At 42.1% G+C, this 72,089-nt stretch overlaps 1 protein-coding gene across 3 annotated transcripts; it reads left to right on the top strand.

Moving 5' to 3' along the window:
• Positions 1-12,841: 12,841 nt before the first annotated feature.
• EGLN1 (egl-9 family hypoxia inducible factor 1) lies at positions 12,842-60,495 on the top strand. Of its 3 annotated transcripts, XR_003999666.1 has the most exons (6): positions 12,842-14,202; positions 47,518-47,637; positions 51,812-51,948; positions 56,138-56,205; positions 57,897-58,189; positions 59,747-60,495. XR_003999666.1 is itself a non-coding variant. In XM_030556887.1 (5 exons), exons 1-5 carry the CDS (start codon positions 13,324-13,326, stop codon positions 57,959-57,961), a joined length of 1,269 nt encoding a protein of 422 aa, XP_030412747.1. In that variant the 5' UTR covers positions 12,842-13,323; the 3' UTR covers positions 57,962-60,495. The 3 variants fall into 3 exon arrangements, 2 of the variants coding, with proteins under 2 accessions (XP_030412747.1, XP_030412748.1); XM_030556887.1 differs by having other exon boundaries at positions 57,897-60,495; XM_030556888.1 differs by lacking the exon at positions 47,518-47,637 and having other exon boundaries at positions 57,897-60,495.
• The last annotated feature ends 11,594 nt before the right edge of the window (positions 60,496-72,089 follow it).

Raw genomic sequence — 72,089 nt, 5'->3', positions numbered from 1 at the left:
CATACAATCTATTCTTCCTTATCAAAATCCAAACATACTGAGTAAACAATTTCTTACAGCGGTCATAAATGCATTTTAATAAAGCTCCATATAAATGTGTATCAACCCCTTCCCTAGATCAAGCCACTACATTTTCTGTACAAGATCAACTTGTATTCCGAGAAGGGCAATGCATTAAAGTTACAGAGGGTGGGGCAAGTTGAATTGAAGAGCCTGAAGGAATCCTGCAATATTTAAGGCAAGGCAGATGAGTTTATAGAGAGAATATTGTAGAACCATTCTCACTTGTCAGGAGGACTGGACTAAATGAGTGAGATTATGACAGTTTTTCCTTTAAAATTCAAAGTTGGTCAATATTATGAAATTCAATGATTAGCAGGCAAATTCTTCTGTTACACGGGGTTAAATCTGAAGAAATTGAATGGACTTTAGATTAGTGTAAACTCAGAATATGCACGTCAGAACTGGGTCATGGGCAGTCAGACCTAGTGGTCTGAGCCAGAGTCAACACTCATGACACAGAAGTCAAGAATCAGCTGGGTCAGGATACTGGAACATCAGAGGCAGGAGACAAACTAAAGATTAGAACCATGAATCAGATACCAGGAATCACACCGGGTCAGGATGCCAGGAAATCAAGCTGGAGCTGGAGCCAAAAGGCACACACTCCAGAACAGGGAGGAGCCCTTTTGTCAAACAGCTTCCTGTTCCTCCTACTGGCTTAAGTATGGCCAGTGGGACAATCAGCTGTTCTGGGACACCACCACTGGGACCTCAGGGGGCAGAGCATCAAACTGGGGCTCGACTTCATGGGTCCTATATAAGCAGTTGTCAGCAGGCTGCCACATGGAGGGATGGAGTGTGGCTGCTCCTATGGACCCAGTTTTGAGACTCATGGATCATGACAGCATCCCCACTCTCTTACCAGTGCCTTCTGGGTGATGTGGATCCAGGTTTCTCACAGTGGTGCCTGTGGAAGGCCCATACCAGGGTGAGTGTGAGAATGTTTTCAGCTGGCTCCCAAGTGTGTTCTTCTGGACTACAACCTTCCCAGTCAATTAGGTACTGTAATTTGCCTTGCTTTATCTTAGAATTGAGGACTTTTGGGATAATATATTCATCCTGACCCTGTTCTTGCACTGGTAGTGTTGATGACTGGACTTTATGGGGAAATGTGTTCTCAGCATGTGGTTTTAGAAGTGAGACATGGAGTATGGGGTGGACTCTAAGGGATCAAGGGACCTGGAGTTCAAAGGTGACCAGGCTGATTTGTCGCTGAATCTGGTACAGGCCAAGGAAATGGTGGTCTAGTTTCCAAGAAGGTCTGTCCATGTGGAGGTGTTCTGTAGAAAGCTATACCTTTTGTCCCACAGTGTAGGTGGGGCCTTATTGTCTATGCTTTGCCTTCTCAGGGTGTCCCTTCACCTCCTCTTGGATGTGATAGATGTGTTGTACTAGATCTGAGGCCAATGCGTTGTGGGGAAGGAGGTTGGATAGTTGTGAGTGAAATCGGGGCGTGGGGAGAGAGGAGGTTGGTACCCATAGTTGACAAAGAACAGACTGTGGCCTGTGGATGCATGGTCTGCATTAGTATATGAGAACTCAGTGTATGGTGACAGTGAAGACCAGCCATCCTGGTGATGGTTGGTATATCACCGTAAACTTTTTCTCTAGGATCTGATTGATTCTTTCAATTTGGCCATTTGACTGAGGATGGTAGGCAGAAGACAAGTGTGCATGGAACCCTAATAGATGTAGGGTGTCATGCCAGAAGTGGGCAGTAAACTGGGGCCCCTAGTCAGAGGTGACATGATCTAGAAAGCCATGAAGATGGACCACATTCTTTATCCAGAGCTGGGCAGTTTTCCCTGTGGGGATTCTGGTAGGTCCACCATAAAGACCAGGGAAATAGCCTTCTAGGGCTGAGATGGAGTGCCTAGAGATTGGTGGAGACTGGAGGGTATTTAGCATGGGATCTTGGTGCAGGCACACACCTGGAAGGAAGTGACAAAGGTCTCTATTGTGGGGTGCATACGAGGCCACCAGAAGTACCGGGACATTAATTGTCCTGTTTTATGTTGCACCAAGTGTCCTATCAGAGTGGTGTCATGGCACAGTTGAAGAACCACCATTCTTGGAGGTCCTGGGGGGGAATATACATGCAGTCCCTTATAAGTGTGATTCCCTCCTGGGTGTCATGTGGTTCTTGGTTGATAATGGCCAACTCATCAGGTGGAATTCCAAAGAGAGAGGGAGCGCAGATGAGCATGAGCAGGTACTGGCAGTGGGTTGCATTAAGGAAATTAGGACTTGAGAATGTGGTTCCGGATTGGGCTCTCATTGCTAAAACCCATGCCTTTGGGACAAGGCATCAGCCTTGCCACTTCTAGTTCTAAGGCAGCAGGTCAAGGTAAGGTTGAACTGGAAGAAGAATAGAGATCACTAGAGCTGTTGTTGATTTAAGGCCTTGGCCCTGCACGTGTACTCCAGGTTCTTGTGATCAGTAAACATTTGGATTGGATGCCAGGCCTCTTCCAAGTAATGTCGCTATTTTTCGAAGGTGGTCTTAATTGCCAAGAGCTCTTTGCCCAAGGTCTCATAGCTCTTCTAAGCAGGGGTAAGCTTCCTTGAGTAGCAGGTGATGGGGTGCAGTATTTTCTTGGGTCCTTGCCTCTGGGAGAGGATGGCCTTGATCACTGTGCTAGAGTTGTTGACTTCCACAGTGAAAACTTGTATCATATCTGGGTGGATCAATACTGGAGCAATGACATAGGCAAGCTTTAGCTGCTCAAATAAATGCTGGGCATCTAGCAATCAATGCAACTACGCATTTTTGTGGAGTAGGGTAGTGAGGGGCTAGGCTTGTTTCGAAAAATTCAAGATGAACATCCAGTAAAAGTTTGCAAAGCCTAAAAAATGTTGTAGATCACACACATTGCTGGGAGCTGCCCAGTTACAGACAGCCTGGACCTTGCACAGATCCATCTTGATTCCTTTTTGGAGACAGAATGAAACTGAAGAACTAAGCTGAGGCCTGATCAAATGCACACTTCTCAAGTTCAGTTTAGGAACTGTGTTGTCATAGTTCCTCCAGGACTGTGCGGATGTGTGTGGTGTACTGGTCCCCGTAATCTGAGGAGATCAATGTGTCTTTTATAAGTGTATCACTACAAACTGGACCAATAGGTATCGTAGCACATCATTAATGAAATGCTGGAATGTTGCTTGGGCATTAATCAATCCAAATGGCATGACTACATATTAAAAGTGGCCACAGTGGGTCCAAAATGCAGTCTTCCATTCGTTTCCCTCTTGGATACATACAAGGTTGCAAGCTCCCTGAAGATCCAGTCTGATGAATATGCAGGGGGCCACCATGTGATCCAACAACTCATGGATTAGAGGTAGTGAGTAGTAGTTCCAGATTGAGGCCTATGGCCTTGATGTAATTATTAGCTTGATCAAGATCCGGCTTTTGGCCCTGGGGTTAGTTTTCTTTATCACATCTAATTTAGGGCTCAGTAATTGACACAGAGCCCGAGGCTGCTGTCTTTTATTATAAAAAGGACAAGGACACTGGCTGGTGAAGTTGACTTGCAGATGAACTCCCGGGCCAGGTTCTCTTAGTTATTCTCACAATGCAACCAGTTCAGGCTCTGACATTGTGTTTATCTGTCCAAACAGTATCTTCTCCCGCGCTGGAGTTCTGTGGCACAATCACAGTCCCAATGTTGAGAGAGGCTTTCTGCATTCTTCTTTTCCAAGACACCAGCAGAATCGCAGTACTTCAGAGTGGAATTCCATAGTTCCTTCAGTAAGAGTTTCAATGTCGATGACTAAACCTACTTGAACCTTCTTGGGCCTAGGTGCAACACTTACTGGTTCTTGGCCATGCTGTTGGCATAATTCTGATGGGCAAGCGACCTTCTGTTCTCCTCAATGAATGAGGGGATCACGAAGGGCTAGCCAGGAGATTCCAAGATCCAGGAAAAATGCAGGGAATGGATCACACCAAATTATTATTTCTGTGTGTCCCTGAATAATGACCACCAGGGAGATGGTCTCCTCTATAACTGGACCCAAAGGCAACGGGGAGCCATCAATAGTTTCAACCATGTGCAGCTTGGCCTTATGTTGTAGGGGAATCTGTAGGGCCTGAGTTGTAGCTGCATCCATAAAATTGTCCCCTCTCCCAAATTGATGAGGGTTTGTTTGTGGGGAATCTGTCAAGGGTTCCCCAAGATGCATTGCTGGATAGACACCTGCAAATGGGAAGTCCCTAGATGGGGCTCAGGGTGTGTCTCAGTGAGGGCTACAGTAGGGGACATTCTATTTTCTCAAGCACCAGATTGGTTCCTCCCACCATGCCTGGACCAGATTGTTTCCCAAAGGTCTTTGGTGTTCATATTATGCAGACCAAAACGGCATGGCTAGGTTCTCCACAGTAGAAGTGCAAGGGTGCTGATAGCACTGTTCTTTTTCTTCAGGAGTAAGCCACTGATAAACCAGGTTGGCTCATATAGGAGCAGGTGATACAGAAGGTGAGGTCATGGTAAAAGGACTGCAGGGAACCTATTTTCTCCTCTTTGTTCTCACAGCTGATCATCTCTGGGGATGGCAAGATCCACAAGTATGTCTAGGCCTGTAGGCATCTCTACATGGGTGAGCAGCAGAAGCGTGCCTATAGGAGGCCACTGTGCCTATAGGAGGCCACTGTGCCTATCTCCTCAGGGTGGCATTGGCCATTCAGGCTCAGTGTGGGTCATCAAAGATAGTTATTATTGACTGGAGAAAGGCATCTTGGTTCAACAGTACTGGGCTATGGCCTTCCAGCTGGGGTGAGACATAGTCTAATGCATTGCCTGTCAGCAGGCTAACTACCAAGGCCACCTTGAACTGATCAGAGGAGTAGATTTTGAGACGCATCAGAAACTGAAGGTGGCATTGGTTCATGAAGCCCCAGAACTGCCTGCAGTTCCTATCAAACTCCTCAGGCAATGATATTGCTGGCCTTTGTTTGGGGCAGGGCACTGCAGTCTGAGCTCACAGCATTGTATTCTCAGCACTGAGCTGCCTCATTTGTTCCTGCAGCTGCTGGTTTTCCCAGTCATCTGCTCAACTTGGGCCTGCAGCACTTGATTATCTGCCTGAATCCAATGGTTATAGTGGCTGTGGTGATGCTGCTGGGTCTATCCTTCTTACACTGGGCTATGTCCTCTAGGGTTATTGTAGTCCAAACAAGCAGTCATGGCCAGGTCATGGGCAGCCAGGCCTGGTGATGAGAGCTAGAATCCACACTCATAAGACAGGAATCAAGGGTCAGCACAGCCCACACCACCAAGCGAAACCCCTATCATCCTCCCGCTCCACTGGGATCTGCCATCCAAACCCCCTACTTAGCAAGTGCAGTTCAGCTGAGAGCGACCAGTGCTTAATTTGTAATGAAACAGGTATTGGGGCTCAAGAAATCTTTTTACTTTCATAACTGATGTGGTAAGCCCAGAGGTCCCAGGGCTATGAACTACCAAGCCTAGAGGTGCCGGGGCTCAGCCCTGGCAAAAATTAAGTATTGAGGGTGACCCCCTCAATCAGATAGGCTAAGTATAGTTCTGCTGCCCTTTACTCATACAATAAGGATAACATTTCATGACCCCCACATTCAATACTAAAGTGATTTATAACCCAGCACCAGCCAAAATTGATCATTTGGGCAACACAGCTCTGTCTGCTGGATACCTAGTAGAGTAGGTGAGTTCATGTAAATACAGTCTGGTCCTGAAGCCTTTTCCCCACCCCTGGCTCATCCCTAGCTGGCAGCAGAGAGCTCATTCAGACCTTGCTTAAAAATCATGATTTGAAATATATAAGGTTGGTCAACATTGCCGAAACAAATGCGTCAACATTGTCAGAAAAAACAGCCATGTGAAGAACCTAGTCTTTGTTCATGCTTTTCAAACCTATTATACTTTTTCAGGTACAAGTATTTTATCATATACTGTATATGCTTCTAAAGTGTGTATTAATGTTTCAATTGCAATTCAAATTTCCAACCAATGACTAAATTGGCAACACTGCATGTAACTAGCTGACCACTGGGGCGGTGTTGGGGAAATTCGAGGGAGGTATACTCACCAACTGGGGGGAGGGGATGTAGGGAAATCCCTGGTCAGGTACCAAGAGCTAAACTTGAGATGAGAACCTGGAGTCAGAAACCAGAGTCAAGCTGGGTCAGGATACTAGGGGGTCAGAGGCAGGAGACAAATGAGATCAGAACCACAAATCAGATGCCAAAAGTCACACTGGGTTAAGATACCAGAAAATTAAGCCATGGGAGTGGGATGCACAAGGCACACAGTCCAGAACAGGGAGAGGCCCAGTGATTCGGATAGCTTCCTGTTCCTGCTGCTGGCTTAAGTAGGGACAATGGGACTCTCCCAATAGGACTGGGGCAGAGCCTCAAACTGGAGCTGGGCATCATGGGTCCTAAGTAAACCCATGTCCGCAGGTTGCTACATTTGGGTTGGAGTGTAGGTGCACCCATGAATCTTATAGAGCCAAGTTCAAATCCCTGTATGTCATGCCCTCAAGGGCAGAATTTGGCCCAAGGCATTTTGAATTCTTAACTAGGTTTTGTCTCTGATTCTCCATTATCTTGAATCTTGTGTAGTAACTGACACCTGTAAAAAGTGGTTATGAAGTGCTAACATTCTGATTTGGTACCATTTTGCACACCTCTTGCACGCATAAGGTGCAAGACAGTGGGGAAGCAGGCCCTCTGTATTTTTGAGAACTATGAACCTGATCCTGAAAGCTGCTGAGTTCCATGAATTCCTATTCACCTCAAAGGGAATTGAAGCTTCTCAGCAACTAACAGGATAAGATTCTCTATTATTTTCTGTACAAAGTAAGGAGACATAAGAGCATTATGATTATTAAGCTGACTTTTCTTAATTTAAAAAAAAGCAACCCAAAGTGGTGGCGGTAAACTCCTGTGTAAGAACATTTCCTAGCTTTGCAGAAAAGAAGGAGTAGGTATTACTGAATGGACAAACTACACTAACCCTTTGAATAGCTGAGGACAACAACATGCAGTCAGCAAAAGAGCACTTGCATAGACTTGTGGCTGTACTTTGTACAGTATGTCCTGATTAGAAAGGATGTGAGCTTAACAGAGAATGAAACTCAGACAAACAATCATTTAGTTTTACCTGGAAGAGCTGCAAACTCACTGCAGTTCACTTATTAGGATGAAAAGCAAGCTTGAAAATTGCCACTGTTTATGTCAGTGATTCCACTCTTTTAGCAGAATGAAACCAGTCTAGCTGAGAGATGGACCCACAGTACGGTCTGGAGGAATGAGAACAAGTCTTGGAATCAGGGAATCCTGAATTCTAATTTTGGTTTCCTCAGTGACTTGTGTCCTTTTATCTATATAATCTATTTTAGGATTTTATATTGCCTCCCATCATCATAGTATCTGAGCATCGTCTCTGTAAAACCAATAGCAATAGCAAAATCCCTACTGGACTTCATGGCGTCTTTGACATTTCTACCTTTTCTGGGGGCTAGTCTACACTGAGAACTTACATCACCATAGCTATGTCTCTCTGGAGCGTGAAAAATCCACACCCCTGAGAGACATAGCTATGCTGACCTAACCCCACATGTAGACAGTGCTAGGACAATAGGAAGAGTTTTTCCATCAACCTAGCTACCACTTCTAAGGAAGGTGGATTACTTATGCTGATGCTAGAATCGCTCCTTTTGGAGTACGTAGCGTTCACACGGAAGTGCTACAGAAGCAGCTATGCTACTGTGGCATTTTCAGTGTAGACATACTCTACGTAAAAACTATGCTTGGAATAGGGTTTTGGGGTCTTTTATTAATTTTTTAAAAGGTTGATTTGTTCCATGTTTTTTCTTGAATGGTGACTTAACCTTTTGTCTCCACTTCCCCATCTATAAAATAAGGACAATACTTATTGATCTACCTCCCAGAGACTTTGAACTTTCTTTCTGGATATCTATCTAGCCTCTACATCTAGTAGTATTTTATAGTGTCTTCATAGTGTTAAATGTATAAAGCAATTATATAAAAGCTAAGTTATTATTACTAGACTTCGAAAAGAGAAATCTGGCCCAACCATCTACCCATTTTAGGTATTTCTAGTGATCCCATCACATTAGAATCTAAAGTATTACAAAAACTATTAACTTGCATTAAGTTTATGCTAAAAAACCCTGCTCATGACGTTATTTGTTTTTTTATCTTTTGTTTGTATTTCTCCCAAGATAATACATCTGCCTACTATCTTGTCATCTTTCAAATCTCTTTTCAAGACTGACTTCTGTCATGATAGCCACAAGAAATTAGCCACCTAATAATTGTTAGGTAAGAGAGTAGTGGGGGAATAATTTATGGAAGAAAAAAAAAACTAAACTAAACCCTCCACAACAATGTTGACTTTTCAATTTGTGCCAGCCATCACCTTGGACATATGCTTGTATATTGTATCCTTTCCCCCATCGTTTCCATCCATTGTTTCAGACAACAAGCTCTTTGAGGCAAAAACAGGGTCTTTATAAACTGGGAAAGCACTTAGCACATTGGGGGCACTACAGCAATATAAATAATACATTTCTTTTCCATCAGTTCTCTCACCTTCTTTCTTCAGCTTTTGAAATTACAGGAAGATTTTATTAAGCAGTTTTGTTTTATACTCCAAACACTTTACGGCTTGTGCTACCCTTGTAGTGAGTTGCATAGTCATGAAAAATATCCGACCCTTTACAAGTATGAAGCTTGACTCTATCAGCTTTAGTGTTTCTGTGTAGTACTGTTGTTTTGGGGGGAGTTGTAGATAATTAGGAACCTTAAAAATTAGAACCAGGACCTTGAACTGTCTCCCTTAACAAATGTGGTGGAACCAGTGGACTGTATGAGGCACTGGTGGCCTCTTAGAACCAAATTAGTCCCTGGCTTAATGAGTATTACTAGTTACCCCAGAGATAAATTTGAACTGTGGCGCTTTTTCTTGCTTAAACGATGAGCTGTTGAGCATTGCATCAGTTGGAGTTTCTGTGGCCTTCAGCTTCATTCCTAGATAAAGCGAGTTATATTTGTTGAAGCAGAAGGCAACAAATGCATTCATCTTTAACAGTAGAGTTATTCTCTGGCAGAATATAGCATCATTACAATCATATCTTAAAGTTCAGAAAATAATGGGCCTGATTCTCCTCTCACTTGTGCCAGTTTTACAACATTGTATAGCCACTGACTTCAAGTGAGTTATTCTTAACTTAAATCCAAAGCGGGGAGAATCAGGCCCAAAATTTCAGAAATTCACTTTTCTCTGCTTGTAGTTAAAGAACATCTCTCATTGGCAGGTGAAGTATGAAAACCCAGGTTATAACATCTTCTCACTTTATACGATGGTCTAAAAAACCCCACTTTGACCCACCTCCTTTCCCAACTACCACCACATCTCCTTTCATCTTTAAACCCATTAAAAATCCTGTACCCAAGCATTGCCTCAAGTTCCTTTCCTACAGCTGTGTTCTTGATTTCCTCCAATCTCATTCTCACCCTTCTCAAACTCCAAGGTTTTCAACAACCTCCTGGCCAAATCTCAGGGCCTTTATTCTATTTGCTGTCTTAGACACCACTGGTCACACTCCTTGAAATCTTGTCCTTTGCGCTTTCATGATCCTGTCCTCTTTTAATTCTCCTTCTGACTCTCTAATAATTTATTTAATCCTCCCTCTTCCCACTTTCTGGGAGTATCCCTCACCTGGCACACCTTCTCTCCTCCCTTTACATCCTTTATCTAGGTGACTGCATCTGCTCACATTCCTCTAACCACCATTTCTATGCCAATAACTCTCAAAGCTACCTTTCTTATCTGTATTAGTTACCTATACAGCCTGCATTACCATAGTATCTGACTGCCTCACAATCTTATCCTCACAGCACCCCTTTGTAGTAGGGAAGTACAATTATTCCCATTTTACAGATAGGGAATGGAGGCACAGAGAGGGTAAAGGTGGGATTCACAAAGGTATTTAGGCACCTAACTACCATTGAAATCAGTAGGAGTTAGGTGCCTAAATATCTTTATGAATCCCACCCAAAATGACTTGCTTAAGGTCAATGGCACAGCAGCAGGGCTGTCCCTAGTGGGATACAGGGTCAAGGACAACTGCCCCCTCAGCCCCAGGCCCTGCCCTCACTCCACCCCTTCTCCCAAGCATCTGTCCGCCCAGGGCCAGCTCTAGCAATTTCGCCGCCCCAAGCACGGCGGCACACCCTGGGGGGCACTCTGCCGCTCGCCGGTTCCGCTGCTCCGGTGGACCTCCCGCAGGCTTCCCTGCAGGGGGTCCAGTGATCCCACGGCTCCAGTGGACCTCTCGCAGGCGTGCCTGTGGATGCTCCACCGGAGCCACAGGACCCGCGGACCCTCCGCAGGCACGACTGCGGGAGCTCCACCGGAGCCGCCTGCCACCCTCCCAGCAACCGGCAGAGTGACCCGTGGCATGCCGCCCCAAGCACGCGCTTGGCGCACTGTGGCCTGGAGCCAGCCCTGGCCCCGCCTCTTCCCACCCTGCTCTGCCCCCACTCCACCCCTGCCTCCAAGCTCCCATCTCTTCCTGCCCCTGCTCTACTCTCTCCCTGCTCCCATTCCACCCTTTCCCCCAAACCTCCGTCCCACCTCTTTCTAGCTTCCGTTCCCTTCCTCAAGTGATGTCAGGATCCGGCAGAACAGGGCGGGCTGGGGCCAGGTCGCTTGCTGCTACTGGCGCCAGCCCCCCCACTAACCCTTCAGGCTGCCCTAGACCCCGTGTCCCAAAGTGCAAGGCCCCCCCAAAGCACGGGGCCTGGGGCAGTTGCCCCAGTCCGTCCAATGGACAGAATGGCTCTGCACAGGAGAGACTCAAACCCGGGTCTCTCAAGTCCTAGGCTACTTACGAGATCAGCCGCCCTGGCTGGGCTATCTCCAAGCACACCTACATCTTGGTTCATTTAGCTGACATCTTTTAACTTTCACATCAGCTTGAAATGGCAAAAACTGACCACCTAGTCTGCCCTCTCCACTTCTTCCTTTCTCCATCAGTATCAATAACACCATTAGGATTCATCCCTGTCACTAAAGCCCAGAATGCAGATGTCATCTTTGATTTGCTCTCCCTATCTCAAAACATCCATGCTGTTGATCTAAATCTTGCCTTTTCTTGCCTGTCATTTTATAATATTTTGTACTTATGTGTAGGGCCCTACCAAATTCATGGTCATGAAAAATGCATCATGGATTGTAAAATCTGGTCTTTTGTGTGCTTTTACCATTGAGACCAGCAATTCTCAAATTGGGGATCCTGACCAAAAAAGGAGTTGCAGAGGGGTCACCCTCTGCACTGCCTTCAGAGCTGGGTGGCCAGAGGGTGGTGGCTGTTGGCAGGGAGCCCAGTTCTGAAGACTGTGACCTGCCAGCAGCAGCGCAGAAGTAAGGTAGCAATACCATACCATGCCATCTTTACGTCTATGCTGCTGCCTTCAGAGCTGGGCAGCCAGAGAGTGGCAGCTGCTTACTGAGGACTCTGCAGGCAGCATCACAGAAGTAAAAGTAGCCATGCCATGCCATCTTTACTTCCGCACTGCTGCTGGCAGTGGCTCTGCCTTCAGAACTGGGCTCCTGGCCTGCAGCCGCTGCTCTCAGCTGCCCAGCTCTGAAGACAGCACTGCTACTAGCAGCATCACAGAAATAAGGGTAGCAATAATGCAACCCCTCCTACAGTAACCTTGCGACCCCCGCACAACTCCTTTTTGAGTCAGGACCTGTACAGTTACAGCATGAAATTTCAGATTTAAATAGCTGAAAAAATGAAATTTACAATTAATCTTATGACTGTGAAATTGACAGACATGAACTCTGAATTTGGTAGGACCCTATTTATGTGTATCACTTTTCAGTGAAGGAAGCCTGGTGCACTTTACTAATGTGGATATGTATTATTAGCCCTCTTTTATGGATGAGGCTACTGAGACACCAAGAAATTAAAGGTATACCATTAACCTGTAATCTAATTTTCTAAAAAGTAGTTCCTATCCCTCTGGTAGCTGTTGTCATTTAACAACCAAATTGTCTTTCTTGGGGGGCGGGGGGAAAGTGTTTTCTCTCCACTGTTGCTCTGCAAAACAACCCCCTCCATCCTAAAAAAATAAAAAAGAGCAGAACCTGTGTACATGAGAAACCATAGTGTAATTGACTATGCAGAAAGTGTTGTCAAATGTAGTTTTGCAAACCTTTCCATTATAGCAACCTTAGGTCTTTTAACTATAGTAAGTAAATAATTTTCAGACAGAAGTGTGAATTCAAGCTGTTTCCCTTTAAGTGACTTGCCCGAGGCCACTCAGTAGATCAGTGGCAGAATTTGGGACTGTAAATCATGTCCTGCTACGTACCAGACACACCACTTCTTATGTTTGTACAGCACTGAGCACATGGCTGCTATTAGATAAATAACTGTAGTTCATTTAGCAAACCACCGTGGAAATCACAGAGAAGGGAGGCCGAGCAGGTCAGAACAGATTTTTGTAAAATGTGAGTGCTTGGTTCCAAGATTTTGGTTTGGCCTCAGCTTCAACTGGGCTCCGCAGAGAGAGCAAAGGAGTGTCTACTCACGTCCTGGCAGGGCTGCTTAAAGTGACCGAGGGCAAAATCCACCCGTTCTGTTCTAATACAAACAAATCACGGCCTTTAAGGTGGCTGACGAACTAAAACCTCCCTCAAGAGCAGTGTTACAGCCCCACCCCCAAAGCTGCAGCAGTGCTGAGCTGGCCCGCACTCCCCCTCTTCTGCGGCCCCGCCCCGGCCGCGCAGGCTGGCTGGAAGTGGCGTACGTGCAAAGCGGGCAGAGATAGTGGCGCCTCCTCCTCGCCCCTGCAACCCCCCCCCGACTCAGGCAGCGGCGAGGCGAAGGGAGGAGACGCCGACCCGCACCGGGAAGAGGAGGAGACCCTAGTTCCCGGCGTAGAGGGGGGAGACGGCGGCCTCGGCATTCCCAGCTTCCTCCCTCGCCGGAGCAGCGATGAGACGGTGGCGAGCCTGAGCCCCTGGGGAGATCAGAGCGCCCTCGGCTCCCGCGGTGCCCGCTCCCCACCCAGGAGGAAGCCCGGGCTCCGTCGCCGGAGGCAGGCAGGGGAGCGGAGGCCGCCGCGGAGCTGGGACGGCCATGATGCAGTGAGAGCTGCCCGCCCTCCCAGGCTCCCTCCCAGCGCGGCCCGCCTGAGCGCTGCTGCCCCCGCGGAGCACCAGGGGCGGCGGCGCCATGGCCAATGACAGCGGCGGGGGTAGCGGGGCCGGCCAGGGCGGCGGCGGCAGCGGCAGCGAGCGGGACCGGCAGTACTGCGAGCTGTGCGGGAAGATGGAGAACCTGCTGCGGTGCGGCCGTTGCCGCAGCTCCTTCTACTGCAGCAAGGAGCACCAGCGCCAGGACTGGAAGAAGCACAAGCTCATCTGCCGCAGCGGGGGCGGCGCGGCGGCGGCAGGGGGCGCTGGCGAGCACCACGCCGGGGCCGCCGCGGGAGCAGGCGGCGGCCGGGAGGAGGGAGCCGTGGCTAAGAAGGTGCCGCCGGGCGCGGGCCCCGGCGCGGAGGAGGAGGCTGCAGCTGCGGCGCCTCTGACCAACAACCAAGTTCCCATGGGCGCTGCTGCGCTGTCCGAGGCGGCGGCCCCCGCCGAAGAGGAGGCTGCGGCGGCGGCGGCTCCGGGCGGGGAGGCGGGGCTCGTGTACCGGGACAAATCCAACCTGTACCCGGGCGGGGGCCAGGCCGGGGCCGGCGGGGGCGCGCTGCGGCCGAACGGGCAGACCAAGTCGCTGGTGCCGCAGCGGCTGGCGCTGGAGTACATCGTGCCCTGCATGAACAAGCACGGCATCTGCGTGGTGGACGAGTTCCTGGGCAAGGAGGTGGGCGGGCGCATCGCCCGGGAGGTGCGGGCCCTGCACCACACTGGCCGCTTCACCGACGGGCAGCTGGTCAGCCAGAAGAGCGACTCCTCCAAGGACATCCGGGGGGACAAGATCACCTGGGTGGAGGGCAAGGAGCCCGGCTGCCAGACCATCGGGCTCCTCATGAACAGCATGGACGATCTCATCCGCCACTGCAATGGCAAGCTGGGCAACTACAAAATCAACGGCAGGACGAAAGTGAGTGACCCTCCCTTCCCCTCACCCGTCTGCTGCTCGGCCTCCACCCCAGTCTCCCCAGTACCTGGGGCTTCTCCCCCGTTTCCATGGTTTTGTTAAACGTCTTGATTAATGAGCTGGATGATGGGATGGATTGCACCCTCAGCAAGTTCGCAGCTGGCACTAAGCTAGGGGGAGAGGTAGATATGCTGGAGGGTAGGGTTAGGGGCCGGAGTGATCTAGACAAATTGGAGGATTGGGCGAAAAGAAATCTGATGAGATTCTACAAGGATAAGTGCAGAGAGTCCTGCGCTGAAGGAAGAAGCCCATGCACTGCTACAGGCTGGGGACCAAGTGGCTAAGCGCAGTTTTGGAGAAAAGGACCTAGGGATTACAGTGGGTGAGAAGCTGTATATAAGTCAGCAGTGTGCCCTTGTTTCCAAGAAGGCCAATGGCATGTTAGCTGTGTTAGTAGGAGCATTGCCAGCCAATTGAGGGAAGTGATTATTTCTCTCTGTTTGGCACTGGTGAGGCCAGACCTGGAGTATTGTGTCCAGTTTTGGTCCTCTCACTACAGAAGGGATGTGGACAGATTGAAGAGAGTCCAGCTGAGGGCAACGAAAATTATTAGGGGGCTGGGGTACATAATTTATGAGGAGAGGCTGAGGGAACTGGGGTTAGTCTGCAGAAGAGAAGTGTGATTGGGGGATTTGATAGCAGCCTTCAGCTACCTGAAGTAGAGTTCCAAAGAGGATGGAGCTAGGCTGTTTTCAGTGGAGGCAACTGACAGAACAAGAAGCAATGGTCTCAAGTTGCGTTGGGGGAGGTCTAGGTTGGATATTAGGAAACACTGTTTCACTAGAAGGGTGGTGAAGCACTGGAATGGGTTAACTAGGAAGGTGGTGGAATCTCTGTGCTTAGAGGTTTTTAAGGCACAGCTTGACAAATCTCTGGCTTGGGTGATTTACTTGGAGTTGGACTTGCTTTGAGCAGGGGATTGGATTGATGACCTCCTGAGGTCTTTTCCAACCCTAATATTCTATGATTCTATCCACCTTTCTAACATCTCCTCTAAGGCCAAGCTGCACCATGATTAATGGGTTAGATCATCACCTCTCCCTGCCCTTCTGTCTCACGGTGAAGGGGCAGCTCAAGTGAGAATTGTTGAGTCTGTTTCCTCTTGTCAAAAACGCCACTGACAGGCAAGCTCCACTGATATCAATATTGAGCATCTTAATTAATTTTGTTACTGTGCAGCACCAAAGAAACTTTGCTGGAAATAACAACAGTAGGATTATATGGACAGCATTTTAACTGCTGTGTTGTCTAACCCTGTTTAGAACTCTCTAAAATTCTCATTGTAAGTGTAATCATAGGCTTGGCAGGGGCCAAGGATTGGATAGTCCTGGAAACTGAACAGCTTCTCATTCCTAGAGGGTTGTCCCTAAATGTCAGGGTGGGGTAATGTGTATTGCTGGTGAGTGAGGCAGTATCTTTTATTGGACCAGCTCCTGTTGGTTACAGACACAAGCTTTTGAGCCACACAGAGCTCTGGGAAAAATCAGACCTGAAGAAGAGCTCTGTGTGGCTCAAAATAAATAAATAAAAAATACCACCTCACCCACCTTGTTTCTAATATCCTGGGACCCACATGACTAAAACTACCCTGCATACAACAGTGATTGCTGCTGTCAGTGCTGTGCCTATTCTGTGTTTGACTTTCATTTCTAGGACAGTCAGTGGGCATGCTTTAATAAATGCTATATCCCGTATGCAAAACTGTAATACTGTATTAAATGTCTGAACTCGTACAGCACAATCCTTGTTTGTGAAAGTACAAGAAACACAGCTTCAAATAGAAGTGTCTTTCCTCGTGAGAAAGATGAGGCAGGTCTGTAATGTCAAGGTTGCTATAGGACTTGTTAGTTCTAATTTTCCTCTTCTCTATCCTCTTATGTGCACAGCAGTTATTTGTTCTGAATGTGGCAGAAAACTCATATTGTACGGGTGGGAAAATAGTTTGAAAATGATGCAGTTTAATTTGACCGACTTGAGTTTTCTTTTTCTTCATAAGTAAAAGACAGCTCTGAAGATATACAGTATCTGCTGTGGAAACTCTCACACTCTACACATGGGTGAAAATGATCCTCCTTTAAATTCTGTTTGAACTGGTGACCCCTGAAAATTTGGAATGTGAGGGTCACTGTCTGTAGTGTTCCCCTTTAGATATTAAATAATTTGACCACTTAGGAGAGCTCGTGCTGCAACAGTGTTTGTTTGATCAGTTTCTCATGATTGCTTCAGTTTATAAATTCTGAAATAGTAATTCTTGTCATGAATACTTCTAGAATTACTTAGTGGGTGTTTGCTTATGAAGATGCTCTTGGCAGTGAAGGCTTTAGCATGTATGTAGTCTGTTATATTACCATGAGTTGCTTTGGTGTAGTAATACAGAAAGTGTTGTAAATAGGTGTTTGCATAAAACTGCCAGATATGGGACTGTGGCTTACAGAGTGACTGTAATATGTCAGATTGCAATATTTGCCACACTTATGAATACAACAAAATGGAAATGGAGTAAGTATCCAGGTATATTTTTTTTAATAAGTTTGTAACTTGTCGACCTGTAGTGGAGTCATCAGGCAGTGTGGTTTTTATAACCTACTGTAAAATGTAAGTGGTGAGGAGAGGAAAGGTGTGATTGTTTTGTGAGATGTTTTCTTTGCCAGTCTTGCCAAAAATTAGTACATTCATATTTTCCTTAGTGTTTTGGGTGTGTGGGTTTTTTTTTTTTTTTTTTTTTTTTTTTTTTTGAGACACTAGCCCTCTTAATATGGAATTCAAAGTTTCATGTCATAGTCATCCTGACTTGCAACTGTTTTTTTTTTTTTGTTTTTTTTTTTGAGTTCTTAAAGGAAAAAAAATCACAGCCTTTACAGGAGACTGTATAGGACATCTCTCAGTTAAATAAAGGTCCTAGTAATAAAGAAAAAAATCAAACAATTTAAACATTTGCAAAAAAGATGAAACATCATTTTCAGCTAAATCTCTGACAACTTGCTACTTCTGTTGCAACATAAGAATGTTAGTGTGACCTGCTAAGAAGCAATGTGTGTCTGCACTGTGACAGACTCTTCTTGCTGCAGAGCATCAGCTAGTAGGAAGCTGTGGGGGAGAGGGAGAAACTGAAAGGCGGGTAACCCTGGCCCTCTTTGGGATACAGTAAATTATATAGATTTCCCTGCTGATGGAGAGTGTGTGGAATTTTGTTTGTGTACCTTGGTGTACTGACACTTAATTTGAAAGGTTATTATGGTGGAAACTGCTGGCTGACGTACTATGATTATGTGGGTTTCTTGTGTAACTCCATAGCATGGCATTTGTTAGCCAATTCATCCTTCAAGTAAGTATTCCACTCAAAAAATCCTCAAAGTTAAAATATTACAAAACAGCCTCCTAAAATCTGTCGCAGTTAGATTTAAAATTGGAGTAGTACTATCTGAATGGTAATCCTGCGTTTTCCATGGCCTCTGCCTTTTTGTAATTCAGACCCCAATCCTGCAGTTTACGATAGATGGATAGTATGGTGTAAACAGAAAGACTGGGGCTTAGAGGAAGGACTATTGGAGTTGCCACATAGCATCAAATTATTAGTTCATTTAGTCTGGTATCCTACCAGCTTCTGGCAGTGGCCAATACCTGATGCTTCAGAGGTGGTTACACCTCCACCTCAGAAACCACCAGGCTAATTGTGAAATGATGTACATGGGCAGGAGAGAATTCCTTCCTGCAGTTAGTTCTAAATGGAGTAAGAATAAGACCGATGGAATGTGGTTAGTCCTACTTGGATGCAATCTGTACCTTCTGAAATCTCTGGGGATGTGTTAGGGACAAGATCCCTCCAAGAGATGAAAAGGTTTAGAGAGATGTTGCTTTTCTCTCCTCTCTTTTTCCCTTGCTTTCCTAGTAGTAGAGGCGAATGCTTGTGCTGCTGGGGGTAAACCTACTTTCTCAGCAAGTTCAGCAGGGACAAAGTGGAAGTCAGTGAATTGACAAGAATCGTTCTCTTGAGTGGGTTAGAGGATAGACAAAAGGAGAGAAGAGGGAAAAGTCTTAAAAGGAAGGTTAAAATTGCCAAGGTATTTGGTCTAGTGCAGGGGTTGGCAGCCTTTCAGAAGAGCTGTGCCGAGTCTTCATTTATTCACTCTAATTTAAGGTTTCGCGTGCCAGTAATACATGTTAACATTTTTAGAAAGTCTCTTTCTATAAGTCTATAATATATAACTAAACTGTTGTTGTATGTCAAGTAAATAAGGTTTTTAAAATGTTTAAGCAGCTTCATTTAAAATTAAATTAAAATGCAGAGCCCCCCGGACTGGTGGCCAGGACCTGGGCAGTGTGAGTGCCACTGAAAATCAGCTCATGTGCCACAAGTTGCCTATCCCGGTCTAGTGTATACTTCTGAACCAAGCTTATTCACTTACTCCCACAGCTAACAGGGAGTAGGAGTGCTATGAAAAATTATATTTATTTCTTCCTACCTCAGCCTCCACCAGCTGTACAGAATTGCACTTGTGCCACTCCTTCAGAGTGCTTTCTCTGTTTGGCAAGAGTAGCATAGTGAAGCTAATCAGGATCACCTGATTGAGTAGTACAGTTCTGGGGAGGAAAATAGTAGAGATGGAACAGTAAAATCTCTTGTCTGGCCTTTTGTACTTGTGTCTAGAAAATAGATTTTTTTTGTTGTTGTTGAAGGTGTGGAGAGGATGAGTATTAGCTCAAGTCACCACAGCATTTTTGAATGTTTGACCTTTTACCAGCACTGGTCCCCAAGCCCTGTAAACAAACTTGTTCTGTTATGAGAAGGAATGAATCGTAAATGACTCCAGGCCATAGCCTGCTGTAATAAAAGGGTAGGAATTATATTGTTTCATAAACGTTTCCTTGGCTGACAACAGTAATATTTTACTCCTTTTTCAATCTTCTACTTCCTTTTTGTAGAGAGGCAAAAGCAAAAACTCTCTGCTTTAGCTGATAGCTGGATGCCTTTACAGAAGTGAGTGGATTTCTGAGAAAGGACAAAATGCCATTTTAATGGCTAATACTATTGAAAAACATCCAAAAATTTAAGTAATCGATTTCAGTACTGAAAGTTTTTCCTCAGTCAGCAGTTGAGACATGATCATTTATATGATCATCAGTTCAGATGTAATCAAGGCTTATATAGTGGTTGGAGTAGGGGTCATTACCATTAGGAGGCTATTTAGTAAGGGCTAGTCTACACTGGCAATGCTAAAGTGCTGCCCTGGCAGCACTTTAATGTGTCTTGTGTGGTTGCGGCTTTGTGGACATCACTACAAAAATATTTCTTACACTAGTTAGTAGGCTTAGTTTAATTCAATCAGTTCAAATGGATTTTAAAATCTATTTTAAACCAGTGCAAATCCCTAACAGATGCACTTGTTTGCCTTAATTTGATAGTTAGCAGTGCAAACTAAAATGACTTAAACAAAAGTTTATTTACATTAGGTGCTTGCGCTGGTTTAAGTAGATCAATTTAAATTCAACTTCCTCAAACCACAGTGACTTAAAAATCTGCTGTATTTGCGTTCCTTATCACATTTAACATCACTGTGTGAAAGTTTCAGGTGTCTCAGATGACCTTCAGGTAGTCAGAACTTCACTGTATATTCTTTTGCAAAGATAAGATACAAATGTGACCATTCTTTTCAAAACATGCCCTTTTTAAAATCAGAAAGGGTGTATCCCTAAAGCAGTGACTAAAAAGTGGGTAGCACATTTAAAACAAATTGTGCTTGATTCTCCACTGCACTTGAGTTCTGCTTAGAAGCAGAGGGAAGGGGAGACTGAGAGGGAGTCAATTGTAGCTTTCTGCTTGACTATTATTATTTAATATTTGTATTTCTGCTGCACCTAAGGGCCCTATTCCGAGAGCAGGATCACATTATGCTAGGCCCTGTACCAGGGGTCGGCAGCCTTTCAGAAGTGGTGTGCCGGGTCTTCATTTATTCGCTCTGATTTAAGGTTTTGCGTGCCGGTAATACATTTTAATGTTTTTGGAAGGTCTCGTTCTATAAGTCTATAATATATAGCTAAACTATTGTTGTATGTAAAGTAAATAAGGTATTTAAAAATGTTTAAGAAGCTTCATTTAAAATTAAATTAAAATGCAGAGCCCCCCGAATGGTGGCCAGGACCTGGGCAGTGTGAGTGCCACTGAAAATCAGCTCATGTGCCGCCTTCGGCACGCGTTCCACCGGTTGCCTACCCCTGCCCTATATAAACATGGAACAAAAAGGTGGTCTCTCAGCTATTTTGTCCTGGCTTAAGTTAAAGCTGCAAGGTGAGCAAGTTTAATTTACACTGTTGATGTAAGGTCTCTCAGGGTCCTTAGTCCAGTGGAGAATTGGGTGTATTAGAGCCCCACTCTGACATGCCCCTTACTTGCGCAAGTGTCTTCTTCTTTTTACGCTAGGGTAAAGCTCCAACACATGGTGCGGTAGAGTTGGCAGAGAAGGCTTCTGAGCTGATGGTGAAGAGTCCCCTTACACGGGGGGGGAATTCTCCAGAGACAGTCTCCTGGGTGCTTTGCACTATATAAATTCACTTTTCACCACAAAAATAGTGGAAAGTGAACTTTGTGGATTGGAGATTCTGGATTATTGGTTATCAACCCTTAAGTATAACAACGTACTGATTTCTAAAATTAACATTATCTTGTTAAATTGTCAAGTATTATGGGGAATTAAATCTAGTGATACAGCATGCACCACTGGATTTAATTCTGAGTCTGTAGCCAAATTGCATTCTGGACAAATTGCTGTTTTGGATGCCTTCTCATATCTTTTCCCTCTAAATGACACCATTTGAGAATCTGATTATGTGTCATAGTACAATCCTCACGGTTTTTCCTGGTATAGATATTCCTGGCATGTTGAGGTTTTTTCTTTTTTTTTGGCAGTATAATTTCTGGCTCTGATTCTGGTCTTTCCCAACCATTACACAGAGCAGGCTTTGCATAAAAGGTCTTTTCTGTTCCTAGTCTGCAGAATTTGCTTACATTAGTAGGATTACATAATAATGTTACTGTTGGAAAGTCAGTTTCTAAGAAGTCAAAATTATTTCTAGAAAGTTAGTAAATCTGATCTTATAAGAGCTCCAGCATCTATGTCCTAACTCTACAATACATATGCCCCCCAAATCTATCCCTACTATACTCAGCTTTTATATTGTCTACTCAATCATAATTTAATCTCCTGCTGTCAGACTGCTAGTAGTCCTTTCTGGTAAAATTGTACATAGCCAAAGCTATGGAGAAATCTTTTTCCTTGTGTGGTGGTTCATTGAAAGCACATTTCATATTCCAGTATGTGATGTGGCTGGACTAGCTGGATCTTTACTCTCATCTGCCTTTTGGTAGGGCAAGGGGTTGGACACAACCACCACAGTTATTTCATCCTTTCACAGATGGTTAAATCTTGGTTTACACGTAAAATTTCAGTTGACATAGTGCTGGTGCTCAAGGGTGAGAAAAATCCACTTCCCTGAGTGACGTAGCTATGCCAACCTAAACTCCTGCTGTAGGTGTAGCTAGGTTGATGGGAGAATGCTTTTGTCAGCCTAGCTACCATTGCTTGGGAAGGTGGTGTTCTAACAGAGAATGAAAACCCCCTTCCATTACTATAGGCTGTGTCTGCTCTACATGGTTATAATAGCATAGCTGCAGCACCATAGCTGTGCCAGTGTAGTCCCCATGGCATAGATGGGGCTTGAACTTACAGGTTCTAATAGTGTCTACTTCCACCTTCAGTGGCTGAATTAGAGTGGGTGATGAGGCTGGTTTATATGTTAAGCAAAAAAAAACCATGCTAATTCAGCATTGAAGTGAATGTTTTATTCCCTCCTTCACTCATCCTTTATTCACCCCGATCCTCACTTTTACGAAAGGTGATTATATAGGTAAAGAGCCTTTTTATTTTTAAATATAGGGTCCTCAGATGACCCTCTCTGTTGCATGTGTACTCACTGCCCAGTTCTTTAGAAAAAGAATGGCCATTTGCTTGCCCTCATTTTTGTGAACAATGGTTTAGCTATTAAACTGCATTTTACTGTGTAACCTGAATACTGACACATTACACAGATGTACAATGTGGTTATTTTGGTTTGTAGTTAAATTAATGTGTACTTTAACGTACAATAGAGGCAATGTGTGTTAGTTATAATAACATACTTTTGCATAGCCTTACTTCACTGTTTTTAACTTTTGTAACCTTAATGTAATGTTAAAGATTTTTTTCTTAATTTTCTTGTTTCATTTTAGAATGAACAGAAACACTACGTCTCAGTCCCACTGTTTCCTTTCTCAGCCTCTCCTTGCCCTCCTCTTTTTCTCAGTCCATGCTTTGTTCAGCATTCAAAGTACGACCTACTTTCTGCTGTTCTCTGGCTGTTCCTTCAAAAAGAACCCTGCTCCTTCCCACAAAAGTTGTGATGTGCAGCCCCCTTCTGGTGTCTAGTTCATGTTTGAATTATTGGTGGAGAAACAAGTTATATGCTTCTTTTAGATGCAAACTTGTTTTTCCTCTCTTAAAGATGGCATAGTGACTAGGTCTTTGCTCCTGGCTTGAGTTAGGCCAGAATTCCTCTAGGTCTGACAAGATTCTTGGCCCTTTCACTTTGAAACACAAATGAGCATGCCTCCTTTAAAACGACCTGTTTTACGTTAGTGCCCCTCAGCATAAGTACCAATGAGGTTCATGGTTCTGAAGGACTGTGAGGGTTATGACCAACCACTGCTTCTTCTACAGCTTCTCCTTTTGGTGATGGAAATATCTTGCTTCAGAATCCTACAGTGAAGGCAAGTTGCCCACCTGTTCTCCTAAAGGCCCCTCTCCAGATTTTGACTCAGAGTGATTCCAGAGTGTCGTCCTATTCTAGACATTGAAAGAGTCTATTTCCTCCATGTGCCTTAGTATCCATCCCACTGAAGCCCTCTCTCATTCCTTTAGAATGCCCTTTCGTGGCCATACTGGAGCCCTGGGGTTCTTATTGGAAACACACTTCACATATACCATCCCAGAGAGAGAGAGTGTTTATTTGGAGGCAGAAAACTGCTCAGCCTTAAGAAACCCCTCTTGAGAAGGAATATCCTGAAGAACCCTCTGAGGAGGAACAATGTCATGAGGAGGACATCAGTCTGTGCCAGAATGGGTTACTCTCCCAATAAATGAGGCCCCTTTAGAACCTTAAAAAAACTGTCTAGCAGATGCCAGCTACTATAGCCCCAACAGCCAAGAAAGCTGACAAAAGGTATTTTGTGTCTTCTGGGGGAGCTGTGTATCTGTATTCTTCTCTTGTAGTAAGACTTCCTTGCAGTAGCAGCTGCAAACAAACGGAGCAGACAACATCCCTCTAAAATAGCCCTGACTGAAAGGGATCCAAAATGTTTGGTTCCATTTGCTCATAAAAATTATTTATCTCCAAGTTTGCAGTTGAGAATGTGAAATATCGAGCACTTGTAGTATGTTTTTTTTCCTCAACTACATTGAATTTGCAGACTTTATTGAGAAATTGCCACAAGATCACAGAGAAGGTCAGTTAATAGTGAGTGTCTTTATGAGCATCTCTGGCTGCTGCAGATATTGCTTCATGCTCCATGGCAGTATCGGTGGTGATGCAGTGCTCATCCTGACTCCAGACATCAATAATCCTTAGAGAGGTCCAATCCACGGTAGAGGATCTTCTGCCTGAGGGCCCCAGTCTAGTCAGTAGAAAGACACATGATGTCCTGCACACTCTTTAGGAATTTCTGCACTACCTTTTGGTGCATACACATCTGCAGCAAAAAGGAAGCATGACAAGTCCCAGACTTACTCCAGGCTGAGAACAACCCCCCAGGTTCCTTCTGTTACCAGAAACAGTAACCTCAGAGTTTCTTAGGAAGTGGCACAGATTGAGGAGGGCAGGAAAAAAGATCAACAGCAACTACTATCCCCTCACTGTCAAAATTTTTCAGTAAACAATCCTTCTGATTTGTTGAGTGAGCGCTACAGACTGACTCTGACTCCTCTTCCTCCTTCTCTAAAATTCTTTAGAAACCTCTTCCTATTTTGGGGATTATGGAATGTTATAACTAAGATAACTTATGATTTAGTCATGGATTCTGTGACTTTACTGGACCTCTGACTTCTTCAGCTGTCAGCAGCCGAAGCTGGGGCTGAAGCTGAGGCTATGCTCCCCACATAGCCACACGGTGAAGGCTGCCGCTGGGGCCATGCACTCCTGCCCCACAGCTTGTACCGAACTCCATGAATTTTTGTTTGTTGCCTGTGACCTGTCAGTGACGTTTACTAAAAATAATCATGAAAAAAATCTTAGCCTTAATTATAATAGACATGGTCTGAGACATCATTACGTCTGATTATACCGTTCAGTTCTGTACTACACCTACCCACAACCCAGCGTCCCAGTCCTTATTCAGGCACCCCTCTCACATGAAACTAGTCACTTCTTGGTTGAGCTCCCACCTCTCTGAGCTAAAGAGGTTCCTCCACAACACAGAAGAAAAGATTTCTGTTCTGAATACTACTTCATATCAAAGAAGAATGGCGGTTGGGCACCTATTCTGGATGCTTAGCATGAATGTTTGGTGGGAGGGTCCTAGACTGAAAGTCTGCACCACAGTTAAACAGGTCCTTAGCCTGAATCAGCTGGCATGGGTCAGCCACAAGTGTTTAGTTGCAGTGTAGACATAGCCTCTGGCTGTCTTAGGGTATCTGCCTCAAGATAAATTGGAAACCATGTCCATGCTCATCACTCAACTTCAGACAGTTCCTCAAACAACAGCTGGGACTTATCACAGTGTACTGAACCAGATAGTTTATTGCATTTCTGTTATGTTGCATGCCAGACTACACCTATGTTATATGCAGCGTTGGATGAAGTACATATTCACCTTATTAGAATGGCTCACGGCTTCTGAGTCACAGAGTGGACTATATATAGCACTTGAAGAAAAAACAATTGCTTACTTGTATAGGAACACAGGACTGGAAGCAGGGGTAGTCAGTAGGTGGTCTGTGGGCCAAGTCTGGACTGCCAGAAGCTCTTGAACTGACTGTGAAATCTTTTTATTTATTTATTATTATCATCATCATTGTTTTTTGTATTTTTCTCTGGAGTCTGGACCTTGACTATACCTTGACCAAGAAATTTGGACCTTGACAAAAAATAATTGATTACTCCTGATCTGGAAGGGGCCTCCTGGATCAGAAAGTCCAGCCTCCTGCTATTGCAGGCAACCTAGTCATGTAATCCTGTCTTTAAATTTATCAAACTCCATCTTAAAACTAGTTCGGTTGGTTTTCGCCCACTACTCATATTGGAAGGCTGTTCTAGAACATCACTCCTGTCTGATAATTAGAAACCTTCTGATTTCCAGCCTAAACTTTTGTAACTGGAGTTTTTAGAGATTTATTCTCCATATAAATATATATTCCAAGATCCACCCTCAATCCCTTCTGTTATGGAGTTCTGTAGCATCTGGATTTTATGGTGGAGAAGAAACTGAGGGGTGATTGGGCCAGACCTCCCTTTATGCCTTCAGTGCAAAGCAGAAAGACTCTCGGTGCATGCTTGACCCTAATGGACTCTGCTGGCCAAAAGATTCCAATCTACTCGAGAGCATGGTGTCTGTGTACAACACATCTCAAACTCGCGTTTCTGTGCAGATAACTAATTTCTCTTTGCCAGTGCCTCAAAGGGCCTGAAATTTTTGAGGGCTAAGGTTGTTCCTAATGTTATGAAGGCCAGGAGTCCATATCCAAGAGTAGGAATCCAAGCCAACATACCTTTAGAGAAGCAGCATTTCAGGTGAATAGTTATCTCTTCTCTCACTAATAATTCAAAAACCAGCTAAATAGGCTTTCCTAAAACTATTTGGAAAATCTCTCCTTAGGGTGAAGGCCAAACATATTTTATCTGCAAAGAATAACATTTCAGAAAACTCTGACTGAAAAGAAGGCTTTAAGTAGGTTTTGTAACCTAACCCAGTGGCTCTCAACCTCTCCAGACTACTGTACACCTTTCAGGAGTATGATTTGTCTTATGTACCCCCATGTTTCACCTCACTTTAAAACTACTTGCCTACAAAACCAAACATACAAATACTAAAGTGTCTCAGCATTCTACTACTGAAAAATTGCTTACTTTCTCATTTTTACCATACAATTATAAAATAAATCGATTGGAATATAAAAATTGTATTTACATTTCAGTGTATAGTAAATAGAGCAATCTAAACAAGTCATTGTATGGAATTTTAGTTTGCACTAACTTCGCTAGTGCTTTTTATGTAGCCTGTTGTAAAACTAGGCAAATATCTAGATGAGCTGATGTACCCTCTGCAAAACTTCTGCGTACCTCTAGGGGTACATGTACCCCTGGTTGAGAACAACTGATCTAACTCATGTCCCTTAATACTCTAATCAAGGCTCCTCTATCTTTTGTGCTGTTTGGGAAATAACTTATATATATGCAGAAGAATGGTTCTTGGAGTTTCTCAAACCATGATTGGAAGCGCTTGGTAATACCAGAAAGAGACTTACAGATTAGACTGTATATTAATGCTAATAAAGTAATACATTGTACAGACGAGCAAATGAATAGACCTTTTCAATGAATGGACAAAGAAAGTTATGTGAATTCCCCAGCTTCTGCTACTGTTATGACTATACTGGATATTCTATTATAATATTATCCATAATAATTCTGCATGCCTCTTGTTAATGTTGTTCCTTTGGCTACTATAGCCACTTTTCATTTGCATGTGAAGAAACTAGAGGATGAAATAAGGTCCATTTTGGAAGTGGGGGAAAGATGTAGAGAATATTTATTCCTATAGGGATGGATTTTGGTGATGCAGAATCCCAAATTATTAGAATATAGATTTCCTTTAGATGGTAAAAGTAATATAGAAAGCAGTGGGTTACATATAAATTTAACAGCCTCTGTCTCGCTTCTCCCCCCCTGCTCTTCAGGGACTCCATATTCACTTTCAATGGTCCTTTTCAAATCCCATTCCTTTTTGCATAGTTTTTCATGGCTCTTTAAAGGAGGCACTACAGTGCTACTTGCTTAGTCATTTAAGATACCTCTTCTGGATTCTGAGGATGCCTGGTTGCATTTTGCTGAGCAAATCTTCTGTAGAAGATCAGAATTAATTGGCTCATGACCCTGCAAAAACTGCTGGTGAATTGGAATCATAATCTCAGGTTGAAAGCTGCTGAATTGGACACTCAAGTGCAGTGACTGCAGACAAACTCAGTAGTGATTATTTGCTTAACAGTGTTTTAATTTAGGATTTCATTACTTTTCAGTATTCACACTGGGAAGAAATACTTGAGCAATTTTAACTCAAAATTAGTATTTTTATAGGAATTTGACTATAAATAATACAAAATCCTTTTATTACACAACTCTGCCGCCTAACATCTCAAATTTCTAGTGGGCACTAACAACAACTCTTTAAGACTGAGTGTAATTTTTATAGTTCAGTTAATATAGTCCAAACTCAATTAGGGCATGATTGAGCTAAAAGCTACTTCTTATGGCAACTGGCCTACAAAAGTTCTGACCTGTACAACAGAGGCTATTCAGAATTTTGAGAATCCATAGAATGTCTGTCTGCACCATTTCTTTCCCAAGACCAGAGTCTGATGCTATCCTGCATTTCAGTAAATGTCAGTCAGGATCTTGAAAACAATGTCACATGAATGCAATGAACCATCTTAGGGACCTCTACTATGTTCTACGGGGAGTGGGTGGTAAGCTGGAGTAGAGTTTCAGATGGGCAATACATGGACCAAAGATTTCAATTTAAACTCAGCTACTGAGGGATTCTACCCTACAGCCCTCCACTTGTCATTTTCAGTTGTCAGGTTAATAATATGGGGTCCTTAGCAATGGGATGGAGATGTCTGTATTGACGTGCCTTGCGTGTGACTACTGGGTTAATCTGTTGTAGAGCCAAGATCTGGGATCTTCCAGTACTTCTGCAGTTCAGGAGGCTTCAGATATTTTTGTCTAGATGAGTTTTTTAAATTGGTATAACAATGAGTAATTTAAGTTGCTAGTATTCAGGAGTTGAATGTGCTTGGAAGTTATGTAATGTAGAACTTTAATTTCTGTAGGTCTTAAAACTCTCCATACTCTCATACTGACAAGAATTTTCCACTAAAATTCCAGTAGACTTCTCTGCATTCTTAAAAATCCTGTAGATGTGGAAAGAGGAGATGTTGTACTGGCAAGAAAAGTTTTCAGAGCTGTTCTCGGTCAGTTTTACGAGATCCTGAGTTTTCTTTACGGTCTCATTTTAAACATCCATTCAGCTAACATTCACCACAACGGTGAAACTCAACAAACAGTTTGTGCTTCAGTAGAACATTTGATCTGTTTTTAGCAAAGGGTATCAGTCTTATTCATTTCAGTTGAAGTTGTTCCATTGCTGTTAAAGATAGCTGGCACATAGCCTTGGCATTGTGAGAAAGGAAACTGTGGCCAGTTGATAAGGGAATCTTGAGCTAATTAAATTTCAGCTGGCATGTTATATTATGCCCAGTGAAATAAATGGTCAGTCATAATGTTGGATAGATTAACCTTATTTATGGTCTGAATGGGGGGTGGAGTATCAGCCAGTTTTGAAACCCTCTTATTCAAAAAAGTAAATCCATCTTTTGTTTTTAAAAAAGTACTGTCATTTTTATTGGTGGAAACAGAAGAAGCTAATCTTATGGCGAGTCAGTATGCATCTTTTCAGTAAAGATACAGTGAGTATTTTTTGCTGTACTACAATGCTACCAGAGTGAATTGGCTGGAAGTCTGATTGCTGCTTACCTTTTAAAGGTATGCCGTCAACTTGAAATCTGGTTAATTTAAAAAGAGTTAGTCTCCAATATTAAACCTGCCATGAGTACTTTTGCCAGTTTTTGTGCTTGTAAAGCTATAATTTTTTCCTATTTTGAAAAAAATTATTCTTTTCTATTGTTGTCAGAAAGACCACTTAATAGGGAAAGCTGACTACAGTGAAATGATACAAAGCCCCCAAACTTTCAAATACACACAGTGTGGGGGGAGGATGGCCCAATCTCCCCAAACCTCTAGTTTAGTTTATTTTTTTATGGTAAACTTAGGTATTTCTTGTAAGAGTAGATAAAACATCTTCTCATAGGAGTGTCTTTTTTCCCCTCCAAGTCTCTCCCACCACCCCACCAAAGACTCATACCTTATAATTTACAAAATCAAGCTCTTTCAATGCCCACAATAAACTGAAATGTTTCAATATTTAAGTAAAAAATGGTTCTTGTTAAACATTTATCTGCATTATTTGCACCTCAAACACTGCAGCATTGAGAGCTTGAAAGTGAAACTGATTATAAACAAGACTAAAACTTACTTCATTTATCTTGCTCAAGCTGAGAGAAATTTTAAAAATAGACTAGTATCAGTAGTGGAAAAATAACTTATTTTAAAATATTTTTAAATCTTGGGTATAGGCAACATAGGGAAACAGTGTTAGTAACTTGATAGCGTACCTCTATATAAGGAAAGGTGGCACTCTGTACATTAATTGACTGTTACTTTTGGATGCTTGGTTTACATTCCATGCGAGTGAGCATCATGGAATCACTTTAAACTTTAGTGGGCATTTGTCCTCATTACATAGCTATCATTTGGTAGCCGTTCTTTGAGAGAAACCAGGAATGGAACCAGAGGAATGTTTCAGGTTAGGATTGAGTAATGTCAAGAAGTTTTTGCATTACTTTCCCAAAGCATGCTGGTTTTTAATCACTCCTATTTATTGAAATTCAAAGCAAAAGGATAGGGATGAGAAGGAACTTAAGTAAAAACTGATCTGTTCAAATAGGCTTCCGTGGAGAAAATGCAATGAAAGTGGATAGGTCTCCTGTGTGCTAGTGGATAGATTTCCTATGTGCTCTCTGATACCAGTGGGATGAGCAGACTCCACAGTGGAGGACTCTGTACAAAACTGTTTAACTGTATAAACGTCTGTTAGTCTATGAGGTGCCACAGGATTCTTTGCTGCTTGTACAAAACTGGTGGTTTAGGAGAGCGGGGGTGAGTATCCTAACTGATCTAAGTTGTCCATGTACAGCAGAAAGGATGTGGAATTTCCCAGGGAACTTGTCTGTTTCCCAGAGGACTTCTCAGAAATTCCCTCTCAACAAGTCTTCTCTTGTGGCTTTTACCACTGTAATGGATAATCTGGCCATTAGAGCTGTTTCATTTCGTATGTCTGCAGACTGATGAAGGTTATGCTGCATTCAATAGACTTTCTTAGTAATCAAAAAGCCTAGAAAATTACTCTCTTTTTTTTTTTTTTTTTAAGAATGTTGGAGCCTGGTAACAGGCCTCAGTCACCTAGATGGGCTTGGTGTTAATTACTGTTTCCTATAATAGTAATGAATTTATGGGAATGAAACATTGTTAGTGGACTAGCCTGGTACTTGAAAAATATAAATCTAATTTTATATCTATTTTTAGCAAATGCACACTCAAATTGTTTCTGCACTTATCTTTGAGCAGCAGATCACCATTTGGTCATAATATTGCAATTCTGTCAAAGTGAGCCAGTATTATAGCAATCTGCTATAACAGTTTATACAAACACAAATGGTAACTGTTTCTGGAGGTAGAACAACATGTTAGCTTTCCATTCCATTTAGCATACTTAGGTTCTTCTATTTTCCCTCAGCATAACTGAGTAATTTTACCTAGTAGTTACATCAGTTATTGATTCAGAATTACGTGCATAGGATATGCTTAGTTTTATTCATATTATTAATACTTATAAAATAAAAATATCTTAATATGGGACGACTTGGGAATTCAAAGCTCTTGTGTTAAAAGGACACAAAGTTAAAATACATTTTTCTGACTGACCTACTGTTGTAATGCGTAAGACTAGTTATGCTTAAGATAAGAGAAAATACATAGTTTTCTTGTCAGTTTTCTTTGTGCATTTGACAGCTCTCTGTGTATCAACAGTTTCCTCAGTTGTGTTATCTAATCATTCAGTCTCCCCTGTTTTGAATCTTCACACATCAGCAAGGAAGAGATATAGTTAATACTTAATATAGGAAAAAGTGAGGTAAAACTACAAAATTTGCAGAGGAGATTTGGGAATAGAGGTCGTACTTGAAGATGCAGTTACCTTGCTTTATAATTGACAGTGTTTTAAGTTGATGGTATCCCTTTGAAAATGACCAACCAAAACATTACTGGGTCTTGATCCCACTAATAAAGTTTTCTGTACTGTTGCAGAAAAACACAAATTTTTGCAATGTAGGTATGCTCTAGAGTCTGGAGATTAGCTTCAAAGGAAAAGATGAATCGGGTCTTCTTTAAATAGTCCCTTTTGTAACCTATTTTTTCTCCAAAAATATTTTTCACTTAAATTTAGGCACCTACATTTGTTTTCCCCCTACACTGCACGAAACAATGTGTAACTCCTCTTTGATTCTGTAGTGGAAGGAACATGGCCAAGGACTCTGTTCTGATTTCTCTTCAGTATTTTGTTTTTTTAATACCCTTTAAAAAGCTCATCAGTGATTCTTTTAAGGTAAATGGTTGTTCTGTTTCAAATCTGGGAACTTAACTGGAAAGCTTTAGTTTTTTTGAGACTTGTTATTTACATTGTGGTACTGTCTAGAGGTCCAAGCCTGTTTTGCTAGGCATGTGCAAACATAACAAAAACAGCCTCTGGTCTGCAAAGCTTACAGTCTAGTTAAGTAATGTAAGTGAAGTCCTAACTTAAAAGAGTTCTGGAAATAGCTTTCTGTTCTTTGCTGCTGCTGTTAAATTAGAAAAGTCAGTAAATTTGCCACACACACTCCTCTAATTTAAATTTGTGCTTTACGGCAGGAGTGGACAAACTTTTTGTGGCCCTAGGGCCACATCGGGTACAGAAATTATATGGAGGGTCGGGCAGGAAAGGCTGGGGGAGGCTATGTCTCCCTAAACAGTGAGGTGTGTCCTAGCCCCTGCCCCTATCCAGCCCACTCTCCCCCCCCCGCAGCATCCTATCCAAACACCCCTGCTCTCTGCCCCCGACCATCACCCCAGGTTGCCTGTCCCCTATCCACTCCCCCATGCTCCCCACCCCCTGATCACCCCCTGGGACTCCTGCCCCTATCCAATCTCCCCTGCTCCCTACCCCCTGACTGCCTCCCCGAGACCTTCCCCCACCCCCTATCCAACCATCCCTGCTTTCTCTGCCGCACATTACCTGTGGGGTGGGGGACAGCGGGGCTCAGTCCTTTCCCTGTGCATTTCCCCTGCTCGTTTGGCTGCTCTCCCTGGCAGTTGGGCAGGGCTCACTCCCTATCTGGGCTTGGCTGCTGGGGACAGAGGCCAAGCATGTGGGGGGTAGAGGGGGGCTCTGGCTTGTTCTGCCACTGTCCCTGGCAGCAGGGCCCAGGCACCTTGACTGCCCCCCTGCATCCTCCCCTGACCGTGCTACCCTGGAGCACCAAGTCTGGTGGTGCTATCGCTGCGCTGGGGGAACTGTGACTCTGAGGGAGGCAGGGAGGGAGAGGAGCAGAAGGGGAGGGGCTAGCCTCTGCCCTGCTCACCATGCTGCCCACATGCTTCCAGGAGGTTGGGCTGGCTCCTCCGCAAGCCTGTCCTGATCCCGCTCCCTGGCAGGAGCTCAGGGGCCAGAAGGAAGAGTCCTGCAGGCTGGATGTGGCTTGCGGGCTGTAGTTTGCCCCCCTCTGTTGTGAGACTTACAGCACAGAAACTGAAGAAATCCTTTTAGCCATAAAATAGAGCCTTTTCAGGCGGTACCAGTGCAAGCTTCCCCTGCTCTTCTGACATTGTGTTTCAGCCATGTTTAGGGGGAGCATGTTTTGGAGGAGCATTGTCCATGCCCCTTCTGTCATTGTTATATTATCTATCTCAGGGGTCGGCAACCTTTCAGAAGTGGTGTGCCGAGTCTTCATTTATTCACTCTAATTTAAGGTTCTGCATGCCAGTAATACATTTTAACTTTTTTAGAAGGTCTTTCTATAATACATAACTATTGTTGTATGTAAAGTAAATAAGGTTTTTAAAATGTTTAAGAAGTTTCATTTAAAATTAAACTAAAATGCAGAGCCCCCCGGACCGTTGGCCAGGACCCGGGCAGGTTGAGTGCCTGTAGATGGGCCCAACTCACCCCTGCGGCGCCTCCTGCTGGTTATCCTGGAAACTAGCTCAATCCAGCCCAGAGCGCCTTCTGCAGGCTGGTGATCTGCCTTCCAGCTATTGGCCCCCGTGTCCCTCCCAGGACCCCGGTACCTCTTTAACTGGGTCTCCCCCTCCCAGGAGATCCCCCACCCCACTATCCTCACTTTATCTCAGTATTGGCTTCTGCCCAGTCTCCATCTAGCCCCTGTTCACTGGAGTAGACTGCAGTATCAGCCACTCATCATCGGCAAAGGGGTTTGGACCTGCTGCCTTTGCCTACCCCTGGGTTGCTCCCTGCAACCCCCAGTATCTCTTGGCCTAATGCTAGGCCACAGCCTGGAGTTTTCCAGGCAGGAGCTCCCCAGCTCCTCTGCCTTTCCCCAGCCCTGCTCCACTCTAGGGTACCTTGTCTAGCTCCCTGCAGCCAGGCCCTTCTCCCTCTATAGGCAGAGGGAGAGTGCTGAGCTCCTGGCTCCCAGCCTCTTTATAGGGCCAGCTACAGCTGCTTCCCTCAGTCAACCCAGCTCTTTCCTTCCACAGCCCCAGCCCTCTGTAGGGCTGGCTTTAACCCTTCCCAGGCAGGAGTGAGTGACCACCCTGCTACAGTGCCACTGAAAATCAGCTCACGTGCCACCTTTGGCAAGTGTGCCATAGATCAGGGGTAGGCAACCTATCTGGAGACTGCTAACAAAGGTGCTAATTATGGTGAGCTTTCCACTTGGAGCTGATCTGTGGATACCCTATTCATCTAGGCCATTGAATGATGATCAGATAGCACCTGCTCTTACGTGCTGCTCACCTTGGCCAGATTTGAACTGTTGATCTGTCGGTAAACAGAACTACAAAAGAAAAGACCTACAGATGAAGGAATTGATGTCCCTTTATTTTATCTATGTTTAGCAGTCTAATCTTACCTCATGGACTTGAAAAAACAAAATTTGAAAAATTTAAGTAAATATTGAAAATAAGCTGGTAACACACCTTTTAAAGAAAAGCTATTGTATAACAAGGGATTCTGCTTTTTTTTTTTAGATTTATTTAATTTAAATTTTCAAAATTTTAAAGCAGCTAGTGAGATATTGTGAGATAAGACTAAAGTTTCACTAGGAAGTGGATGTTGCTTCTGTTAATAGAACTTTGGACTTTGCCTTTGATAGGAACCAACCAGCTGTGACAAATTCTGTACAAGATAGAAGTATTGCTGGTGGGTTACAGGATTCATTTAGAGGGAAACTGTCATTCATTTAGAGGGAAACTGTCATCAGCTTCAATTGAGGATTAGAGCTGCCCCTTTCTAGTATAGTTTGCAAACTTAGGGTACATTTGAATCCTTGGTTGTATCTTAATGTAGAGTTATCAGCAGTAGCTCATAGTACTTTTCCATCTGTGGCTGATCAAGAAGTTGCAGTCTTTCTTTGATCTGGATCTGACCAGAGTTATCCATGCTTTTGTCACTTCCAGACTGGATTATTGTCATGTGCTCTGTATGGTGTGGCCTTTGAGAAATCTCTGTAGACATTAGCTGGTGCAGAACTCCATGGCCTGCCTTCTCAGTGTGCTGGATAGGCATGAGCACACAGTACTTTAGCTATATGCTCTGTACTGGTTTCCTGTTTACTTCCAGGAGCATTTCTAGGTGCTACTGATATGTTCCCAAATCTGAGATGTTTTGTAATTCATTTATTTAAAAGATTACCTTCTTTCCTATGTTGTGCAATTATAATTAAGGCACAGTGGGCTGCTTCAGTTGTTTAGTGCTTGGCACTTGGTTTCATGGGGTCAGTAGTAGGGCATTCACAGTTTAAAAAAAAACATGCTTTTGGAACTTGTTCCCTCAATCATCAAAGCCTGCATTTGGCAAGCTTTAGATCATGCTGTAAGTCTTCTGTTCCCCCCCCCCCGCCCCACCATCTCCTTTCAGTCAGATTCCTTTTTCAACATTTTTTTGTCTTGTTTGTTCGATATCTTAAGTCAGTGAAGACTTATGAATGGTACTAGTGTTTGTTTTGGGATCAGTATGTTCTTAATTGTGCTATACTAAAAGACTCATCAATTAAAATTTACTACTTCAGTATCTCAATTTGCTGACCAACAGGTAGTGTTTCTGAAGTTTCATCTGCCATTAAGAGACTGGCATTCACAGTGTGGGGATGACACATCGGTGACACATACTTCTTAAAGGCATGTGAAAGACTGTGTGTGGCCATTCTCTGTAGAGAGCTAATTTCTATTTTTTAATTATAGTCCTTGAGTTGCAGTAAAAATTTGGGACTACATATTCTCCTCAATCCATAGCATATCTCCTATTCATTTCAATGGGAGTTTTGCCGAGACATCAAGCATGGTATGCAGTAACTAACCTGATTTAATTATTTAATTTGTTCAATACTTTTATCATTGCATTCATTATTATTACTGAATGGGGATAATGTGCTCACATTTAGGAACACTTCTATTTCTGGCCATTGTTTCTCTTCCTTTCTCCATCCTCCTTGCCCCTTCTTTTTTGCTTCCCTGTCTTGTCCTTTTTGCATTTCCTTCCTTGCAGCAACTCCCAACTCTTCCTCATTCACTGCTTAAAATAAGTAGTGAAATAGTTAGTTTACGCTTTGAAATATCATTAGGTTTTAGAATGAACACAACAGTGGAATGGGGAGTTCACACCTTTGAGCCATTGTTTCAAGGTTTCTGCAGACTTGGGCTGACATTTCATTGGTTTATGCTCTGACATTTGGAAGACTTGTTTTAGAAACACTTCTTAAAATGAAAACTTAGATTATGCAAATTCTGAATCTCCCCTATTGTTCACAAATATATTGTATGGGCCAGATCCTACCCATGGGGTGTGTGTATAACACCTTTGATTTGAAGTATTCTAACTAGTCCTTCTCTAGGAAGTATGGTATATTGAAAAGCCTGACTATCCTCCAGTTTGCTGAGAAGGTTGCTGCTAATTGGGCTTGTGGTGGCATGTGTATAAGAATTCTTATCCTGCAGGAATACGTCTGAGAGGATGGAGGTGCATATCTGCTATCTTGAAATCATTCTTGGGTCCAGATCATTGTGTTGCTTTTTCTTCCAAATGCAAGACTTGTAAGCAGGCCACCCAGAGGAGGAGGAGGGGCAATCTGCCCTGGGCCCCTCCAGGAGCCTCGTGAGCCCTGGCCGAGAATCCCTTCCCTGGCTAGAGACGCCTTTTTAATTTTTACTCACCCGGCGCTGGTCTGGGTCTTCGGTGGCACTTTGGCGGCAGGTCCTTCAGTGTTGCCAAAGATGCGGAGCGAGTCAAGGCCCTGCCGCCGAAGACTCAGAGCGCCACCTGGTGAGTATAAGCCCCGCAGCGGGTGGTGCCTTTTTTTATGTCTGCTCCCCTGGTTTGCCCCAGGCCCCCTGAATCCTCTGGGCGGCCCTGCTTGTAAGATAGCTAAAGAATGAGCATTTACTGTTTTGTAAGGCTGCCAAGTACTTGGTCTCCTTGTTCTTTGTCTAGTGGGGGATTCCCCCTTCTATTCTTTCAAATGGGTGGAAGAGGACAAAAACTGTTTTTAGTTAAGTTTTATTTCAGAAGAATTTTTTAGCTTTCAGTTCCTGCTAACTAGTCTTTCTCCTTGTTTCATTCTGTTCTTGAATGATGTCTATTTGGCTCCATTTCCTTGACTTGTTTTCTCACTTTTGTCCCTCACCTGGTAGCACTTACCCAGTGTTGTCCACAGCAATTATGATTGACTCTTGTGACAGAACTCTAGTAATCTAGTTAATGATTACTTGCTGTAAAAGATTAAGTCAGACTTGTGGAATCCTATCCCCCATTGGTATAGAAAGAGCGAATCTTTTTGAGGGATATATCTTTTCTTTTTCATTATAGTCACTATAATTGTAAAGGGCAGCCTAGTAGACTTTGTCCTGGTTTTGGTAACCTTTCATGATGGTATTTCAAAGTCTGGGATAAACAAATTTGGAATAGATCTAGCCAAGTCCCTTAGGCCTGGTTCACACTACAGCGTTAAATCGATTTAACGCTGTACCCGTCCACACTACAAGGCACTTAACATCGATTTTATGGGGTCTTAAAATCGATTTCTGTACTCCTGCTCAACGAGAGGAATAACCCTATAATCGATATTGCTATATCGATTTAGGGTTAGTGTGGATGGAAATCGAAGTTATTGGTCCCATTCTTTTACTGAGCTACCCAGAGTGCACCGCTCCGGAAATCGATGGTAGCCTGGGACCATGGACGCACACCACCGAAGTAATGTGCCCTAGTGTGGACGCGTAAAATCGATTTTATAAAATCTGTTTTATAAAATCGATTTTATTAATTTCGATTTTACTCTGTAGTGTGGACGTGGCCTTATTAGATTGTTGACATCGGGTGGTACAACTGATTGACATTTTGTGGAGGGTGTGGGTGGCAGAGGGAAGTAGATGTTTCTTCCAGAATTCCTTTGTTCTCTTCCCATTAACATCCTTGATTGCAAGTGACCCTCCCAGGGAGAAATGGGTGCTGCTCCCTCTTAACTAGTCAGTACTTACCTGTTGGCCAGAGTTCATTACTTGAGAGCTTCTGCACTCTGAAGTGGTGTCTACACGAGGGAATCATAATACATACAAATTCTTACAAACTGATTCTGTTGAATCTGTGGTAGAAGTGATAGTTGTTTTTTGTTGTAGGTGGTGGTGGTTGTTTTTATCTAATATAGACCAGGTCTGAAGATGCTGTCATTGAAACACTCCTATTTTCCATTGATTGAGAGAGGAGCAAGGGGTTCTACATCTGATTTCCCCACCACAACCGCATGACCATGTGCTTTGTAAAGTGTACAGTGTTCTTAAAATGGTAAAAATTCTGAGCTGGCCTCAGCACAAAGCCATTCTATGGTTATTTATTATTTTCCTTCAGGAGACACTCACTTTTGTTAATGTTGATCTGTCAGTAAACAGAACTAGAAAAGAAAAGCCTCACTCTTCTGCATGCTTGGCTGTGGCACATGGGCCAGATGTGGGTGCTGAAGTTGTGAGGAACAAAGGTGTAAGGTGCCTCTTACGCGGTCTCATGCCCACTGGGTTTGTGCTATTGCTTGGATTGATGGTTTCCAGGCAATGACACATGCTGTTGTTTCTTTAAACCAGGATTTGAATTGTTGTTCAGTGGTGAATGTCTGAACTGGTTAAAATGTTTACCTTTTGAAACTGGTTTTACGAAGCAAAAAATAATTTCTGAGGGAAGCTACTTTTGAAGGGTAATATCAAGACTTATGCTAACAGCATGTGCAGTGACCAGCATTTCAGTTTGTCTTTGCTCTGAGTAGGGTGTGATGATGTAGTAGAAAAACCACTTATCTATGCTAGAAACTCCCATTGTCTCTACCATTAGTGGGGTTGCACATGTAATGATAAGAAAGTAAAGAAAAGTTGTGTAGACACATTTTATAGGTTAAAACTTATAAAGCAGAATGTCATCACCGTTAGGCTGTATGTTTCTCTGTGGTCACAAATCTTATTTGATCAGATTTAAATACAATTAAAATTATTTTAAAGCAGTAGTTTCTCTTTTATGGTATTACTGTCCCAGGGTGGATTAATGTAAATTACTGATTTTAATCATGATGTAAATCAGCAAGCAGGAAACTTTTTTGATTTAAATCTCTATTAATCTTGTTTTGCATTTGAACTTTTAATTTTTCTAAAGAGCAGTTGTCATTGGTTGGTATTCATTAAAATGGATGTGTGTGTATATAATATAGCCTTTACGCTAAATTTGATGGTGGGGTTTTTTTTTTTTCCGCTGGCCAAGAGTATATACTGTCTTTCACATTTATTTAAACAATTATAAAGATTATCTTCAACTATTCAGTTTCTTAATTTTTGCACTTTTTTTTTTTTTTTTACTGGATTTGTGTCAAAGCTCAGTTTTGGATGGAAGTTCAAATTCAATTTGAAATGCATAAAAACAGCATTTTAAAATGTTTATTGGTTAAATAAAATTACCTTCAATCAGGATGCATAAGAAAGTTTTTATAAAAATATGTTGCATTGCACTATGAATTATTAAAGGTAATGTTATCAGTAGTTTGAATTGAGCTGATTGTTTCTAGTCATCAGATCCTTCAAAATTTTAGAACAAGTAGAGCCATGGGCGCTGACTTTCCAAAGTGCCGAGGGGTACTTGACTCTCGGCTCTGGCACAGGCCCCGTCCCAGTGCCACCCCTTCCCTCAAGGCCTACCCCGCCCCACCTCTTCCTGCCCTGTGGGTGCTGCATCTTCACTCTCCCTCCCAGCCTCCTGCATGTCGCAAAACAGCCTATTGCAGCGGGAGGGAAGCACGGGGAGGGAGGGGGAAGCACTGATCTGCTGGGTCTGCCAGCGGGCAGGAGGCACTAGAGGGGAGGGGGCTGCTGGTGAATGCTCAGCACCCACTATTTTTTTTTTCCCCCATACCAAAGTGTCGACGCCTATGAGTAGACCACCTCTCTCACATAGCTTTTATTCATAGATCGAAAGAGGGAAAACCAACTTTGCTTGCTTTCTCAACTCCCAGTTGCTTTCCCCTCTTTGAATCAATTAGTCATTAAACTAAATTAGATGAAAAAACTGAAATGAAGATGAGTGTCTTTGCTCCTGCAGAAGAGGCTACTGCTATCATAAGCTGGTTTAGCCCTTCAGCAAATAACTGATTCCAGGTGTTTAGTCAGTGATTTCCACCAGTTCAGTGGCTGACTTTCTTTAAAACTTGACAGCAGCTTGTACTTCTTAATATTACTTTATTTAATCTAAATTATTTTAATAGTCATAGTAATTTTAGGCAATCATAATTTCAAATATACCCATTTTAAAAAAAAAAATAATTTTTTTTTAAATCTGATTTTGATATTTTTAACAAACATTGGTTTTTATCCATCCTGACCTTTCCATGTAATCAGCTACTGTTTGTTTTTATCTAGTTTTCATTCAAACATTTTATAAGCACCAAGATGCTACCCAGATAATCAGACTAAATGTTGGGTAGTATGTCATGCTTAGACTGGAGAACAGATGTTGGCAGCTTTAATTGATATACAATATATACAAATTGTCCACTTTAAAATATGCTTCTTACACGTTTGTGCTGAATATCTGTTTTAAAGAGGTGTGATTATAGTAGCAAGTCTCTGTTCATTAAGAATTTTAGTCAGCCACTGAGACTTTGACTTGGGCACTAAACATAGACTGTGTAATCTTAATCTGTTTTCAAACATACACTGTGTACCTCAACAGTGTTAAAACAAACATATACTAATGTTAATCTTCCTATTAAAGTTGGTCCAGTTCTACTAACCCTCGTTGCACAAAACTTTTATTTAAATAAAAAAAGCTAACTTGTTAGCTAAATTCCAGTATCAAAATTCCTGTTGTGCCTTCAATTAGAAATAAGATAAATTTCAAACAAAGAATGAAGCAGCCAGCTAAACAGGGTTTCCAACCCTCCAGGATTGGCCAGGAGTCTCCACGAATTAAAGATTAATCTTTAAAGATTGTTGTGTGACGAAATCTCCAAGAATACATTTCAACCAAAATTGGCAATCCTGTGGCTAAAGCCAGTATTAGTGATTCCTTTTATTCATGAAGTGTCTCCTGGTACTAGGAAATAATGAATTATCCTGTGTGACAAAGTTCCTCCTCTACCTTGGTGGGTCCGCGCTTATTGGCAGATTTGCTCACCTCAGTGATCTCCCCCACAGTCTGGATCAACTCCTCCTCCTGTGTCTGATCAGGAGTTGGGAGGTTGGGGGGAACCTGGGCCCGCCCTTTACTCCGGGTTCCAGCCCAGGGCCCTATGGATTTGCAGCTGTCTATAGTGCCTCTTGTAAGTGCTGTGTGACAGCTACACCTCCCTGGGCTACTTCCCCAAGGCCTCCTCCAAACACCTTCTTTATCCTCTCCACAGGACCTTCCTCCTGGTGTCTGATAATGCTTGTACTCCTTAGTCCTCCAGCAGCACACCCTCTCAGTCTCAGCTCCTTGTATCTCTTGCTCCCAGCTCCTCTCACGCACTTCCTCTCCTCTGGCTCCTCCCCATCTGACTGGAGAGAGCTCCTTTTAAAACCCAGGTGCCCTGATTAGGCTGCCTTGATTGGCTGCAGGTGTTCTAATCAGCCTGTCTTCCTTAATTAGTTCTAGCAAGTTCCTGACTACTCTAGTGCAGACCCTGCTCTGGTCACTCAGGGAACAGAAAACTATTCAGCCAGTGATTCATAGACTCATAGACTCTAGGACTGGAAGGGACCTTGAGAGGTCATCGAGTCCAGTCCCCTGCCATCATGGCAGGACCAAATACTGTCTAGACCATCCCTGATAGACATTTATCTAACCTACTCTTAAATATCTCCAGCGATGGAGATTCCACAACTTCCCTAGGCAACCTATTCCAGTGTTTAACTACCCTGACAGTTAGGAACTTTTTCCTAATGTCCAACCTAAATCTCCCTTGCTGCAGTTTAAGTCCATTGCTTCTTGTTCTACCATTGGAGGCCAAGGTGAACAAGTTTTCTCCCTCCTCCTGATGACACCCTTTTAGATACCTGAAAACTGCTATCAGGTCCCCTCTCAGTCTTCTCTTTTCCAAACTAAACAAACCCAATTCCTTCAGCCTTCCTTCATAGGTCATGTTCTCAAGACCTTTAATCATTCTTGTTGCTCTTCTCTGGACCCTCTCCAATTTCTCCACATCTTTCTTGAAATGCGGTGCCCAGAACTGGACACAATACTCCAGTTGAGGCCTAACCAGCGCAGAGTAAAGCGGAAGAATGACTTCTCGTGTCTTGTTTACAACACACCTGTTAATGCATCCCAGAATCATGTTTGCTTTTTTTGCAACAGTATCACACTGTTCACTCATATTAAGCTTGTGGTCCACTATGACCCCTAGATCTCTTTCTGCCATACTCCTTCCTAGACAGTCTCTTCCCATTCTGTATGTGTGAAACTGATTGTTCCTTCCTAGGTGGAGCACTTTGCATTTATCTTTATTGAACTTCATCCTGTTTACCTCAGACCATTTCTCCAATTTGTCCAGATCATTTTGAATTTTGACCCTGTCCTCCAAAGCAGTTGCAATCCCTCCCAGTTTGGTATCGTCCGCAAACTTAATAAGCGTACTTTCTATGCCAACATCTAAATCGTTGATGAAGATATTGAACAGAACCGGTCCCAAAACAGACCCCTGCGGAACCCCACTTGTTATACCTTTCCAGCAGGATTGGGAGCCATTAACAACTACTCTCTGAGTACAGTTATCCAGCCAGTTATGCACCCACCTTATAGTAGCTCCATCTAAATTGTACTTTCCTAGCTTATCTATAAGAATCTCATGCGAAACTGTATCAAATGCCTTACTAAAGTCTAGGTATATCACACCCACCGCTTCTCCCTTATCCACAAGGCTCGTTATCCTATCAAAGAATGCTATCAGATTTGTTTGACACGATTTGTTCTTTACAAATCCATGCTGGCTATTTCCTATCACCTTACCACCTTCCAAGTGTTTGCAGATGATTTCTTTGATTACCTGCTCCATTATCTTCCCTGGCACAGAAGTTAAACTAACTGGTCTGTAGTTTCCTGGGTTGTTTTTATTTCCCTTTTTATAGATGGGCACTATATTTGCCCCCTTCCAGTCTTCTGGAATCTCCCCCGTCTCCCATGATTTCCCAAAGATAATAGCTAGAGGCTCAGATACCTCCTCTATTAACTCCTTGAGTATTCTAGGATGCATTTCATCAGGCCCTGGTGACTTGCAGGCATCTAACTTTTCTAAGTGATTTTTTACTTGCTCTTTCCTTATTTTCTCTTCTAAACCTACCCTCTTTCCGTAAGGATTCACTATACTAGACATTCCTTCAGACTTCTCAGTGAAGACCGAAACAAAGAAGTCATTAAGCATCTCTGCCATTTCCAAGTCTCCCGTTACTGTTACCCCCTCCTCATTGAGCAGTGGGCCTACCCTGTCCTTGGTCTTCCTCTTGCTTCTAATATATTGATAAAGTGTCTTCTTGTTTCCCTTTATTCCCATAGCTAGTTTGAGTTCATTTTGTGCCTTTGCTTTTCTAATCTTGCCTTGATCAGTATATTTTCCCTTTACCAGACTCCTGCACCCCACTGGCCTGGGTCTGTCACATCTGCTAATCTTTTATAACATTGGGTGGGGAGGGAAAAATCATCAATTTTACATACAACTCCCTATATTCTATGATTCTATGATTAAATATTAAACTTGTAATGTATTATTCAAGGATGATACTCATAAGGGGTCTAAGTATAGATTTGAAATGCATGACTTGACACTGCTAGTCTCTCAGCCACACGCTGTTGTTTATTGCAGAGAGATTACATTTGGTTAAATCTTAAACATCTACTCTGTATTATCAAAGATTGTTTTTCAGGAAAAGGCCTTGCAGTTCTGCATTACAGGGAAGGAAACATACTTATTTGGACCTAGAGGGGCATTGGTACCAGATGCGGGTTTTGAAGGAAGTGGAACACCTTTATACACTCTGTATTTATACAAGCACTTAACTTACTCTCCTGAAATCTATACTGTAAATTCTATTTCAAAGTCTTGTGTGGGGAAAAGCTCCAAGTTAATGAATGCAGGAATAGGTTTAGGAGCAGGGTCTGTTTTTCTGTGGAAAAGGTTTCCAATTTTTCTAGTATAAAGTAAAACACTAAAGAGTTAGTTACAGATTATAGGTGAACATTTAACAAATGCCCTATGCTCATGTTATTTTGTGGGGTTTTTTTGTGACTGTCATGGTATAGAACACCTTATTTCTGGTCATTACAAACTTTTGAGGTACTATAAATAAATAGAACTTTGTGTCTGTGTCCTAGCTGTATGGGGAAGAAGAGGGAAAGTCCAAAGTAAGAAATAGACATAAACTTCCTACATCAACAATATAAATAAATAATAAAAAGATATGGACACACCTATGGTCGTTCTCTTTTAAAAAGCTTTTAACATCTGCCAATTTTGACAAAGAAGGTGTGGTGTACCCGCAGAAGGTTTGGAGATTTGCTTGGAGTTAGTGAGCACCCAAAAATCAATAGTATGTCTTCCTGCTGCGAGTTTACTGCTGCATTATTTTCAGTATTGCCATCCAGAGGGTTAGATAGAAATAAAAATAAAGGTATCTCTCTCACACACACACACACACACACACACACACACACACACACACACACACACACACACACACACACACACACACACACACACATCATATAATGGAAGAACATAGTGTGATTTCATTGTACATATATATAACTGCCGTATCCTTAAGTAGCAAAACGAAAACTCTTAAATATGAATAACTTTGCAGTACATGAGAACATATTGCTATTGTTTTGGGCAAAGAAAAAATACATTTCACAGACACTATGGAAGCTAAGCTTTCTAATTTTCCTTTAGAGTAATTCAGTTGGGGGGGGCAGGAGGGAATGAATAATAAAGCAATATACGTATATATAGTAAGCGATATTGGTTTATTGCCGTTTGCTTTCCATTTTGCTTCTAAATGCTGAGTCGCCGTTACTGATATGACCAATATATATTAGCCAGATAAAGTGTCACAGCAAAACTATTTTTCTTCTAGTATACTGACAACTGACTTTAAACATATTTATTGGAAATTCTACATTAGAGGATTAGGTGGTGATAATGAGGTTTTCATTGTACTATCTTAAAAAGGGCTGGTGGGTCTGCGTCTTCAGATGGCTTTGAAGGCTCTCCTTTAGATTCAATAGGCAAAATTAAAATTGTACGATCCAGTATCCTGGATCAAGTCAAGAAATAGTAAATGAAGAGAATCTTCCTGTAACTTACTCATTTGGTTTCCTTCCAGATTTACAAATTTGTGGAAGCTATGTTGTTTTAACTACATAACTTTTCTTCCCTGGATGCACTTAAGTGAAGTGTGTGTTTGAGGAAGTATTTTCTGGTGGCTAGAAGGGCGTGGTATGAAAAGCAGGATTTGTAGGTTTTACTCATGATTCTCACTGACTCAGTGAATGATCTTCAGGTCATTAATAGAAAATTGAGACAGAGAGGCTCTGTTACTTGAGTTTAGTAGTACCTGTTTCATCTGGGTGTTGAGGCTAATATCTGTAATGGACTTATGTGGCACTTCTCATCCAAACATCTCAAATAACTTCTTATATATTTTAGTATTCCTTTCAATTTGGATGGAGGTGCAGATGAAATAACAGCTGGGGATAGGCGTGGGTGAGGCTGGATCCAGCAGAAACTGGACTCAGCTTTCAAAGCTGTGCAAGTTCTAGAATACCAGATATTGGTTCTGTGGTAGACTGACATTTTTTCAACAGAGATGTTGTCTTTCTACGGGAGCCAATGTCTTCCTTTTCAAAACTAGCTTCATTTTTCATTCTTTAATTCCTGTGGATAAAAGCAGGAAGTTGCAGAACACTAATATGACATTGTTTGGTATCATAAACCCACAAAATCTAAACAATACTGAATTAATCTTCCTGTGGCAACAGTGATAAATGTTGACCTTGCCAAATATTAGGTCATGTTACTCTGTGTAATATGTTTACTTAATGTAAGATCCTGTAACAGTGAATGCAAGGAATTAAGCAAACTCTGAATTTTGTGGGTTTTGTGGCCTTGAGATTTCTGCCATAATGTCATATTAACTTAGCTTTTTGCATTAATGTGACTATATGTCCATACTTTGTTAGGATTCACCAAATTTTAAACTTGTATTTATTTACTGACACCATCTTTAACAAAGGGTCTATTCTAATTTTTCTACGTAGGACTGTATTTGTGTTTTAAATATTAAAATATGTAGGTTGGCTTTTACTCTTGTAGCAAGATCTTCTTTCCCATTTATATTAACACATGGAAACTTTAGGCTGTAATAAGTCTTTACTGAATGAACCTTAAATGTTTTTAAAACCTGCTATTAAAATATCCTTCAGTCTATGTGCCAAACAGCAATTTCTTGCATTTGGAATAAACTCTATAATACCCTATGTTTGTCTAGATTATGGAAACCATTATTTATTTATTTATTTATTTATTTTTTTTAAAAAGGCTTTTCCTCCATAAATCCTCTCCCAACTACAATATCCAAACATAGTGCCAGCAAAGCATGCACTGAAAGACTTCAAATTGTGTGGGGCATGTTTTTAAAATGTTAAGCAAAGCATAAGCTGTACAATTCTTGTTGATTATATTAAGATTAGCATGACTGAAACTTTGCTCAGCCATTTGAAAATTTATGGTTAGGGCTTGAAATTGAGCTAAATTTGTTAGTCTAACTTCAACTTAATCAATGAAGGCCCATTGTCTAGAGATCCTTTCTAAGCCTAGGCATCACTAAGTCTAGTTTGTCAGGGAGGTGGGGGGGGAGCCATCGTACCCTTTGCAAAAATGTGAAAGTCATAATTGTAGTTTAAAAGAAAAATGAAAAATATGGTATATGATGATTATAGGTACTCGGGCATTATGATGATGGATGGCAGTATAAAATCCTTAGATTTTCATGTGAAATTGCTTATTGTGGGAAAAAATTCAGATTGACTTAATTCACAAAAAATGGAATCTGCCACTTGTCCATACCCACCTTGGCAAACTATCAATTAGAAAGCATAGTAGGGGTTCTTCTGTGGAAGGTTTGTTTTATATATAGAAACATTTTGAAGGAATGACTTTTAAAATGTAAGCTTTTGTTTTCATTTGCACATCTGCCTTTCATTGTGGAGTCATTCAGACAGGTAGGGAGTAAGGAAATATCAAGCAGAACTTCTGTCTCGAGGATTTTTGTTCAGAGTCTTTCAGTGAGTCAGGTCTTGTGGAGCTGAAAGTAAAGAGAATGTTTTTCATTCTTGTAAATTGTTTCCATAGCTACACCGGTTCAGGGAGCTTTCGATGGATGCTGATGCCTATTAACAGGTGTGAGTTGGAGTAAAAGCTTTAAGTGTGAACTGACATAGATGAAGTGCAGAAATCCATTTTTATAGGTAGGAGAAATGTCCGTTTGGTTCATATGGTGATTCTTTGATTGCAGGCAATGGTGGCTTGTTATCCAGGCAATGGAACAGGATATGTGCGTCATGTTGATAATCCAAATGGAGACGGAAGATGTGTCACATGTATATATTATCTTAATAAAGACTGGGATGCCAAGGTATGTAGTTTGTCTTCCTATATAAGAGAAATTAACAATTTTTTTCCCGTGTGTGTTTAGGATTCCTGCTCCTGGTCCTGAAGCTTTTCATTGAGCTCCATATCACTTACTTGGTGAGGTGTACCAAATAGTAAGCATTATTGTTTCAGGGTTTTGAAGGATATTGATAGAACCTCCTGGAGTGGAAGGCTGGAAGGGGCTAATAAGCTTAATATGGTATACATTTTTTTTGTCTTATTTGACATAAAATAAGCCAATTACACTAGTATCTGAGCACCCTAGATAGCTAAAAATTATTATAAGCGTACGTATGAATACACATTAATGCAGGGGTTCTCAAACTGGGGGTCAGAACCTCTTGGGGGTCGCGAGGTTATTACATGGAGGCGTCACGAGCTGTCAGCCTCCACCCCAAACCCCGCTTTGTGTCCAGCATTTATAATGGTGTTATATAAAAAATTGCTTTTTAATTTATTTATCAGGGGGTCGCACTCAGAGACTTGCTGTGTGAAAGGGGTCACCAGTACAAAAGTTTGAGAACCACTGCCTTAATGTAATATAAACAGAACAAACCTCTTTCCCAATTGATATTAAACAAAAAGTAACTGAAGAGGGAATGTATTAATGAGATTAGTATGAAAGTACAAATGAAAGATATTACCTTTGCTTTAACTTTGTAGTGCATGTGGGTTGTTAATTTTTTTTAATTAAATTTTTTTGAGTCAAGCTGGCATTAAACAGTAGCCAACACCCATTCTGCCTGAAGGGAGAAGCTGGAGGTTAAGGAGTTGTTTAAAAACACAAGTTGTACCATTTTAAGTATATCAGTAGAGTTTAAAGCAATACAATCCCCTCTAGTATGGACATATTTATACCACATTAAGATGCCATATAAAATATATAGCTTGTACTCATACAGGAAGAGGAATAAGCTATACCGGTAAAGCACCTTTATAGTGGCATAACTGCAATCATCCTAGGGGTTGTACCAGTGTAACTATTGTGTTTGGGTTATTGAAATCACTGCCAATCAAAATAGTCGTAAGTACAAAAATAGCTTATAGACCAGGCCTAAGACTTAGAAAAGATCTTTTTCTGAGCTCCCAAAAAGTCGAATGTACTTTATGGCAGAATTAATAAATTCAGGTTCTGAAGGATGTCTCCCTTGACAGGAATCTTCACTATATTGTTGATAAACTGGCAAAGCCTTTGTGATATAAACTAGCCCACAGACTAGTAAATGGGTACTGTGGCTGTAGCAACCACTGTTCTGATTATTCTGTGTGCAGGATCTAACAGAAATCTCCATTTTGGCTTTTAGCCAGTAGTTTTCTAGTTACTCTCTGGGATTTGGGGCCCGACTAACGTGTCTAAATGCAGTTAACACTGTGGCAGTGTTGTTAGCTAATCCTGGTTCAGTATAGCCAAACAAGATATGCAGAGCTATAACATGAATTCAGACCCTGACAAAGATTGCATTGCCGAGGGACTAAGGAGCAGTCATTTATACAGAGATTATTCCCTATTATTATGTATAGAAGAAAAGCTCACTCATGATTGTCTGAAAAGTCATGAGATTTATCAGCACATTTCTGTTGCTTAGCACCTTAAAAGTGAGAGAACTGAAATAAGGAGGAATATTAACCAATCTGATCTGATATGCAAATCCCTGCACTTAACTGGCTACAGCTGAGTTCAGTGGTGGTGATTTTCATGTTCAAAGGTTTTCATGACACTGGGCTTGTCTACATCAGAAAGTTGCAGCGCTGGTGAGGGAGTTACAGCGCTGCAACTTTGAAGGTGTACACATCTGCAGGGCACCACCAGCGCTGCAACTCCCTGTTTGCAGCGCTGGCCGTACTCCCGTTTTGTCTCGGGTGTAGAGGATCCAGCGCTGGTGATCCAGCGCTGGTAATCCAATGTAGACAGTTACCAGCGCTTTTCTTGACCTCCGTGGAAGGAGGAAGCCTCTGGTAATCAAGCTGGTTTCCTTTCCCGGTTTGCTCTCTCGGTCCCGGAGCCACCCAGCAAACCGCAGGGAAGGAGACCTGCTTGCTCGGGGTTCCGGGACCGAGAGAGCAAACCGGGAACGCCGCGGTTTGCTCTCTCGGTCCCGGAGCCAGCCAGCAAACCGCAGGGAAGGAGACCTGCTTGCTCGGGGTTCCGGGACCGAGAGAGCAAACAGGGAACGCCGCGGTTTGCTCTCTCGGTCCCGGAGCCACCCAGCAAACCGCAGGGAAGGAGACCTGCTTGCTCGGGGTTCCGGGACCGAGAGAGCAAACCGGGAACGCCGCGGTTTGCTCTCTCGGTCCCGGAGCCACCCAGCAAACCGCAGGGAAGGAGACCTGCTTGCTCGGGGTTCCGGGACCGAGAGAGCAAACCGGGAAAGGAAACCAGCTTCGCCGCGGTTTGCTCTCTCGGTCCCGGAACCCCGAGCAAGCAGGTCTCCTTCCCTGCGGTTTGCTGGCTGGTTCCGGGACCGAGAGAGCAAACCGCGGCGTTCCCGGTTTGCTCTCTCGGTCCCGGAACCCCGAGCAAGCAGGTCTCCTTCCCTGCGGTTTGCTGGCTGGCTCCGGGACCGAGAGAGCAAACCGCGGGGAAGCTGGTTTCCTTTCCCGGTTTGCTCTCTCGTCCCGGAACCCCCCTTGAAGCCGCCCAACAGCGCTGCAGTGTGGCCACATCTAACACCACTTGCAGCGCTGGTTGCTGTAAGTGTGGCCACTCTGCAGCGCTGCCCCTATACAGCTGTACTAATACAGCTGTAACAACCAGCGCTGCAAAATTTTAGATGTAGACATGGCCACTGTCTCTTCACTCTACAGCCCTGTGGGTTAGATGGTATATGTGTACAATGTGAAGATCTGAAAACTGAGTTGGAGTGAGTGTAAGTAACCAGGTCAGGGGAGCCCACAAAGCCTGCACCTCTGACCCCTCTATGCAAAATGGTAAACCTTTCATTTAAAAAGTAAATTACTAGCCCATTCTGGCATGGCTGCATCCGTCAAACTGTAAAGAGATTGGTAGGGCTGAACATTTTGGTGATTTTCCTTTAAAAATCGTGGCTTACTCAAGGGTCTTAGCAGCAGCTGCCCAGACTGACATTTGGAGCACTAATGACTTTAATTTTATGGGGGTGGGGGGTTATGCCACAGAGAAGGGGCAAAGATCAGTTCGTGGCTTTGAGGAGGCTTCCACTCAGTGTGGTGAGTTCTTTCCTGTTCACTGATTAAACTACCTATAGCTGACCTGCCTCGCCTGAATTACCAGTATGATTTCTGGCCCCAAGCAGAAGCACAAATTGGTGGAGGAGCAGAATAGAACCAGTCCTCCTCCTGTCCTCAACAGTAGAAGCAGCCTTCCTAGGAGAGGGATGAACGGATTACAGGAATGAAGAATGGGTAGGCTCTTGTGAGGTAGAAGGGAGGAATCATTGGGTAGAGAAGGGACGGAAGGAGGGGAAAAAAAGAACCATAGCCTCCCCATAATCAGCAAACTACTGTCTTCCTCTGGAGAAAATGAAGGCCCATTGAAAACAATGTCAGAGTTGTTCTATAGATGCCACAATAGCCGTTCTAGTACTTTAGTATATACGCTATGTATTGCTAAAAAACTAGGGACATGATACCCTCAGAGCAACCAGCTGGAGGGAGGCACGATGTGACCCAAGGTGACCAGGATCTTTAGAAAAATATTAATTGTGAGTAACTGTCTCTCCTTTTTCTGATGTTGGTATTCTGTAGAGATGCATACTCACCCACCTATTTAAGAGCTCCAAGTTTGGAAGGGCTTGAAATACGTGGACAGTGACATGGCATCCAAAGAACAATGAGTCCCCAAAAGCTTAAAAAAAGAGTTAACTTTTTCTTTTAAATTATAGATTCATGATTTTTTAAATGTATCATTAGCAAATCAGTAATTGCCCTTGGAGAGAGCAAAACGTAATGGGACTCAGAAGAGCAGAGTTCTAATTCTGGGCTGTGTTCATTTTGCTTTGTGGTTTTGGTCACCACCATAACGTCTATCTCACTTCCTCAAATGGGTAATGGTTAAAAACCAAAAAAACTTTTTATTTTAAAATGGGGGTTGAGAATTGCTATTTGTAAAGCACCTTGAAATCACTGGATGACGAGTAAATAAATATTTTAAACTTTTTTTTTTTTTTTTTATCACTTAGGTAAGTGGAGGTATTCTTCGAATATTCCCAGAAGGCAAAGCTCAATTTGCTGATATTGAACCCAAATTTGATAGACTGCTGTTTTTCTGGTCTGACCGCCGCAACCCTCATGAAGTGCAGCCAGCATTTGCTACAAGGTAAGATGAATGAGATGTAAGAATGTATTTCACAAAGCCTCTGTTACAGGTAGAAGAACATATAATGACAAACTAAGAGCAAGGAGGAAATTTTAATATAGTATGGCCTGAAACAAAGCCCATTTTTTGTACAGTTTGAGGCTCCTTTGCAAACATACTACTGATGCTTGATGTCAGAATGCCATCGTACTGTAGTCTTCCTATGCATTTTCTCCTCTTTCTAGAAAATCTAGTTCTGGGTACAATTTTGAGTATTCAGAAAATCCTTTTTGGTACATAAATACTCAAAACAGGACACCACTGGTAATTTTGATTTCACAAAGCTAGATCGGTCTCATAAAGGGCCTGATACAGAGCTCATTGTTAGCGCCCTTACAAATTCACTGTCCATTTTAGTCAATTTCATGGTCATGGGATTTAAAAAAGTAAATTTCATGGTTTCAGATGTTTACATCTGAACTTTCACAGTGTTGTAACTGTGTAGGTCCTGACCCAAAAGGGGGTGTCGTGGGGAGGGGACAGGGGGTTGCAAGGCTATTGTAGGGAGTTGTGGGGTTGCCACCCTTACTTCTGTGCTGCTGCTGGCAGGGGTGCTGCCTAGAGAGCTGGACAGCCGGAGAGCAGCTGCTGGCTGGCTGGGCACCCAGCTCTAAAGCCAGCAGAAGTGAGGGTGTCAGAGTATGTGGGGGTGGGTTACCATATGTCTGGGTTTTCCTGGCAGCCTCGTGCCCAGGACAGACAGCTGCAGCTGCAACCTTGTGCTTGGGTCGGGGGCTGACAACCAACCTCACTTCCGCACTGCCTTCAGAGCTGGGCACCCAGCCAGCAGCCACAGAGCTTCCTGCAGCTGGGGGAGGTTCCTGCAGGTGGGTCTGACTCAGCTCCAGGGGAAGAAGAAGTCCCGTCGCTCCCTAGCCCAGGCCAGGACTAGCAGCTGAAGGCCGGTGCACAATATGAGTCCCTAGCTAGGGTGCCCCCAGCCCTGCCCCTCGCCTATAATAGCCAGATTTCACAGTCCATGATATGTTTTTCACAGCTGTTAATTGGGTAGGGTCCTACTCATAGTCAGTGATGTCTTTTCTCACTGATTACAACTGGCTTTTTATTAGGCCTATATTGTATTAATTTTCCTCCTTGCTCCTAGTTAGACAGCATTTGTTTCAGATTGGCTAGGCATAGCAATTTTCTTTGGCATTCTTTTAATTTGGGGACGTTAGTGTCTTTATTTTAAAATTTCCTTCATTTTCCCCGCCAGTTTTACACCACAAAAGTGGCTGTGGCTGGGGAAAGGATGGGATGCTTCTCTATTACATGGAGTACTATGTTGCTCCTTGTCTGAATCGCAAACAGAACTTCGCTCTCACCAATGTGCTACTAATTCTGTGGCGGAGTGGTAATGGTGGTGAACATATCTGCAGTCACTGCCAAACCTGTGTCTCCAATGTGGCATTACCAGATGCTATCTGCCAATCTACTGGGGTGACTTTAACTACTAAATCATTGTAATTATTAATTCTGTAGAATCCACATTTCATGTTGCACATAACATTTTGACATGTCAAGATGTAAAAGCTGGGATGCTAGTAGTGACATCCATACTTAATGTTGCCCAGCATTTTAATTTTAAGTCCTTGTGCCAAAATGTTTCAGGCTTTTTTGAAGACAAGGATCATAGGTAGAAAATGTGTGTTCCTGTTTTTAAATTCTTGCCATCTTTTTTTGAGTGGCTATAGTCAAAACTGCTGGGAGAAGAAAGTTGAAATTAGGTAGAAGGGGAAAAAAAGATGAAATATCCCTCATTGAGCCTTTTGACTGTTTTGGTAACATCGATTTGGTGAGGCACTATGGCCTAAAGGATACAATAGTGGGCTGGGAATTAGGAGATGTCAGTTCTGTTCCTGGCTCTGCCACTGGCCTGCTGGGTGACCTTGGGCAGATCACTTCCTTGCTCTGTGCATCAATTTCCTCAACTGCAAAATGGGGTAATGATATTGACCTTGTAAAGTGCTTTGAGATTCTGCTGATGAAAAGCTCCTTATAAAAGCTAGATGATTATTACATACTGTTTAGTAGTGTTTAGGATTATCCTACTTTGGGTGTGCAAGTAATCAGAACAAAAGCACTTTTTAAAGCAACACCCTAAAGGAATGTAGGTATATGTATGTCAGACTAACTTGGGTGCGCAGTGCATGTGTGTGTTCTTGTAGGGGCACTGGATGAATTGCATTGTAAGACTAGTGCCTCACTCAATATGCACCTTCTAAGAGGTTCACTCCAGCAAGATGCACATCAGGTGAAGTGCGTGAGGAGAAGGAGCCCTTGGCAGATTTACTGTGCACCTTGTGTATGCCAGGGCATTCTGGTGGTAACTAGCCAAATAGGAAAATTCCAGATACTGAAATTTCTTTTATGGAAAAAAAATGGGGAGAGGGAGAGGGGGAAAGTCCATTTAAAAAAAAAAAAAAAAAGTCTAAACCTGTTGAGAGTGAATATTCTGACTGCACAGTTGAGTACTCAAAAGTTAGGAAATATCAAGGTTGATGTTGCCCATTATTACTCGTAGCAGTAAAGGTTACTGTATTTCAACTCTAGGACAAGAATGATGAAAGTCTAATGACATTGCTGCTACTCCCTAAAAATCTATTTTGTGGAGAATCTCACATCCAGAACCAAGTAACTGGATCATACAGAAAATATAATTTTATCTTACATAATCAGATGTGTCTGTTTTTATGTGAAGGGTGGAGTAGAAAAAAATTCTAACAAAAAAGTAGCTCACAATTGATCTGGACCTGATTTTAACTTTGATTTTCCACTATACTTAAACTGTGGTGCACAGTAAAAGGGAATTCTGCTTAACATCATTTTGAGACTTTGGACTTCAAACTATTTGCTACTTCTAATACTTTAAATAAATCAATGCATATTTAAACATTAAATTTTCGAGTCAAGCAGAAATACTCTGGCTGTATTTTGTTGTCTGAAAGAAAACCTTACTGACTAATGCAAGCAACAGGAATTAGAGAATTGATGTTTCTCTGCATGTTAGGAATGTAAACTAGAAGCATAAATTGCTTCCATTTATGGAACACTTTTTTTTAATTTGAGTCATAAAGCAATCTATATATTTAAATGTACAGAAATCAGCTGCTCCTGGCAGGGGCGGCACTAGCTTTTTTTTTGCACCCCAAGCATGGCAGTCAGGCAGCCTTCGGTGACGTGCCTGCAGGAGGTCCGCTGGGCCCGTGGCTTCGGCGTACCTGCCACCGAATTACCGCCGAAGCCACGGGACCAGTGGACCTCCCTCAGACAAGCTGCTGAAAGCTGCCTGCCTGCTGTTCTCGCAGGGACCGGCAGAGTGCCCCCCGCAGCTTGCCGCCCCAGGCACGTGCTTGGAGCACTGGTGTCTGGAGCCACCACTGGCTCCTGGGTTGAAGTATGTTACTGTTTAACAGTGTACAGCAACACTACACAACAGTGTAGGACAGGCAGCTTGTGGAAAATTCATGTGTTTTTGATTAGGCAGAATGTAATAACCTTTATGCTCTAGCCTATTTAGTTCATCACCCTACTTCCTTTGCAAAGTGTACCATGGGATTTTTAAATATATGTGTGCAGGACCTCCTCTTTACTCTGTCTTGTTTGAAAGATTGTATTTCCAAAGGCACAATACCCCTGGAAGCTTTGTCGGGTCATTGGTTCAGTACTGATTCAGATGGAAGGGTGCCACTTACTGAAACTGCTAAACAGTGTCTATTATGCACTATACACAGGCTAGAAGGGATAACTACTTTTCCCTCCCAGTAAATGATCAGCAGGATACTACCTTGAACCTGCTTAATTTATGAAATGTGAGACTACAACCTAAGATGGTCTGGCCGCAGGCTATACAATACAGTTTCTTTCATGTGATTTGGGTAATAATTGTATAGCATTTACTGGAAAAATGCAGATTCATAGCATCAATGGCAAACCCACTTTGTCTTTTCAAACAATTTCCTTCATATAAATGATATTAAAACAGTAGAAATTAACAGAAAATCTTCTCCCTCTATTCCCCCTAATCCTACTCTATCAAGTGTACTGAAAAAAACCTAACAATTAAACGGGTTGTATTATGTAATTAAACATCACTGCTTGTTTTCCAGACATCAGGAATTCATTTGTTGTATTTTCATCCATTTTATAGGTACGCAATAACAGTGTGGTATTTTGATGCAGATGAAAGAGCACGAGCTAAAGTAAAATATCTAACTGGTAATTAATCACTTTTGTATATTATATATATTGGTTTTCTGGAAAAAAACATGTAAATAGTCTTAACACCAGCCACCAAGAGAGGGTTAACATGACTTGTGTAGTCCATGTTTTAGAAGAAAGGTTGTCAAATGGTTTGGGCTCTAGGTAGCCTGTAACTTGGGAGACCCAGATCCAGTTCCCTGCTCTGTCAAATGCTTTCTACATGACATTGGGCAAGTCACTTAGCCTCTGTGTGTCTGTTCCTGGTCTGTAAAACTGGAATATTACTTCTCCCCATCCCTAATACCTAGGGTAAATACATTTAGAGGGTATTGAGGGCCATGCAAGGACCTAAAATAGAAGATAATTTTAACAATTGGACAGGACTTGATAAATCAGCTTGAATAGAGTGTGTGTATTGAAAAGCAGAGAAAGCTAAAACTGAATATCTGGAATAAAATAATTGAGAATGTATTCATTTACGAATGTTGATATTTGTGATAGTTGCTTCTTCTGCAAGGCTGCCCTAAGCCCACTTAGCTAAAATCTGCATTCCTCTTGTGGATTGCCCTTCAAGAGGAAGTTGATTTAATTTTCCTGTGCAAATAAGCAAGCTTTATCAGAATGAGCAGCTTAGTTCTGCTGTCATACATGAAATTAATGTGAAGTAGTTGATGGCATTGGCAGTAAAGGTCAATTTAAATATTTTTGCATATATAGTTATAGGGCCAGATTCCCAGCTGCTGGGAATTAGAATAGCACTAATGAAGTCAGTGGCTCTATGGTGACTTTCACCACCTTGAGAATCTGGTTCCAACCTGACTTCCTCTGAGTCAATGAGGGTTTTGATTCTGATTTAAACGGTAGCCAAATGTGGGAGCAGATGCACAAACTGCTTAAGATTCCTATTTTCCCTGGTACAGTCGATGACATCACGGACTACTAAAGCAGTGTGAGGAATGTAGCTCCTTCTCTGCTTTAGGGAATGCAGAAATCTGAGCAGTTCAACTCTGGTCTTGGTAGATGATGGGTCTTTCTTTTGGTTTACCATTAATCTCTATAGATTTAAAAATTACAAAACTAAGTACTTGATTTCTGTTAATGATTTGGAGGCTTAATCAGTTCTAGTTTACTTTACAGTATTAGAGTTCACTTCTAACGAAAACGGCAGGAATGACGGCAATTTAGGGTATACCTCAGATAGGATGTTAATGTTAAAAAGGATAAAGATTTAATAAACTCTTCTCTTCAGTAATTCTCTTCACAAAAGTAGAATGATGGACCAAATTCTGAGGTTCACTTGACTTCTCTGTGAGTTTGCCTGTGTAAGGACTGAGCCCTACACTTTCAAAATGGACTGTCTGAAGTTAGGCTCTTAACTCCATATTTGAGCAGCTAAATAAATGACTCAATTTTCGGCCATAATTCAGTCAATTGACACCTAGGATCCAGACTTTAAGCACCAACGTTTGAAATTTTTCTCCTGAATATAAAAGTAGCTGCTCACAATTTGGCCCATAAGGAGGTAATAAGTATATGAATTTGTATTTTATTTTCTGAAGCGTGTTGAACACCTTTTGAAAATACCTATTTTTCAAGGTACCAAACTTTCAACGGGAAGGCATAGAAGTGGCACAGTAGTTTTATTATAGCACACTCTTTAGCAAACGCTTAAACATTATGCTGATGTATTTTTTATTTTTCTGCAGGTGAAAAAGGTGTAAGAGTTGAACTCAATAAACCTTCTGACTCAATTGGGAAAGACGTTTTATAAAGGATTTAATCTAGCAACTCTCCTTGCAACTTTCCCCCAGTAAACTATTAACTTTCGAATGTGAATAATGGGATAAAGAAAAATTGACAAGAAATCAATGTTTTAATACGGAAACAAACACAGCGTTTCAATGTTGCATCAAACAGAAGATTTTGACTGCTGAACCATTGTGCTATGTGACTGTGACTCCAGACCTGTGACTGCTTATGTAAAGAAGATAAGCAATCAGTAAGAAATAGCGTACACGTATGGACATGAAATAAGTGCCCTACATAGAATTTTTCCATTCTTATATTTTGCCAGACTTGTCATTCAATTCATCTCTCCCTTTTTTTATATGGTAAAGTTTGGATTTGGGGTAATTTTTGTATGACCAGGTACAATTTATCAAAATTGAGTAAAAATACAGTATTCTCCAAAATATCATTGATCTATTTTTGTAAAACTGTTCATACTGTTCTTTGCCATGAAAGATCTAATTTAATATAAGAATTGCCAGTAACTAATGATCACTTTAATTTTCTTTACATCTAAAGTCAGAAAAGGAGCACTTTAATTACCAGCTAAAAACCTGATTGTTTTATATTCATATCTCACACTAATTTGAACTTTTAAAGATTGCTGCTGTATTGTTTTTGATTATGTCCTTTATGAAGCTTGTTAACAGAAACAAATCACTATCTTACTATCAGCAACTTCTAATTCATGGTGTTGTATGTTGAATCCACAGAGGGGAAGGATTCTATATCTTTGTTTTTTTTAAGTGACTGGCACTAAGTGAACTTGACACTATCCATGCTGTAGGTGGCTTCGGGGACCTGGTAAATACCGTCAAGTTCCTAGGATACATAAGGGCTTTCCTAGGCTTTTATAGGTACCCAGAACCTCCTCCCTATGTATTTGACAAGAGAATTCCACCTTTTTCTTCCTTTCTGAAAGTTGTTCTTTTACTGTACGTAAGTTAATAGAACGTTGAAATCCACAAACTTTGTGTTCTTTCTGAATATCGGTGTCCCGTCTGATCTGCAGGCTGGCTTCTTGGTCTGTTATATAGTATCAAGGGGACATTCAGTACATTGAGGCTGAAGTGCATCACTGCAGGCTTCATGTGTAATATGTTTTCAGATTGTCACTCTGCTGAAGGATTTCCCCAAAAAGTCACTGGCCTTTGATCAGTCCTGAGTATTTAGCGAAAAAAATTACTTTTTATTTTTACATTTTCATTTTTTTAAAAGGAAAAATGGACTTTACAGAATAAAGATGAGGCATCCAAAAGCTTTGAAATTCTGTTACTTAAGAGATGGATGTTCTAGTCTTGAATTTTAAAGTTTGAGAGAACAAAGAAAATCCTAAAAGGCAGCATCCATATTTACAAATGTCTTTGGTATTTGAGCTCACCCCTTCCCATTTTTCTATCTGTCCTTGATTTCCTTACATAGCCAAAACAATGTGAGTGTACAGAAATATTTCTGTATATAATATTACAACTTTCGACAATTTTAGCATCTGTATAGTTTGTATTCAGTCAGAGACCTTTTCTATGGAAAGCTCAGTAATTTTTATTAAAAAGATTACTATTCATGTAAAACATGAAGGAAGAAAAAACCCAACAACACTTATTTTATTTAGTGACAAACTGACCGGTGTGCGGGGGGGGCGGGCGGGCAGGGGGAAACTCATTATTGTGACACAATGGAGGAGACCTTATGGAAAAACTCTCATTTTGTTCAGACCTTAATTAGTTCTCACCCTTTACAGCTTAGTTTCTCTTTCCTCCCTTTTCAGAAAACCAGACAAGACACCTCTACTGTAAGTGCCTCTGCCAGCCTGACCAAGGAGTGCAAATCTTCATTACTGTCTGGTCTGCAGTGCAGTGCCTTGCATTAGGCCAGCTTTAACAAAACAAACACACACAAAAAGCCACCACTTTTAATTTTATCTGCTTTTATATTATTTTAATGGAGATTTGATTGGTTTTGTTTCAGAAATGTACAGCATAAACCTTTCAATTCTGTTCCAGTCCCTCTGTAATTCAAACTTCTATTGCTGCAGGTATGCAAAGTATCAAATTCTAATTACTGTATAGGTTTCAGCTTGCCAGACAGGTTAAAAAAAAAGTGCTTAATTTTTTGCTTCATCATTTCTTGTCAATCATTACAAAAGGGTCAACAAATCAGAGCAGACGTTTCTTTTAACAGTATCCTTTTAGAATCTGTTCATTTCATGTCAGTTGAAATCTTCAATCTTGAGCGTCACAAAGCAGGTCCCTGTTTAAAGCTATTTTTTAAACTGTCTTATGACCTGTATGTGTTTAGTCCTGGTTAAAGATAAAGCTTCATAATACTATTTTTATTCATGACATTAGCCAGCTGTAAAACATGAGACCTTTTTCTATAAGAGGCAAAGAAATTCAGGATTCATTTACAGATTGCCTGTAAAGTCATGTTATTTGAAAAGCAGTGTTCATTATAAAGAGCTCTCAAGTTGCTTGTAAAGCTAATCTAATTAAAAAGATGTATAAAGGTTCTTGGAAACACCGTGGTGGTTATTTGTAATTATGTAACTTTTTAAAGCCTATCCGCAGCAACTAATTTATAATCTGATAAAATAAGGGGGTGTGTGTCTGTTTTTAGCATTCAGTGACACTACAGCTACAGTCCAGGGTCTGCCATTTGTTTCCTTGATAAACTCTGTTTTAATTATTCAGATGTGGGGGAGGAGTTAATTGAGAGGAGGTTGAGGAAAAAGTGATGTCGATTTTTAGACTTAGTGGGTGAGCTGTGTTGATGCAAATTGTGTCTACACAGGGTGGGTGCTTTGTATTAGTGTAGCTACACTGGTGGGGAAAAAAAGCCCAACCCTTTACAGACAGGATTTTAGCCCCTTAATGGGAGTGCGACTGGTTTTGCAGAGACTTCGTGAATTTTGACCCTTGAGGACAGCAGTAGCATAGTACAGTGTGAGCCAGGCTTCCTGCTGCATGTGGTTCACCAATCTATGCAGGTTATAAATGCTGCTCTCCAAGCCTTCTAGTCAGTCCTTTCCTGGCCACTGTTTGGTGAACAGGTTTCTGTTTGCTGTGCTTCTGCATCACTCCAGCTCTTATAAAGTCTCTTAAATGTACTAGTCTTCCTTGCAGTTGGTTCAGTAACAGAGGCTGATAGGCCTAGAAAATTAGGTCACGGTTTGGTTTGTACTGCTCCAGTACCTGGGTTTTTTGGTACTTTGGCACATCCATAGTATTTCTGGCACTTGGACTCAATCTTGCCCTGTTCCAGTTTCTTTTATCAGTTCGTCAATGGCTACATTAAAGCACTTTTTCAGCAGACCACCTCAGTGCTTTGAGGTCTGCTCGGTAGTTCAGTGCCAGGTAACTTGTTTTTTGGGTGATCTTTCTATCAGATATGTGTAATTAGGAAAAAGGCCTCTTGGCAGCTTCAGATCGTGTCTGTGATGGACTGACACATTTATTGTAGAGTTACCCACTGCACATCATGGTCATCAGATTTGCCACTGATGTGTCACAATGGACTAAAGAAAAGTGAAAAGTGTTTCTGGACGCTTGGAAGGAAGATACCTGTAAGCCTGGTAGCAGGCTGGCTCAGAGTGCTTTCAAGCAGAAATACTAGAAACAGAAGCCTGAGGCAGTCAAGACTTCAGGTTACCATAATTTAGTCCAGGGACTGGGAAGTGAAATGACCATGTTTGCATGCAGACACATCTCTTCAGAGTCACATTAGTGTCTTGAAACCAGGCTTAAAAAAAAAATTACATTTTAACTGTCTATAAACAATTGCAAAAAACAGCAAAGATTGCTAATGGACTATACTACTAACCACAAAACCCAGCAGTATGGTTTAAAGCAATATCAGCGTACATGGTCTTCTCCCACATACACAGCTGCAGACACTCACAAATACATTGTCAGTTCCCCTAGCAAATCAGTCACTGAGGGAACCAGACAACCTGAACGCTGCCCTCTATTTTATGCCTCTGTTCCTGGGGGATTAATCATTACTTTCCATTTTCCGAAGGTTACCATAGGAGTCTTAATTAGTATTTTGCATTAGAATTGTGAGCTATATAATTCAGGACCAAAACTTCAGACACATAGTCTTGATCTGATGTACCAAACAACGAAACATTATTCTTTTTTGTATTTGTACAGAAAGTAAACATGTAACATTATACAAAAATTGTCTTATGTTTGCATGATGAAACAAACTAGTCAGTTGGGAGGAGGGAGTGGTTAGTTTGTTTTTGTAGGTAGGCACTCACTAGTATCTTTTATCTGAACTAATTTTCTGATGGTGTTAATATTTCCAGTGAAATCGTGGTGCTGATTGGGATCAGTTGTCTGGCTTTAGTTCTACAAATGTGCATAGTTTTTGCTGGTATTAAAATTTCTATTTTTATATCCATGTAATATGGATTACTTCCTACCACTCTTGCTTAATCCAAAAGACACATAGTGAAAACAATTTCTGTACAAAGAATCCATGTGAGGAAAAACAGTTCAGGGCTATAAAGTGGTAATAGTTAGAAAAAAGCTATTAGAAATGGGGTAGCCATTTATCTGATTATGTATGAAGATGACATTGGGATTTTCGTCTACCATCTGCACTTGGTTCTGTGTGTTGGTCATGAACCTCAGAGGTGAAGAGCCCAGATGACCTAACAGTGTGTCTTGCTTACGTTGACATGGCTTTACCTTCTAAAGCAGTGGTGGACAAGCTGCGGCCCATGGGCCACGGACCCCATCAGAGTAATCTGCTGGCGGGCCGCAAGACAGTTTGTTTACATTGTCTGCAGGCACAGCCGCCCACAGCTCCGAGTGGCTGTGGTTCGCTGTTCCTGGCTAATAGGAGCTGTGGGAAGCAGTGCGGGCTACAGGGAGGTGCTGGCCACCGCTTTCCACAGCTTCCATTGGCCAGGAATGGCAAACCGTGGCCACTGGGAGCTGTGGGCGGCTGCGTCTGTGGACAGTCACTGTAAACAAATTGTTTTTCGGCCCGCTAGTGGATTACCCTGATGGGCTGCAAGTTGCCCACCACTGTTCTAAAGTGTATCTTATAGTAATGTCGTCTTTTCTATATAGATCAGCCTTGCAAAACTCCACTGTCCCCAGCTCAGTAGGAGATGTTCAAGAGACTTACTAGTGCCATCAGCTGCCATTTAAAAAAAAAAAAAAATTTTTCCCTAGTCCTTGTGAAGAAAACTTTAAATATGAACTGTTACTGCAACCAACATAGTCACTGTAGAGGGAGCTCTGTTCACTCCACAGTGGGTTCTGCTGAACCTTCTGTGAGCTTGGCTTCCCTAGGCCCATGCAATGGGAAAGTGAGTATTGTTAATGCAATTAATATTGGTGTCATCTGATATGTAATACTGTCATGGTTACTAGCAGTGTTGCATTGGAAGGGTTACATGGCACTTGTCAATATCCACATACACTTGCAGTCACTATAAACCAATCTTCAAAAATCCTGAAATAGGAGTAAAAGCAAGTATCTGATTCAAATAATTTAATGTGTACAGGAAAGCCAAGTTAAAAAAGGGACGTGTAGCTGCTTTCCACACCTAGTCTTAAAAAAAAAAAAAAGGGGGGGGGGGGGAACCTACTTGCCCACCTTTACTATGAAGAGAACAATCTCCTTTTTCCCCATTCAACCACATATTCATGGACAAATGGACTGGTTGTCTCTGTAACACATTCACACTTTCTCTTGCATACATGCACAGTGCAGACAGATGGACTCTCATGCTCTTCCTGTATATTCTCCCCCCTCATGGAGAGAGCTGTTTTTACTCACATTTTATACTAAACTCATTCATACACATTTCACGCCAGTCTTTCTCATACCTGTCTTGTGCACCAACCCCCTACTCAACTTCACTCATTTCTCAGCCCCACTTATCCCCCCACACTTCACACCCCAACTCAGCCACCTCGTCATTCACTTACTCTTCACCTTGACATGAGTTCTCTGCATGCCCCCAAATTAGTCAAATATCTTCTGTTCTGATTTGATTCTTCTCTCTCTTCACCCAATAAACTTATCAGTCTTTCCTTCCCCCGCTCCCACCCCCCAAAAAACACCCCTATTATCTATCAACAGTGTCTCTTCAGAGCTGCAGCAGGTGCCCTCAGATCTAGTCGGGTTTCAGGTTTACTAACCTCTTGTAGCAGCTCTGCTTAGAGACATCTTTTAGTCCCCGATCGTGGGGCTGGGAGTTCTGGGGTCTCTTGCTTAGGGAGGGGCCAGTAGAGCTCCTGGGATCTTTGTCCACTAGCTAGAATAAGGTTCTGGGTAAATTCTGCTGTGTTAGGTTTGGAGATGGCTGCAAAGATGAGCAGGAGTGCTCTGGCGCTTAGCTTCACCTGACTGGAATGAGGGAGAGGCAGACAACGGACTGTTACAGTAATGCTTGAGCCACAACTGATAGTGGGACCCCATTATATGAGGAACTATACAAATACCTAGAGAGAGATTATAATCTAAATAGGTGACAGAATGGGAGAAAAAAAGTGGTAGTAACCCCATTTTACAGATGGACTAAATAAGTGACTTGCCCCTCGTTACAGGAAATCTGCAGTGGAGCTGGTAATTGAACCCATTTCTCCAGTCCAGTGCCTTAACCCAAGACCTTCCTTTCAAGTAGCATCTGAGCTTAGAAGTTGAGATCTAGCGCTGATCCCCCAAAGTTCAGGATTTGGATCCTGTGTCCCTTCTGGACTTGTCTATAAATGTCACTGCTGTTGGTTAGGGTTAGATGTGATTTCATTTCTGTGCCAATTTTCAATAGTAGTGTGGACAGCAAGCTGTCTGCTTGCTTTTAAATAGAAATACAGCCAACATAATTTAAAATACAAAGATCTGACTTCCATCCACAAAAGCAAGAAAATGCAATGGTGGCAAGCTGATACCCTGTGTGCTGGTATTTCAGTGCATGTAAGGGAGATCACCTATTCAGCATAACCTACAAGTCCTAGAGTTGGTAGGGCAAGTTACGTGGGTTGTCAGTTCACCTGTGAATTAGTTTACTTGCATTAATATATTGCATATGTTGAACACATTAAAAGATTGTTACAGTACTGTGATGTAGGTATCACTATAACATGGAGCCTGTAAGGAACTAATGAGGTCAAATTAGAATACAGGAATCTTAAGATCTGATCCAGCTCCATTGCAATCATGGGGAGTCTTCAGTGGGGGTTGGCTTGAGCCCAGAAAGGGCACTGTCTGCTTACACTGCATTTCTATCAGGTGTGGGTTTTGTTTTGTTTTTTCCTTATTTTGGCAGCTCCTATGATTATGGTAACAAAGGCAATACAGAAAAATTCTCAGTTATTTAATTGTATCTATTTTTAGTTTGTGCATTTGGCAGCACTTGCATGTCAAAGAGGAGAGAAATATTTTCCAAAGGACAATGTAATTGTAAAAACCACAACAATTGATTGTGGGGGTGCCTCAAGGACAGGTATAATAACTGAATCTACTTTTAACTTTTTCCAGTGGACTAGATTTCAAATTGACGGACTGTGTACCGTTTTACTTAGGACAGTTTGAGACTTCAAATGTTTATTTCTTGACTTCCTGTGAGTAACAGGCAGCTAGATACTAATACTGAGTCAGGTAGGTTTCCCTTTTAGAAAGGTTGATTAAAATCACCCAGGGTTGAGCAAACCACAACGCATAACATTCTGGGAAGGAGCAATAGAAAAGCATTTGTATAACAGGGTTGAAAAGAAGTTTTGTGAATTTAACATTGTTTGACTTTTGGCTGTTTTCCATTCTTTGCAAGTAGCCTGGGCTTAAGGATTTGATGCTTTTTGTGTGCCACATGTATTTAACATAGCTTTGGGCACATGTTCAGTAAAAATGTAATTGTGCACTGTAGGAATGTTTTGGGGAGATACTGCAGTAAAGACACCCAGAAATGTGTCAAAGCTCTTGGCTATATATTTAGTGGGAGTAAACAAAAGACTCTCATAATAAAAGACTAAGCATAAAATCTTCAGTTTCAATTTTTTAGGCTTCTAAACCACATAGGTACTGTGTAAACTTCTACCCTAGGACAATGTTTTACAAAAATTCAGAACATAAAAATGAAAAGGAGTGAGGTCAATGATACTTTAGATGAAATGATAGAAGAAAAAGACACATATCCAGCCACCTAATGTTAAGATCAAGAGTTTTGCTGTGACTTTAGTCAATGATACATGTCCTAACTGGTACAAATAAAGCTCATACACGTCCAGAGGAGAAACAAGGATGTTTTTCTTTCATACTCACTTATGCCTCAGCGAAGGCTACCCAGACTGTCTATTATATGTAGAATACTTTGAAAATGTTTGTTTTTGCAAAGTCCTACAGTGAGACAAGGGAACTGGGTCCCTCTGGTGGTTGTGTTAAGTAAGTATCTTTTACAAAAATTTTTTTTTTTTTTACATTTCCTACTGTTCTCTATTAAACATGTCTTGGTAATGAAAAGGAGGGAAAAAGTCAAATTCTTCTATGTATTTTAGGCCATGAAGGGTGGTCTAAGGCCTGTTTTACACTAGAAAAGCTATGCTGCTATAACTGTCAGGTGGAGTGTGGAGTTTTTTTTAATGGATATAGTAATAACAATTTAAGCACTGGTCTAGATAAATGTATACCTCTATAAAAGTTACCTTACAACCATATCGCTTATTTTCTTCCCAAGCCATAATAAGCTATACCATTAAAGCACTTTTCCATACCAGTATAACTGCACCCACGCTATGGGGCTTTTAACTACATTCGTAGAGTTAGAGCAGACAAGCACTTAGTCTGAGAAACCTTAATGTAGATAATAACTTGGCTCGCTGTTTCGTTGATGTTCCCTAGAATACTTTTCATGGTGCTTGGAAGAGCCTCCTGGGCATCAAGCATTTTTTCTTCCCTTCATCCTCTTACTAAAGCCACCTTCTTCTCTAAAGCTCCTTGTGTGATCTCATCAGATCTGCTGTCTTATCCTTGAAGTGTTATCCTCTGGATTGTCTATCCAGCAATCTCTCTCTCCAGGCTCTTATACTACACGCCTTGTTGTGCTATCCAAGAACCGTATTAGTTTGAGTCAATTGACAAGAGCCTTGATATGGGGAATTTGTCTTGTATCTGAGTTGACAGCGCTGTGAATGCTTGCAGCATGCTGCGGGCGACAGTGCTGCCAATAAGGCAAGGCATTAATAGTAATACAGAAAATCAAGACTTGTATCAAAGCACATCGGAGGTGATTACACTTGGACTCAAGGTAGATTAAAATTAATTTCTTCAAAATACCATTGAAGCAGCTATAAATTACTTGCATTCATTCCCTCCCCCACTCCCTATGGATTTACTTTTTTTTCTTTTCGCTAGCGCGCTACGTTCTCACTCTTCAGTTGCACACAATAAATAAAGCTTCCCTTAGCTCCAGCTCAGGGCTGGGTGCACACCTAGGGGTAGGACACAATGTTGTTCATAGGATGATGGGAGAAATTCGATTGGGAGCAGAGGATGGTTATGCAGGCACAGGAGGGTGATTAGTAGGGTTAGCAGAATGATACAGAAATTGCATCAGCCTGCAGCCTACTCTGCCTGCCTGCAATGGCCCCAGGCGTTAGCACAATTCACCATTCAGACCAACACTGAAGCCAGCTCTCAGCCCTTTATTCCATGGCTGGCAGAGTCTGTTTCCACTAGCCAGCAACATGTTCGGTCCCTGAGGGATAGGAAAACTTTGTATTGAACTGATCATAAGAAGGGCTGAGTAGCTGAAACTCCCAATGAAATCCCTAGGAGTTATGGGTGTTGGGTTCCTCCTCAATGTGGCTCTACAGCAGTAGTCCCCAACCTTTTCCATCTGGCAGGCGCCAGACAACGAGCCACTGAGGATTGCGGTGGCGGACGAGCATCCGCTGAAATGCCGCCAAGTGGTGTCATCCAGAGGTGTCACCACTGAATTTCAGTGGCATTCGGCAGATGCTCATCTGCCAGCCAGTACGTGGGTGCCCTTAGATGCCCCGGTGGGTACCATGGTGCCCATGGGCACTGTGTTGGGAACCCCTGCTCTACAGCACCCACCCATTTGGGACCCTGCATATGCATTTATAAAAGCAACAGACAGAATGCTCACAAGATGGTTCATGTCTGGATTCTTCTTTGCATGTGAGGTAAGATGAAGATCTTGGTCTCTGAAAAGTTGCCTAAATTTTCTTCCAAGCCCCTTTTGAACTTTTTCCTCCCTTCTGAGGAATTAGACTAACAGTTACGGTCTGTAGACAAGAAAAAGGGTCTAGCCACAATTGTGTTAGAAGTCAGAGACCTAACCAGTGTAGGAATTCTGCTTTCTGAATGCCCTAGGAAAAAATTAAACACCTGTTTCTCAGGTCTCCTGCAAACAGGATATCAAAATCTTGGTGCAGAAGATACATGTGAGGCATCTTCTAAACCAGGAACTGAAATTAATTGGAAGTTGGTCCAATAAAAGATCTCGCCCACCTTGTTACTCTACTTACCATACAATTAAGTGGTTCCATCTGTGTTAGAACCTGCCAAGAATATCTTACCAGCAGGGTTAAAATACAGTTGTCTATAGGTAAGAATCATAATGCCAACTGGATGTAAAGAGCCACAGGCAGATCTACATTTAAAAAGCAGCAGTGGCCCAGCTGCAGTTCTGTAGCGATTTAGTGAAGATGCTGCTATGCTGACAGGGGAGCATCTCCCAGCCGTGTAGTTAATCCACCTCCATGAGAGGTGGTAGCTATGTTGATGGGAGAAGCTCTCCTATCGACACAGTGCTGTCTACACTGGGGGTTAGGTCAGTATAACTATATCATTGGGCTGTGGATGTTTCACATCCCTGACCCACAGTTATATTGATGTAAGTGTGTAGTGTAGACACCTGGCCATAGTATAGCCTGGTTTTAAGCTTCAGATTAGTTGATGTCCCACAGCTAGAGACGAATCAACACGATTAACTTGCATTTTAGGTGATCTAGGTATTTCAACCTAATACACAGAGCATTGTTTTAAAGGGCAGCTGACCTAAGAATGCTTTACAAACATTTTGCAAAAACCTAACTTTTGCTGTCCTTTTACAAGTGGTACAGTAGAACTGCAGTGTGTTTTTTGTAGGAGTTTATGAATGTAAATATCTGGATATAGGGTCTTTCAGACAAACTTACTCCCCCCATTAGGATTATAAAGCACCTGTTCAGAAAGTGTTATGAAAAGTTACTAGCTGAGGTATGAAATTCACCCTTGTCCATCAAAATGTACTTATGCCCAGGGAGCATTTCTATAAAAGGAACAAACCCCTTTCATAACTGGGTAAGCAGGTGATACTACATCCACATTTATCTTCCTGGCAGGAAAAGAAATACTATGAATTGTTTAGGTCCTCTTGGTTTTTGGTATCTGAGCAAGATAATCCAATAACCCACCATCAAACAAGAGTTTTTCCTCTCAAGTTTGTAGGGCAACCTTTAGCTAACAAGGTATGGCAATATGTATGTCTGGTATCTTCCATTCATAAATGTGTCTCTTAAATACACCTCTCCACCAGTGTGCACAGATAGACCACACCAGAGCTGAAAACTTGGGACAAAAGGGTGTCTCATACAAGGTGCTCAATTTCTTTAAAAGGATTTATTTTAACTGATGGTGTAATTTACCAAATTTCATTTTGTATTCAAAATACTGTAACTTTGGGAGGTGTGAGCAGGTGTCTTGGATAGACCATACTGATAATGCCACACTCAGGGCAGACTGCAAGAAATAGGGTAGGCAGTCCCCAAAAAATAATGGTCTAGTCTATACTTAGATTAACCAAACCAGTAACAAAGGAGCTTCTGCAGTACCACTCTGGTTAAGTCTAGTACTGAACAGAAGTCAAACACAGTCCCCTTAAAGTAATTCCAGCCCCTGGCTCCCTGGGGCAACCCAATCTAATATAGTGAGAGGTTACCCAAAACCCATGTCACCATACATAAAGTTGAATCACTGATAGAAGTGCAAAACTTACCTTTTCTACAAGAAGCACCCACGGCAACACACTAAAATGGAAGCTTAGAGACATGCTAATACCTTCCAGTATAAAATAACTAGAGTCTGCTGCTTTAAGAGCTTTGAAACTTTCTTATATAACTGTTGCACAAGAAATGCCTGGCTACCATTATACTTAATCATACAGATTTGCATGGGCAGAAAGCCAGATTTTTTTTTTCCAAAATGCTGTCCATGTTGCCAAATTCTTTAGGCAATCCAGTTTTTTGATTTTTTTTTTTAAAGGTGTAACAGACCAACCCAAAAGATTTCTCACAATGCTTTCACACTGTCAAAGATAGTAAGTTTTTCTAAATTCTATCCTATAAACATCCCCCAAATAATTGGTGGTAGTTTTTGATTCCATAAAGTGGACACCAGTAGTACTTAAAATAACATTTGTTAAATTTGTTGTTGCTGACAACTGTATAGGTAATACCTAAAATTACTTGTAGTTTAAAAAAAAGTGTTCAATTTGTTGACTTTGACACTATACAAAAAAAAGTCAAATGCAGTTTCACTTTCTCCTGTTTCTGTAGGTTTTTTCACACTGCATTAGGTGAGAAAAATTGTGAGGGGGAAGATTGTGTAATTGTTAGGACAGGACTTGAAGTGTATAGATGCATACTTGAAAGAATTTTTTTTTTAAACCGACTAGGATACTTGCTTTCTTTCACTATATATTAAGTTTTGTGGAGGCATTTGTACAACTAAAATACATATATGTTCATCTAAACAAAACTGATGATAAAGAACAGGTCACATCAAGTCCTAAGATCAGTAGCTGTGTAATCATTTTAAACTTACTATTAATGGCAAAGTATCCAAAACATCCTAGCTCAGTGGTTTGAGCATTGGCCTGCCAAACCCAGGGTTCTGAGTTCAGTCCTTGAAGGGGCCACTTACTTAGTGATCTTGGGCAAAATCAGTATTTGGTCCTGCTAGTGAAGGCAGGGGGCTGGACTTGATGAGCGTTCAGGGTCCCTTCCAGCTCTGAGATAGGTTTATCTCCATATATTTATAATTCTATGTTAAATAAAAGATGGATACCAGGGAAGTCAGTGCTTTTTAATCAACTCTACACTCCTGGAGGAATTCTGCACAAAGTATTTTAAAATTCTGCATGTTTTATTTGTCAAAATACAATATAATCACACCAGTTTAAATTATCCTGGTAATTTATTTAAACTACAATACAGAAAAAAGGCACAATATGTAAACTAGATCATGAGCTGTAATCTACCCTCACTGTACCACTCTGGCACAGGAAATAGGCCAGAAAGCACCTAGCAATTCCTGGCTGAGGATTCTCTTGGTATGAAAGAGTCCTGACTCCTGTCCAATGCTAATCCCTACACATGAAACAGGGAAGGGTGGGGAAAGGAGCCTAGTTAGAGCATGCTACACTCATGCACTTCCCCAGCTGAAGATGACCCACTGGGGACCCACCAGCTGACATATTTTGGAATAACAGCCCCTTTCCCTGTGCTCCCTACCAACCATAATGTACTGAGTTTAAATCAAGCATGTGCTTGACCAAGAAGATGGTTGTACCATTCAGAGGTCAATGAAGATAAGCTATCAGCAAAAGTGCCTCTAGATGATCTCTGCTGTCCTGATGGTGCACAGGGAAAGAGAGATCAACTCTGAAACCATGTAATGCTTTGCACGGTAGATCAAATATAAAACTTGGAATTGCACCCAAAACAAACGGGAAGCCAATGCCATGAGAAAATGAAAGAAAAGCAGCTAGGATTAAGCGCTGCCTATAATCTATTGCCGCATCAGAGGATTCTGGGCCATGTTCAAGAATTCATGGTGCCTGCAGCAGATGACTGACATCCTTTTGGAAGAAGAAATGACTCAGGCAGGGATTCAGGTGAACTGCTGAGATGGCTAGAGAATGGGAGCAGGGAGCACTGGAGACAAAATCCTTTTGTCTAATAGTACTGTATCTAGGTTTCACCCTTTATTAGTCAACAAATATGTGCAGCCATATGCTCAGTATTAAATCAGACAACTGAAGACCAAGTGAGAGCTGCGGAATCAAACTCACAATTTATATTGCCTAC

The sequence above is a fragment of the Gopherus evgoodei genome, chromosome 3, assembly GCF_007399415.2.
Source record: "Gopherus evgoodei ecotype Sinaloan lineage chromosome 3, rGopEvg1_v1.p, whole genome shotgun sequence".
Lineage (NCBI taxonomy): Eukaryota > Metazoa > Chordata > Testudines > Testudinidae > Gopherus > Gopherus evgoodei.
Note: the sequence above shows the minus strand (reverse complement) of the source record. Positions and strands in the feature narration are given on the sequence as shown.

What these genes read in the sequence shown, in the direction of transcription:
- EGLN1 (XM_030556887.1), top strand. Translation starts at nt 13,324, where the DNA reads ATGGCCAATGACAGCGGCGGGGGTAGCGGGGCCGGCCAGGGCGGCGGC. An exon ending in AAATCAACGGCAGGACGAAA is followed by an intron (nt 14,203 to 47,517) that starts GTGAGTGACCCT and finishes CTTTGATTGCAG; the next exon opens with GCAATGGTGGCTTGTTATCC. An exon ending in CAGCCAGCATTTGCTACAAG is followed by an intron (nt 51,949 to 56,137) that starts GTAAGATGAATG and finishes TCCATTTTATAG; the next exon opens with GTACGCAATAACAGTGTGGT.